Raw genomic sequence first — 68,370 nt, forward strand, 5'->3', positions numbered from 1 at the left:
GCAAGTTTGGCAGCTCCAGCTGCCCTAAGACTTCTGCTGAAGCCAACCAAGAGTGTGTACAAGGGTGCCTTTTTATCTGGGCAGGAAGGAGAGAATGCTACATTGTTTCAAGGCTCTATCCCTTCTAGTCATTTTTGTATGGGTTTAAATCTCTCCCTGTTTGTATTACAACAATAGTAAATGGCAGGCCATCTGATGGCTCCCAAATCGTCACAGAGGCCAATGAAAGGCCATATAATGCTATCACATTAGATGTTGCTCTGTGTTATCCCAGAATAGCCTTTACAAGACAAACTCAGGGCCCTGTCCTGCCAGTCCTCCCCCATACAAACTGTCCCTTCTCACAGGAGGATTTCATTCATGTCAAGGGCACCTCTCACATGAGTACGATTAGTCACTTGAGAAAGAATTGATAGTGTCATGCGTGGCGTGGGGCACAAATGATACAATGGGCTCACTTCACCCAGGACTGAAATGCAGCTGCTTCTGGGGTTGGACTTATCAGCTGTTTCACAGCATAAAGCAACACCCACACAAAAATTTAGGCTGGAAAGTGAAGATGACTACATCCAGCTGAGAGCACGGGGGCGCCAGGGATCAGGAGGTTAGGCAAGTGGAATGTTTCTTATCAGAGGGGGAATTCTGCCCGACTCTTTTCACTAGTTCTCTGAAAAGTATCTCAGGAGCTTTGGATTTCAATCTCACGCTGGTGGACGAAGAACCTGGCTCCAATGCTGGTCAGGTTGTTGTTGTTCAGGTTTCTATTAATTCTCTTCTCATTGTCAATATTATCAACTAGTTATTAATGGTGTCTGTATAACAATAACCTTGGTCCGGCACGTTTCATAGGTCAGGAATCCAAGCTGGATAAGGCGCAGTTCTTCTGCCAGGCAGGTGTAGCTTCTGTAGCAGGAGCTGGTGAGAATTCACCCAGCCAAGCTCAACAAGGAGGCTGGGGTAGGACGGTCCCCTCAGACTCAGTTGGGATTTAAGTGGAGTTATATTCTCCCCTCCCAGGTGTGTTCATATTATACATCCTCCAGCGGATGCCGACCCCTGCTAGCCAATGGGGTGGTGCATTTCTCCAGCCCGGCTGCCTGGGTGGTGACGGCACAACTCACTCAGCTAGGAAATGGAATTCCACTCTGGGATGCCAGCTGAAGACCCGCAAACTCCCCGTTGGGAGCCATGAATGATTTCCCATCTCTTGACCGCTGGTGGAGGAGCAAGTCCTGGCCGGGAGTGAATGGGGATGCTGTTCTGCTCCCCATGCGTGCGTGATGAAGAGAAGGTGGCAGATGCTGGCTCCCTCCCCTGTGGGTGCTGCAGCTCACCTCATGGAGGGGCCATCAGCATGGGTCTCCATACTGGCTAGTATGACCGCTAACCCCCAAAGCCTCCCCCTGCCCACCAGCATGCTCTGCTACTGCCTGAGCTGGATGTGCTTCCGAATCCAGGAAAATGTAAACCCGGACAGGAGAGTCACAACTCACCATGCAGCACGAGGGACACATCAGCTGCCAGGCCAACGCACCGGACAGCATCCCCAGAGCCGTACTGGGGCAATAGCGGCCCTGCAGCAGAGCACGGCTGCACTTTCCCATTGGCCGGAGAGCAGCTCTGGTTTTGGCTGGTGCACTGTTAGCCTTCCACAGGTAACTGGTTGTACCCTGGAACCTAGCAGGCCTCAGCTAGCCAAGGGACACATATAACAGACACATCAGCCTACTTGAGAGGGGCCAGGGAGCCTGAGCACACAGCTGGCATCTCTGGCACCAAATGGACGCAGACTCTGAGTTTGTTTTCTGTTTTAAAATGCTTCACCATCAGGCCACAGTCTGCTGTCCCCAGAGCACCAGCTCCACTCAAGATCCCCCAGAGATGAACCAGACTCACAGGAGCCTCAGGCCTGGCCCTGCACTGCTGAGGTCAACGGCAGTTTTGCTATTCTCATCAGCAGTCATAGGATGACGACTGAGGTGCTCTCCTGACCAACTGCAAACACGTGTTGCCTGGGATGAGCACGGCGCTAACCCCATGAGAGAGAGACCCTGGATCCCAAGCACGGACGACCACGTGGTATTATCCCGGCCAGGGGACCGCCGTTACTAGCCAGGGTAGGCAGGGGGATAACTTTCCCACCTCAAAGCTGCAACAAATTGGCATAAAATGGAGGCAGCTTCAGCTTTCTCTACCTTTACTACAGCGCTGCAGCCACCGGTAACAACAGGTCCCCACTGCCACGCTCCATGTCATCGCAGCCACTTTGCTGGGACCTGTGCTCTGTGTGGGCTGCCCACCTGGCTGGGCAGAGCTGAGGACATAGAACTCTATGGCCAGCTGTGATGGAATGTGTCTGCACTGAGCTCCTGCTTGACGAGATGTAGCAACACCTCCCTGCAGGGCTGGCTGCCGGTGTCCCCTTAGGGTGGGCGTGAGCACTGTTTGAAGTGTGGGATGGGGCTACAGATCAGAGGATGGTAGGCCAAGGAAGAGAGCAGACTTCTAGCCTCTGGAAAGGGGCTGGCTGAAGGCAGGAGCTCCTCAGGTGACTGCTTGAGGCGGTTGTTCCTCTATAAGTTTCCCTGGGAACTCAGTTTAAGGCCACAGCCTGACAGACTCCCTGAAGGAAGAGCTTTAACCCATCTGTGGAATGCTTCTCTGGTGCTGATTCCTCTTTTGTGCTGACAGCCAGGAAGGGGCTTGCTACCCAGGACCAGTCAGAGTCTCCGCGCAGGAGTGGGGAACCCGCTCAGACATGGCAGAGCAGTGATCTGGCTGAGAGCTGGAGATCCTCCCTAGAGCCTAACAGGTGTCCAGGGGAAGGGGCCGGGTGACAAACTGAACACACCCCAGGGACAGTTTTCACAAGGTGCAGTGAAGAGTGAGTCTGGCCCCCTCCTTTTAGTCAAACGTGATCCCTCTGAGAAACCTGAGCGCCTGGACAGCACAGGACAGCAGAGCAGGGGGGGGCGTTTCGTAGCATTTAGTGTGACTCTGACATTGGAAACACTGGTACTGGTATTAATTATTCTCCCCAGTTATGCAGAATCCTGTGAGTAGAGGGAAAGGAACCAGTCTGGCAATGTTTCTGCTCTCACTTTAATTGCATGATTGTAGAAAGCTCACAAGCCAGGGACCCAGGAATTGCAGCACTTTAATAAATAGAACGATAGGTACATGTATTGCTGGCTTCGTGAAGCTACTCAGGAGCAGGCAGGAGTGAGCTCGTTAGCTCAGGGGCCAAAGAGACAAGGTGGAGGGGAAAGGGACAAGCACAGGGCTCTTGCTCAGGCCTTCTGTTGTCTCTTTCACCAAAGGCAGTCGGTCCAATCAAAGCAGGCCCACTGGACTTGGGGGGGCGAGTTGTCAAGGGGGCAGTTGCTTCAGGCCTGGAGGTTCAAAGGAGCCTGGAGCTCCTGCCACCACCACTGCTAGTTCCTCAGAGCCTGGAGCTCTGGGCCCCTTCCAAAGGCTGTGGCAGCACTGCGGTCTGAGCAGTACTAAGGGCTTACTGCCTTAGGCCCCGCCCCTTCTGCTTTTGGCCCCGCCTCTTCAGGGGAAGGGAGTTAGGCCTCTCCCACCTCGTCCCAGAGCCCGCAGAGGTGTTGGCCCCATTGAATCCAAGCTATTGTCTCACCCACCTTGCCTCTAGGACAACTGCAGGTGTCCAGGAGGGACTGGGCAGGCAGGAGGTTTGGTGCATCATCACACTCCCAGAACTGCAGGTTACATGAGGGGGAAAGACACACCCTTGTCCATTCTGCTCCGGAAATTGAATCTGAAAATCCCTCGTTCCCCGCCCTGCGGCTGTGCTGCAAACCAGCCACGGCCCGGCCACGTCAGCTCCTGGTTGCAGATGGAGCTCTGGAGTCCAGCCTCTTCCCAGGAGTGGGACCGCTCGTCTGCTTCCTGCATCGTGACCACCAGGAAACACTCCCTGCCCAGCACAGGAGTCAGGTAAGGAAACACAGTCACAACCCCCAGTGTAATCACAAGGGACGCTGAAGTGCTGAGCCAATCCCTGTGCAGAGCTGCAGCTGGCACCAGGGCAGACAGCTGCGCTGCTGTTCGCGCTACAGTCCTGGGTATTTGCGAGATGACCCAAGAACACCATCAGCTGCCAGCTGTTGAGTTCTGCTACTCGGTGCCACTCCTAACCCAGAGCGCCCCACCACCGCCATGGACGGAGGGTTGAAAACAAGAACCCTCATCCCCAGCCCTGGCTCAGTTCCCACCACTCGCTGGTCCCTCTGGGCGAGAGACCTGACTGCCTCCTGCCTCCCTTTATGGCACTCCCCAGACCCCCTGCCACTGGGTGAGGGGAGGCCCGGCCAGGCTCCACTGGGGTGTCCCACGTCCTGCCTTCCTCTACTGACGGGCAGCAGCTGTCACATCCTTTGGAAACCTTGGCAAGGCCTCCGAAAGCCTCCTCGGCCCTGCCCTCCCATGCAGCCGCCCTTCGGAAAGCTGTGGGTGTGCTGTTCCCCAAGCCCGGCCTCCCTGAACACACTGCTCCTCCTCAGATCCATTTAGAAATCCCGGCGTGGCGTAGGCCTCCTTCCAGCGCTCTGCAACATGCCCTGCCTTGCCCGGCCTGCATGACCCTGCGGCAGCTGCTGGGACGGGGGCGTGTTCAAAGACACTTAACCTTTGCTACCGCAGCTGTGAAGTCCTTGTTGGCGCCTGCTCGACCCAGTTCACCTGCTCTCGTGCACCTGCCCAGCTGCCTAGTGGTGCAGGCGCTCCTGAGAGAGACCTGCTGCCACAGGTGCATGGCCTAGGACCGTCTGGAAGGACATCCTTGCCACGCTGCAGTTGCCCAGCAGAGCACCAGGGCCAGGAGCCTGCCAAGTGAGCGAGGTGTGTCCGCATCCCCTGTGCAAGGCAGCCCAGGTGTTGCAAGGTCTGCCGAGCATGTCGGCCGGGCGTCCTGCTTCCTGCCACTGCACGCAACGTGTGCAGCGTGGACCACACCCACGGTGCTGCTGGCGGCACGCAGCGCTCTGGGCACAGTCACTGGCTACGGTCTGGGTACACCTGCCTTGCTGCACAGCCAGGGGCCCTTCATCTCTTGTGCCGCCAAACGCCCCAGGGGAAGCTGGTAGCACGCGAACCCCAGCCCTGCTGTGGCACGCACTGGTTGTCCTGGGGGGAATCAGAGAGAGGCGTCCAAGACAGAAGCTGGGGTAGGACCCCCTCCATTGTGCTGTGAGCCCCTGAAGTGTTCTGTGTGGCAGCAGCCCCAGCCCTGTGGGGTGGATGGAAGGAGCTGTGAGCTAGGGCAGCTAAGCGCCTCTCGGTCAGGGTGACCTACACTGCTCCAAGACATCCTGGGGCCTGATGCTGTCAGGAGCTGAACGGCCGCAGTTCGCAAGGAGGAGGATGCAGGTGGCCACGCAGAGACAGCAGCAGCACAGCTGGCCCAGGGGCCCACCCCTGCCCAGATGAGTTACTGTCCCTCACCTTTTGTCTTGGCCTGTCGGCGAGGCCGGACTCCTCTAGTTCACAGAGATGTTGATTTCTGGTCCTTTTTCCTGATACATTAATTCAGACTGGAGGAAGGAAGCAGAGGCCAAGGCAGGTATTACTGTGGCTTGTCACACAAACCCTTCCAAGGCGGACACCTGCACTCTCCACTCGCATTAGAGTCACGCGCTCTGCCTTAGCGAGTGTCTCTGCTGCAACCTGCTACTCAGTCTTGCTCAGAAAGTCGGATGCAGTTGTGTTTGCTGTGCCTTTGGTCATGTGCTCCCCCTGTGGCCCAGGAACCACTAACTTGCTCTACCGCTCTAGAGCTGGTGTGGCCAGCACGGGGCTCAGAGAGTCTGGGGTTTTATTTCTAGATCAACCACCCACCAGAGCTGGGCAAAATACTTTGACTCTGGCACATGGGGGGACCCTGCTCCAGGCTGTGAAGCCACGTCCATTTCACTATATTGTCTTGGTTAAAAACCCAGAATATTTTGTTTTTTTCAAGTGGAAGTGGCTTTCTGTTCCCAGATTTCCTTTCACTTTATGATCTAAAATCTAGACGAGAATAAATGCTCACCAGCTAAATGAAAGGGCTGAGCCAACCTCCAACAACTTTTTTCTAAAAGGTTAAAATAATTGGTTTTGGTTTGGCCTGAAACAGCTTTTCTTCCTGATTACGTTCTGGGGAATTGCCAGTAAGCGGAAAAATCTGTTCAATGTCCATCCAGCTCTATCACTGAGTGTCTTTGGGGTCGCTCAGCCTCCCAAGTGGCCTGTGGTCCTGGGCAGCTACCTTCAGACACGTAGGGCCTGATGTTCTCAGAAGCGGTGCTCTGCAGCAGCTACCACTGGTGGCAGCTGCAGCTGGTTGTGCTCAGCACCTCTGAGGAGATGGCCCAGGTGTTACAACAGGGATGCCCCAAAACTGAGTTCTTCAGAACAGCCCTTAAGATCTGTGAAGACGGCTATCAGCTTCCCCCAGTCTCCTCTCTCAGGATGAAACACGTCCAGTTTTCTAACCCTCCCCCATGGATCACATCTTTTAAACCTTTTCTCATTTTTGTTGCTGTCCTCTGGACTCTCTGCAATTTGCCCAAATCTTTCTCAAAGTGTGCGGAACTGGGCACACAAGTCCAGCTGAGGCCTCATCAGAGCCAAGCAGAGCTGGACAGTTACCTCCTGCCTCTAATACAACACTCGTTGGCGTATTCAAGAAGTGTTCCTCTTTTTCACAACAGCATCACACGGTTAACTCCTATTGAGCCTGTGATCCACTCTTAGTTACCCCCAGCTCCTTTTCTGGAATACCCCAACCAGGCAGTTATTCCCCCTTTTGTAGCTGTGCATTTGATTTTTCCTTCCTAAGTGAAGTTCTCTGCAGTTTTCTCTTGAATTTCATCTTATTGGTTTCAGAGCAGTTCTCCAGTTTGTCAAGGTGATTACAGACTCAAAGCCTGTCCTGTGTACCCTCCGAATTTGATGTCATCCACATTTTTTTTGCATACGCTGCATTGTGTTATACAAGTCCTTAATAAAAATATTAAATAGAACTAGACTCAGGACGGAGCCCTGCAGAACCCTACAAGATATATCCTCCCATAGAATCGTAGAATCATAGAACAATAGAGCTGGAAGAAACCTAAAGAAGCCATCGAGTTCAGCCCCCTGCTCTAAGCAGGACGAAACCCATCAGATCAGCCCCCGCCAGGGCTTTGTCAAGGTGAGACAAACACCTGCAGGGATGGGGACTCCACTACTTCCCTGGGGAGACCATTCCAATGCTTCACCACCCTCCTAGTGAAAAAGTTTTTCCTAATGTTCAGCCTGGACCTTCCCAACCGCAACTTGAGACCATTGTTCCATGTTCTGCCATCCGTGACCACTGGGAACACCCTCTCTCCAGCCTCTCTTCAGTAAGTTGAAGGCTGTTATCAAGTCCCCCCTCAGTCTTCTCTTCTGCAGACTAAACAGTCCCAGTTCCCTCCACAAGTCACATGCTCCATCCCCCTAATTATTTTGGTCGCCCTCCGCTGGACCCTTTCCAGTGTATCCACATCCTTCCTATAATTGGGGGCCCAGAACTGGACACAGTACTCCAGATGCGGCCTCACCAAAGCTGAATAAAGAGGAATAATCACTTCTCTGGATCTACTGGCAACGCTCCTCTTGATGCAAGCTAGTATGCCATTAGCTTTCTTAGCTACACCGGCACACTGTTGACTCATGTCCAGCTTCTCGCCCACTACAACTCCCAAGTCCTTTTCTGCAAAACTACTACCAAGCCAGTCGGACCCCAGCCTGTAACAATGCTTGGGATTCTTCCGGCTCAAGTGCAGGACTCTGCACTTGTCCTTACTGAACCTCATCAGATTTCTTGCAGCCCAGTCTTCCAATTTGTCTAAGTCAGTCTGGACCCTGTCCCTACCCTCCAGCGTAGCTACCTCTCCGCCTAGCTTAGTGTCATCCGCAAACTTGCTGAGGGTGCAATCCAACCCCTCATCCAGGTCATTGATAAATATGTTGAACAGAACAGGACCCAGAACTGAACCTTGGGGCACTCCACTAGAAACTGACCACCATCCCGCCATCGAGCCATTGATCACTACCCGCTGGGCCGACCTTCTAGCCAGCTTTCTATCCATCTTACCGTCCATTTATCCAACCCACATTCCTTTAACTTGCCGACAAGGATATTGTGGGAGACGGTATCAAAAGCTTTGCTAAAGTCCAGATAAATCACATCCATTGATTTTCCCCGCTCCGCAGAGCCAGTTACCTCCTCGCAGGTAACTCCTCCTTGAGTATGTCTTTCAGACAGCTGTGCACCTACCTTACAGCAACTTCACCTAGGCCGTTTCCACAGTTGGCTTATGAGAATGTTACATGATACTGTCAAAATCAAGATATATTATGACTACAGCTTTCCCCTATCCACTGGGTCAGGTTGGTGCCCTCCACCAGCATGGTGAGCTCGCTCTCCACTCCATCCACTCCACTCCACTGTGAGCACGCTCTCCACTCCATGCTCCACCAGCACGGTGAGCTCTCCACTCCATCGTGCAAGCCATGAATTAATATATTGATGACTGGCAGACCCAGGACTAAGCCCTGTGAGATCCCACTAGGAACGCGCACCCAGTTTGACAGCAAACCATTGATAAGTCCTCTGACTGTGGTCTTTCAACCAGTCGCGCACTCAAGAGCAAGTCCATCTAGATCACATTTCCTTGGTCTGCCAGTGCAAATGTCCCGGGGGATCACATCCAAAGCCTTTCCCAGCGCTACGGGGAGAGAATTGGCGCCTGGTGCCTTGCCCAGATCTGGCGCTAGCACAATAAATAATTTACTGCTTCATCAGGCATTCGCAGCAGGTCTGTGCTGGCCACTTTGCTACCGTCTGTCATCTCCCCTGCGATGTAAAAGGCCTGGCAGCTTGTTCCTATGGCAACTTCAGCCCCAGGCAGGGCCCAGGAGCCGGGGAAGGGGAGCGGCTGCAGAGAAGCCCCCCCACCTGTATTGCTGTCTGCTCGCAGCCATGTGTTTCTGGCCCAGCCAAGCGAGAGCAAAGCCTGCAGTGCTCGGCCGGCCTTTCCAGTGCATGATAGAGCTAGCAGAAGTGGGCTGTGGGGCACCGAGGTGGAAAGGGGGCTGAGGCAGCCTCTTGGGCTCTAGTGCTCCTGGGGGAGCCGCAGTCTCCCTGCAAAGTCCCTCCCAGCCCGCAGACACTCAGTGCTGCAGTGGCGCTCTCCTGAGCCACCCGCTAGGCTCGCTCCTCTCTGAGGAGCCCCAGTGGGGATGGAGCATCCCCCCCACGCCTTACCCCTCTCCCCTTCAGCAAGCCCGTTCATGCAGCCTACCGGAGGGATTCCCTGAGCCAGGCCATGGGCTCGCTCGGCCCACAATGGTGCTTCTCCAGCAGGTGCAAGAGGCCAGGCCCCAGGCCTGGCCCTGCGAGGGAACCCTTCCCTTCCCCATGTGTTGGGGTGAGCAACTCGCTGCCCCCAACTTACATCCTCACTGTCGCTCTCCTCTTTCTCCGGGATGCTCTGCAGCTTCTCTTCTTCCTCCTTCCTGTCTCTTTCTGGCATGACGTCATCCAGCCAGCTGAGGTCCTTCTGGGAGAAGACGCACTCCATCGCCTTCCGGATCCCCACCAGCGCCAGCAGCTGGGCCAAAGCAAAGGCTCAAGTAAGCATTGCGCAAGGGACGGGCGCAGTGAGAACAACCAGTGACCCGCAGGCAGTGTGGTTCAGTGGTCAGGCACTGGAGCCAGGTGCCTCAGGCCCAGACCCAGCGCTGTTCATTGCCTCAGTTTCCCCATCTGTAATGTGGGCACACCCCGTTGCAGGGATGCAAGGCTAAATCAGTAGTTAAGAGGGATTTTTGAGGCCTTGGGATTTCAAGCTGCTTTATATGGGCAAAGTGTTATTGCTGAGATGGCTCACGTCCCCTGCCAGCGCAGGGTCAAGTCCCTCTCCCCAGGTCTCCCTTTGAGACCCGATCCCATCCCTGCAACCAGCAGCAACACTTCCACTGCCAATAGCAGCAACTGCAGGCCCTCAATGCCTCCAGCAACAGAGAGTCCACGCTTCAGGCCTAGACCTTTCCAAACCAGACCATTGAAGGCACCAAATGCCCTTTCCTGGGGACGGACAGACAGAGACAGGCCCGCAGCCCTCAGCTGTCACGAGAGAACATACCGACCGGGGGCCTCAGTCCCATTTACAGCACTGCGATCTCAGACTGCCCAGGAACCATTGCAGAACATAGGGGTGGCCCATTGTGGCCATGATGGAGGCCTCTGTGTTCCTCCCGCAGCTGGAGGTTCCAGATGCTCACCAAAGGCAGTTCTACACACAGGGCAGCAGGCAGTGTGTCGGGGAACCCACAGCATGTTGTGGGTCTCTCACACCCGGGGGTACAGCAGGGGAGGGCCTTGTCTCATGGGACTGCATGGAGGGCAGAGGGAGGGAGCCCGAGGATGAGGGGTTATCCGAGGCCCAGGAGCTGGCTAATTCTGGGCCATGCCCAAGTGGGACCAGGGAGGAGATGAAGACAGACAAGTGCTGCCCCTTGTCCATAGAGGGAAAGCCACCCGGCCTTGCCGGGCATAGGGAGCCCGTCGCTGCTCAGCTAAGAGGACATCCTACCATCACAGGGAAAATAATGGCAGCGACGGTTGACTTGAGGACCCACAACGCAGCCAGGCAGAGCAGCTGGATGAGGGTGAAGAGGTGCACTCGGCGCAGGGGCACGTGCCGAAGGTATATGAAGTCAGGCTGGTGTTTGGCGGGCATCAGAAAGAGCTGGAGTCTGTCCATGAACTGAAAGGGAACAGCGGCAAACAAACAGTCATAAGGCACCACGTGGGGAGCCCGGGCCCAGCAAGGAGACAGGACATTCCGGTTCCCAGGATGCAGCCTGCACACCTCAGTGGGATGTCTTTGTGGCGAGGAGAGCTGGAGCCCCCAAGGTCTGCAGATTGCAATCTGCCAGGCTTTGCTTTTCACACTCCAGACACTGACCCCCGCTTCCCCCTGAGGATTCTGGGCAAGGTCTTCCCACGGATACTTGCTGTGCTAAGAGGGAGAGGCTTTAGGAAAATTCTGTGGTGCTGATTTGCAGGCCACAAACCCCACTGAAGGTCTACAGCAAGCTCAGATCTCGAAAGGGAGAACTGCCGGGAGCAGACCCTTCCGATGACGCAGAGAGCTGCCAGCCCAAACATTCGGGTCCCACAAATCATAAGTGGGATGGGCAAATCAGGGGAGTTTAGAAAGCAAATGTTGGCTTCTTTTCAGTTGCCTTTTGGTTTCTTTGCCTTCAGGTGATGCTTGGGTCATGACTTCAAGCATCAGTTCAGTTCAAGTCAATCCACCGGTAGTACGCACAGGTACTGAGACCTCATCTGGGGGTGAGTGAAGTCTCTGCTCTACAGCCTTGGCTGAGAGGCAGCTGGCCTTTAGCTCATGTGGTAGAGTGCAGGGCTTTAGACCCTATGCTCACAGGTTTTATCCCTGGTGCTGGCAACCCCAGGTCTGTCAGTGTTACACACCCATAGAAGAACACTAAGAAACTGGTGCAGAAATGTCAAAGGTGACTGATCTGTACTCACCTGGATACTGCTAAGAGCAGCCACACCCATGTACAGAAAGACACCGTACAGCACCGACATAGAGATGTACTGCAGAAATCAAGCAAGATGCGTCAGCATGGTCAGAGGTAGCTTCCCTTACACAAGACTTACAGACTTGACTTGTCTTCCATAAGATCAGTCCTCAAGCGTGGCCAGTTTATTTGGTTGTTTCACGTCAGACACTGCAGTCTGGTTTTATGGTGATTGCTGAACGGTTATAAAGAATTCAAACTTTGGATATATTCCTAGGCAGCACACTCGGTTAAGAAAACATTACAGTGGTAAAGACAGATTAGCTACTGCAGAAAACAACCCGCTAGAAAGTCATGGGTATCAAAATCCAGATGTTTGAAAAGCAGGAAATCATGCTGAGAGCGCTTTCAAACCACAAGTATTTGAAAGTCTGGAAATTCTCAATAAAGGTTCCAAAAACACCCTTAACTCTGCCCTCCTACCCCACTATCCCCTGAACTGTTCATCTGATGACAAATCAGAGGTAGTATCACTAAGATTTGCTTGCCCCAGCTACCCTACAGATGCAGTTGTTAGCAACAGGTCAAGGGGGAGACCTGCTTTGTGCTCAGACCTACACCAGAGGAGGAAAAGCTCACTGCATAGTAGTGGTCTTTGCAGAAAGAGGACAGATGGGCAAGATACGTTCTGGTTCTGCCTCCTCGAGGACGGGCACATACTGTGTTGTGTACTTTAAGGCATGGCCAGGCATCTGGCTAAAGGTATAATTCCAGCTGGACCAGAGCTAGTGCACTGGAACTAGAATGCAGCCGTGGCAGGAGGGGCCAGCCGCACCAGGTGTATTACTAGCCTTTTGGGCCAGTATTGCACAGGTTGGCCAGCTCCTTCCATTGCTTGCACAGGCCTGGCTCCGCTGGCTCTGGCTGGAGTTCACACCTCCTGCTCCAGACGTAGCGACGCTCAGGTAGAGCGCTGCAGAGCAGGTAGTGTTTGGGGCCTGTATGAGGAGAGGAAAACCAGACACGTTGTGGTCTCCAGGTGAGCACCAGCCTGGGCAGGTAGAAGGAGATCTCTGGCCTGTGTGTGGCCAATAGGAAGTGAAGCAGGCACTGGGGGATGGGGGGAGCTGGGGGAGGGGCTGTGAGGCAGCACAGGTCCCTTGCAGTGCATGGGCCACTCTCTGGGACTTCCTTGGGATTCGAGGCGTGCAGGTCAGCTGAGAACAAACCAGCAGCTGTGGGCTCTGTGCTAACAGCCCAGCCCAGCCTGGTCTGGTCTGGCCCATCCCCACTTCTGCGATAACACTGCACACCACAAAACAATTACCTTGAGGAGCGGGGCCAAAAACACCGACATTCCAGTGAGTATAAAGACCATCAGGCCCGTCAGTCTCTGCTCCCTGTGGACAACACGCCTGCTGTGAGACCCCTGGTATGTCCTGTTCCAACCACAGCTCCTACCCCACCCATCTCTGCCCGGGATGCTCCAGCCCCAGTCCATGATCCCCCAGCTGCACGCAGGGGTGCTGCAGTGTCCCCTAAGCCAGTGGTGGGCAAGCTTTTTGGCCTGAGGGTCACATGTGGCTGGAAGTGGTGTGGGGAGCCGGGGGTGATCACGCAGTTGGGGGTTGGGGTGCAAGAGGAGATGCAGGCTCTCGAGTGGGGCTGGAAAGGAAAAGTTCGGGGGAGGAGGGTGGCCCAGGCTGGGATAGAGAGAGTTGGCGGGTGAGAGGGGGCTCTCGGCTGGGGCAGGGGGTTGGAACACAAGGGGTGCTTGGGGGAGCAGGATCTGGGTGGTGCTTACCTAAAGCAGCTCATGGAAGCAGCAGCCGGACCCCACTCCAGTTCCCAAGCAGAGCCAGGGACACTCGGCTCTGTGCACTCCTGTGTGCAGGCACCGCCCCACATTTCCCATTGGCTGCCATTCCCAACCAATGGGAGCTGAAGAGCTGGTGCTGGGGACGGGGTCCGTGTGTGGAGCCCCCTGGCTGCCCCTGCTTCCAGGAGCTGCATGGAGCCAGTGCAGGTGTGGAGCAGGGCAAGGCCATCTCTGGACCCCGCTCCCCACAGGAGCTCGAGGGCCAGATCAGAAGGTCCAATGGGCCGGATGTGGCCCGCAGGTCATAGTTTCCCACCCTGTACCCTAAGCCCCTGCCAGGGCTCCACGTCCCCTTTGCCTCTCAGCAAACCGGAATGTAAGCAAAGCCTGCGGCGGGAGGGGAAGGGGCTGTGCAGAGGCTGCTGCTCTGCTGTGCTATTCGCAGAGCCACCTGCTGGGAAGCAGCAGCCTTCAGCCCTCTGCCTCAGTGTCCCACCAGGCGTTGCAAATGGGGAGCAAAGTGGTGTCCAGGAGGAAACTTCGGCTGTCTGCCTGGCCCTTTCCCTGGTGCTGGCTCAAGCTGCACTGTGGCAACTGGCTCTTCAGGAAGCAGATGGGCTTACAAAGGAGCCAAGCCATTGCCGGATGGCTCCGAGAGGGAAACTAGTAACAGAATCCCCACGTTTACTTAGTAGTTGGTATTGTGGCCTGGCACACAGGCCCAGCCAGCGAGCCGAGAGCACCTAGAGAGCTTCCTAGCCAACAGGCAACTCCCAGCTGACAGCTGATTTGGATGGTGGGAGCTGGTTGCGTGCCTGCCCATTCACTGGCTTGTTTCACCTAGAAGAGGACGTTGTCCAGACGTCTGTTCAAAATCCCAACCTCCAGCAGGGGCTGGTGGCGGGTGTTTTAGAGGAGGGAAAAGCTCCCCCATAAGATGCAGCCAGTCAACTGCGCAGTGAGGAGTTCGGAGAAGGGAGGGTCTTTCCTCGCTCCTGTTGTACCCTGAGCTCCAAAGCCTGGAGCCAGATTGGCTGGGAAGACAAGAGGGCCACCTCTCCCCAACAGACTTCTTGTCCAGCACCAGGCCTTCTGCACAGGGGTCTTGCTGCTCGTGGGCAAGGGGCACAGTACCTGATTCCCAGGAACTTGGGCTGCTCTCCTGGCGCAGAGATCGTACTCTCCATTTTCAGGCTGTCCATGTGGGCCAGGGAGATGACGGTGGCGGACACGTACCATGGGAGGCCCGTCACAGAGGTGAGAATCATCAGAAGAGAAACGCAGAATAAATCCAGGTGAAAACCTGCCCCTTTCTGGAATGAGAGACACATCAACGCTCCGGGAGGTGTTGGCCTGCAGCGAAGGAGGACTCAAGGGTGACCCTTGTTTCCAATGCACGTGTAGATCCTATGACCGGAGCAGGATCTCTGTGGGCGCAGCCAAGGTCCTAGGGAGGCTCCACCAGCCAGCAGAGATCACCTCCCCCCTTGCCACTGCAGGCGAGTTGGGAGCAGTGGTGACATCTGAGGGACAGTCCCTTGCTAGAGGCTGGGGGTAGGATGTTCCCAGGGAAGATTCCTGACTCTGGGACCTGCTTCCTCCCTTGGGTAAAGCAGTCTCCAGCTCCCACAGCCGGACCTGTCCCCAGGCTTTTACCCATGGGATGGCCGAGGGGGAGGAGTCTCGTTTTTGCTGGTGGAGATCGGTGGGAATCAGGTTCCTGGAGGGTTTTGCAAACCTCACTAGACACCCACCCGCCCCTTCAGCTGCCTAAATAACATCACACTTCTGCCCCATAAAACATCACCAGCCAGTCAGGGAAATAATTCAACACCCCCAGCCCGAAACCAACTGGTTCTCAATGAGTCAATGAAAACAGAATGTATCCAGTCAGGATCCTGGTTCATTCCTGTTAGGCTCAAGGCATAGAATGAGACCCAATCTCTGATCCCATCAGACTGCAGGTGTACCGTATACTCCAGCGATTGGTGCCTTCAGGCAACAAGGGAGCTGCTATTAACACTACCTAGAGGGACGACCCAGGAGGGCCTAGCTCTCTCCAGGGCATCTGGATTTTTTGTTTGCTTCTGCCCGTTCATCTCTTTGAAAGCTACAAGGAGTCCCAGCATAGTACTTATGCGTAGAAGTACTCCTGTTGTAGAGAGCGAGCCCTGGTCACTGCAGAGGCTTGCTCTGATAGCGTCCGATTATGTTCTTAGGCCTCTTTCTTGTTAGCCCACTGTGCGTGATCGAACCCCAGTGTAACGCAAATGCACTCGCTAGTCAGTAGGATTTGCGGGATGCTGGGGACCAATCATCTGTAAAGCCTGAATTGTTCCTCCATGGGTCCCACTTATGACTTGTGTGCAGAAGATCTGAGTCTTGGAAGAACAAGGTCTGCCAGGCTGAACCAGCACCTTGCACATCTTCACACCCTGTCCAGCAGAGGGTCCAAAGGGCAGATTGGTGCATCCATCCATCCCTCTGTTCCCGCTGTAACTCAGCCTTCCAGGTGAAGCTGCCCCTGACGCCAGCAGGCAAGTGGTGGGATCCAGGCAGCAAAACATCTGGCTGAACAAGTAACTCTTCCCTCTCCCTCTATGGCAAGTCTGCATGGAGCCCACTCTGAGGGACTAGCGAGCAGACCGCTGTAGGCCGGAGTCTTTGTGCTGATAGAAATGGGCTGGGGAACAGCTGCAACGTGCCCCTCCCCGGCTCTGCATGTCCCCATATCCCTTTGGGCCTGGTTTGCTGAGGGGCACAACTCCATTCGGAGCCAGACCTGCCTGTGCCCATCACTACGTCAAGCCAGAGAGCTGCATCTCCAGGGACACAGAGGCCTGGCATGACTGGCCCTTCAGTCTGATCCGCATTGACCAGGGGAGGTGGGTGCCTGGCAGCCCAGCCCCTCGCACTGCCTTGGGCACCAGTGCTTGGGAGACTAGAGCGGAGCCAGGACCCTGCACGCAAGGCCTCCCAGCCCTACCCTCCAGGCCGCAGGGTGAGGTCCCGCATCACAGCCTGCAGGGAGCCCGCCCTCACAGCCCCCAGAACAGAGGGGATTGAACCTACCAGCTGCCAATTTCTGGGCAGACACGACTGTTTCCCTGGAGCCCTGGGATTAAGGAAACCCACAAGGTGTTGAATAGGGCACGAGCCTGTATGATTCCCTCTACAACAACCAACCCTCTCAGCCCCAGGTCGGCCTGTCCCACACCGCCAGCCTCCTGCCAGGCTTGGACCTGGCCTGTCCCACACGGCCAGACTCCTACCATGCCCGGGCCAGCCTGTTCCACACTGCCAGCCTCCCGCCATGCCCGGGCCAGCCTGTCCCACACCGCCAGCCTCCCGCCATGCCCGGGCCAGCCTGTCCCACACCGCCAGCCTCCTGCCATGCCCAGCTTGGCCTGTCCCACACCGCCAACCTCCCGCCATGCCTAGCCTGGCCTGTCCCACACCGCCAACCTCCTGCCATGCCCAGCCCGGCATGTCTCTCACCGCCAACCTCCCGCCATGCCTAGCCCGGCCTGTCCCACACCGCCAACCTCCCGCCATGCCCAGCCCGGCCTGTCCCACACCACCAACCTCCCGCCATGCCCAGCTCAGCCTGTCCCACACCGCCAGCCTCCTCCCATGCCCAGCCCGGCATGTCTCTCACCGCCAACCTCCCGCCATGCCCAGCCCGGCCTGTCCCACACCGCCAGCCTCTCGCCATGCCCAGCCCGGCATGTCTCTCACCGCCAACCTCCCGCCATGCCCAGCTCAGCCTGTCTCACACCGCCAACCTCCCGCCATGCCCAGCCTGGCCTGTCTCACACCGCCAGCCTCCTCCCATGCCCAGCTCGGCCTGTCTCACACCGCCAACCTCCCGCCATGCCCAGCCCGGCCTGTCCCACACCGCCAACCTCCCGCCATGCCCAGCCCGGCCTGTCCCACACCGCCAGCCTCCCGCCATGCCCAGCTCGGCCTGTCTCACACCGCCAGCCTCTCGTCATGCCCAGCTCGGCCTGTCCCACACCGCCAGCCTCCTCCCATGCCCAGCCCGGCCTGTCCCACACCGCCAGCCTCTCGCCATGCCCAGCCCGGCATGTCTCTCACCGCCAACCTCCCGCCATGCCCAGCCCGGCCTGTCCCACACCGCCAGCCTCTCGCCATGCCCAGCCCGGCCTGTCCCACACCGCCAGCCTCCCGCCATGCCCAGCCCGGCATGTCTCTCACCGCCAGCCTCTCGCCATGCCCAGCTTGGCCTGTCCCACACCGCCAGCCTCCCGCCATGCCCAGCCCGGCCTGTCCCACACCGCCAGCCTCTCGCCATGCCCAGCCCGGCCTGCCCGCACTGACCCGGAGCTTGTATTCCTTGCGGTTGAGGATGACAGCGGTGATTTGCTGGTCCATGAAGATGAGGATGACGACCAGAACAGCCGGCGCAGCGGCTGCCAGGCAAACCCACCAGGAGTTCTTTCCGAAGGGGAACACCAGCCAGCCTCGCTGGGGGTTGGTGGGCTGCACGGGGTACAAGAGGTCAGATTGCACATTACAGCTCAGCTTGCTATCCTGCACTGGCTACTGGGCTTTGGGGCTGGCCTGGGCTGGGTAGGGCAGAGCACCAGCCCAGCTGGTTATCCCACAACGGGCAACACACAGCACTGCTGAGCTCACTGACACCCCTCCCAGCCCGGTCACCGTGCAACACTTCTCCCGGCCAAGTGCATGGCAATCACTGCCCCGCACTATGGCACTGGCCAGGCCCCCCGCGCAGCCGAGCCAAGCCCAGGATGCTGGTGAGCAGCCCCGTCTGTGGCCACTGCAGGCTATCCTGCAGCCGACTGATGTAAACCCCTCTCCGCTATTCCTGGCTGTTGTACAAGAGCCTCCGTCCCATGCCGGAGGAGGGGACCAGTCCTGTGCAGTTGGAAGATCCAGAAAGGATCCAGGCCCCAGTCTCTCATAGGTACCACCCAACAGTCAGAAATCATGAGGCGGCTCCCCCGAGTGATTTTAAACCAAGAGATTATTAGAAAACCATAAGTGTGGGGGGCGCTTTCTCTGCTTTCTGGATTTAAAACTTTTTTAAAAGAAAGCTGAGGTTATCCCGTATTCACCTGACTCCCGGAGCTGGGGATTGAGGAAAAACATGACATCTGCAATTGTGAGCGCTGGCAACAGTAGTTTCACACCAGTCAGTTTTCACACCCAGCCAGGGGTACATATGCCTGTGCCAGCAGGGCAGACGTCTGCCTCGCGGAGGGCCCCCGCAAATCCACATCCATGCATCTGCCACAGTCCATATGCAGGTCAGGCACAGTTTTGTGCCCACGTTTCTCCCTGTCTCTCTCCATGGGGGCTGAAAACCAGCCCCTGCAGGCAAAGGCAATGGAATCCGACAGCCCTGGTAAGGAGGGCGGCCTGATGCTTCCCTCCGGAAAAAGATGAATGTGAACAGACCCAGTGCTTAAAAAATATGCAGGCAGAGAGAGCAGCGTGGGACAGTGGTTAGAGCCTGACTGTGGGAGACGCCTCCCATTCTCCATTCCCAGCTTTTCCATGGAGGAAATCCCATGTTAGGCAAAACACGTAAGTCCTCAGTTGATGCCACTCTAAAGTGGGGATAACAGGACCTCCTGGCCCCAAGGGCACTGCCTTTGGTTTCATTAAGAAACACCCTTTGAGAGCTGGAAGCTGCCAGAGGCCCTAATTGTAACTGATGTCTTAACACACCCTGGGCTTCAGCCAAACATGCCCCACAGCCGCCTGGCCCAGGCCAGGCTGCCTTGCCCGACCCCCTTCAGCCTTGGCATTAACCCCGTGTTTGCCATGTGGCCCTTGGAGGAAGGGACCAGCAGCTCCCTCCGTAGTCCGATGCGCTGGGAGGGTGCTCGGGGTGGCCCAGGAGCCTGCGCCTTCGTGCTGCCGCCTTGGCTGACTCTCTTCCACCCCCAGGCCTGGGGAGGGGAGCCCAGGCCTAGACATGAGCCGGTGTCTCCTGCTCTGCTGCCTGCTGTGGCCTCGTTTGCATGATTACGTGACTGCTTGGTGTGGGGCCAGGTGCTAAGGTATTTATAGACCAAGGGACTGGCTGAGCACGCCTCCCCCCGGGATGGGAGTCACCCTGCAGAGCCGGGGGGGGGGGGGTCAAGTGAAGGGGGCTATGCAAACCAAAGCTTTCTGCACCCCCCTCCTGGCCCTGCAACTGAGCAGCCAGTGGGGGACCAGGGAGCCGGTCTGCGGGTACCTCCAGGGGCCATGCAGAGAAGCTGAAGGAGAGGCCAGGAGAGCCATTATCCTCCGGTGGCTTGTGACTTACATGGGTCCTCCCCGTGGCCAGGCACCCCGACTGCGCCTGTCCCTGATTGCCCCCAACTGGACTGGCTCAGAATGCCCAGGGCTGGGCAGGGTGGGGCATGCTGGCACCAGGAGGGCCCTTGCCCTGCCACAGCCCCTTTGCTCCACAGCTAATGCAAGGCAGTCAGCACCCAGGGCTGCCGGTCTGGCCCGCTGTCCTGGGCCATGCTGAGCTGTGACTGAGGGCGGTGCTGGGGCTGCAGCCAAGGAAGGGGGAGTTCCCCCGTGACATGTCCCATTCCCTTCCTTCCTCCATGGCTTCCGTGACACACTGGACCATTCTGGAGAAGGTCCTGGCTCGGCACTTGTGGCTCAGCAGAAGGTCCTGGTTCGGCGCCCATGGCTCAGCAGAAGGTCCTGGCTCGGCACGCCTGGCTCAGCAGAAGGTCCTGGCTCGGCACGCCTGGCTCAGCAGAAGGTCCTGGCTCGGCACGCCTGGCTCAGCAGAAGGTTCTGGCTCAGCACGTGCGGCTCAGCAGAAGGTCCTGGTTCGGCGCAGGCCTGACCCAGCCCTGTGGGAGGGGTGTCATGCGGTGGTCTCTGCCACCTCCTCATGGTCTGCAGCTCCCTCCGAGTCCCAGGCACTTGGCAAGCTCTGCCGGAGTCTCAACAAGCCCCGGTGGCACGATGGCTCCTGGGCTCCAGCTCCAAAGCCGGCAATCTCGGCCTGCAGGCATGGGCTGCTGGGCAGAGTTGCAGGCTCAGGGGTCCTGCCCACCTGCCCTCACGAGTGCTGAAGGAGCTGGCACACGGCTGGGATGGAGGGAATGAGACAGGCCCAGCGTAGCACAGAGCTGAGCAGAGCGGATCTCTTTCTTTTACTGTGAACGGAGGGTGCCCTGTGCCCCAGAGCGGGGCTGGCAGCTGGGCAGGGGTCACTCAGCACCAGCTTGGCACCATGCCTCAGCCATGCTATGGGGTCTGCTGCTCCATGGCGCATCCGGGGTCTCTGCTGAGGCTGCCTACTCATGCCAGCTGCAACAGAGGGGTTTGCAGCGTGCAGGGTTCCTGGGCGCCGGACTGGGGCACTTAGCTCACGTCTCGCCCTGTGCTCAGAGGGCAACAGCCTCCCATTGCTCTGACTCCCACTGGCTGCCAAGGGGAAAGCCTGGTATGTCATTACCTGAGCCCTGGGCTGTCCCCAGGGAGGTGGGGGCCAATGCTCCCTCTAATTGTTTCCATCCATGTGCGGATTTTTTTCCATCCATGTGCGGAATAAATTTTATGTGCACCAAGGCCGTGCACATGCGCACCACCAAGAGAAACACAACACCTGGCTGCAGGCCCTCTGCTCATCAGCTGGAGTTCCACCTGGGAGGCTTCCCAAGCGCCCAGCTTCCAGGGAACGCTGGCGGGGGCCCACCGAGCAGGGCTGAGCGGCGTGGGGCGTGGCTGTGGCTGGCCGACCAGGTTATGGGTGACAGTCAACAGGGGACCCTGGGCAGCTGTGTGTCTCCTCTCTGCCTACAGGTGCCACTGCGTGAGCCAGTCAGCCCCCTGCGGTAGACTGCGTGGTAGCCGGACGGTCGTGCTCTTTGCAGAAGAACAGGCTGGCCCACAGCAACCCAGGACGAATTCGCTGCTCGGGGCTCTGTGGACAGCCTAGCGGGAGGCTCTGCTGGGCACAGGCCTGTGCAGCCCCAGCCTCAGCCCTGAGCACACCCTGCAGTTCTGGCCTGGCTAGAAACACAGTCTGCTCTGGTGCCAGGAGGGGTCCCCACAGGAGCAGAACCCACCAGCATCCGGCTGCAGCTCTTCTTCATGGAGCAGAGCAGCATGCGGCCAGCTCCGCCCTCAGTGCGGGGCGAGGTCTCCCAGCGGGCCTGGGCTCTGGCCGGCCTCCGCGTGCTGAGCCCTGTCACTGCCGCAGGCTGTGCCCCAGCTGGCAGTGACCTGGGAGCACCCAGCCCTGTTCTCATGGGCTCCACAAACAGCCTCCATGCCCCGGAATCTAATGAGGGTGTCCCATGCACAGGGCCTTCCCCCATCTGTCACCCCCCCACATACCCCTCCCAGCCCCCACAAGCCAGCCCTCCTCCCCCTGGCATCCAGGACCTCCCTTCCCAGCTGTCCCCGACTGGCCTCACCTTGAACTCACTGGGGACAATGAGCTTGGGGGTCTCTAGCCCCAGCCCGGCATCAATCCCGCAGAAGAGGAGGATGGCCAGGATGATGGAGAAGTCGCTCACCAGCTTCCGCACCTGCCAGATCAGAGAAAGCTACGGGGGACTGGGGAGGCAGATCTCCCCGGCGGGGCGAACAGGTGCCCCAACACCACCGCGCCGGCCTGCTGGGAGCAGCCTAGTCCCACGCACAACTACAGTCCTCCAGGCTGGGGGCAAAGCGTTCCTGGCTCACTGGGACCCAGGCTGGGCCCGGCTTTGTTTCACACACGCATGGTACTTGTGCGCTCCAGGGCGTACCACCTGCCCCAGAGCCACCCCCGGTGGAAAGCCTGTGACCTCCACAAGGACGCTGGGGGCAGGAGGTGAGGTAATGAGGGGTCCGGATGCCCCTGCTGCGAGTGCTAATGATAGCTCTTGGCAGCGCCGGGCAGCGGCTGGAATCTGCAGGCAGACCGTTCGTGGGGACGCTGGGGAGGCTATTTCTGGAGAGTGTAAAGTCGGGTGGGTTGTGGCCAGCAAGGCCCAGGCTCTCTGCCAGCCTCCACACGTGCCCAGCACCCCCCTCCCCACCCACCAGGAAAGCTGCCAGCTCTGATCGAGGGCAAGCTGCCGGTGGACGCACCGCATTGCTGAAGGGCTCCGAGCCCACAGACGAAGGTTCAACAGCCCTTTCCCTGGTGGGAGCCGGGAAGCCCAGCACCACTGAGAAGGGCTTCCCAGCTGCCCCTGGGGTGGTGTTGGCCCCATACAGCATTGGGGCCCTGACTTCTGTCCCTATCATTCCCACTGTGATGGCCTTGGCTGACAGTTTCAAAAGCAGCACTGCTTTAGGGTGCCTCCTTTACTAGTGTCCAGCCTGAACCACCCCCCCTCCCGCACTGGGGTTCTGCTGGGCCCCCACAGGCAGTAATCACAGTTGGGAACCTTGGCCTCAGCCGCCCCAGACCTCAGTTTCCCCCATCTGTAAAATGGGCATAATTCTGCTTCCTGCCCCCACCCCGCCCCCTGCCCACACTCTTGGTGCCATCACTCTGAGCACTAGTGGGGAGACCCTATAAGTGTGTGACACACAGCCAGGAGACAGCCCAGCACTCAGCAAGTCCCCAGCCTCCGTCAGCCATTGCAGGGCTGAGCAACGCTTGGAGACTTTGCCACGTTTAAAGCAAAGCTCCTGATTTGTAGGGATATTCTGGGGCGCTCCCACCACGGCCGGTTGCCTGCGGCTGTGCTGCTCGCCTCCACCAGGGGGAGCCAAGGAGCAGGCGTCATCTGCACAAAGCCTTGCAAATGTACAGAGCCTTGCACAGGAAGGGGCAGCTGCCCCCTGCCACAGTGCCCTCAGCCTGGAGAGCCGGGGGGGAAGAAAAGCACTCACCACGGTGGGGAAATAGCGGCTGCTTTTAAAGCGCTTGAGCAGCATGGAGCAGAGGAAGGTCCCCAAGAAGAGGATGAAGGCCACGAAGGTGACATCAGGCACGTAGTTACAGCTGTTCCCCACCAGGTGGCCTCCCACTCGCAGACACTCCGTCCGGGTCAGCTGGGACCAGTTTGCAGCCTCCAGACCCTGGTGCCGCGGGGACAGAGGGAGATTTCAGAAGCTCAGGGGCGCAGGGCGAGATGGAGACCCCCTGGCCGAAGGGAGGGGAGCAGGGGAGTCCCAGGGAGCCCCCTGGGCAGCTGATGGGTGGGTGGGCGCCGGCTGAGGATGGCCAATTACGCTGCAGCCTGGTGGGGCCACCAGGGAAGGGAGGGGAGCACAGATGGGCCTGGCAGGTGCTGATGAAAGCGAGAGGCCATTGGATCTGCCCTTGCCGTGCTCAGCCCAGGCTCACTGAGCCACAGCTTCACAGACAAGAGCTGACCGGCGCCCAGACAGCGGATTTCCCCGGGCCGTGCGCTGCCCAGTGCTTTGGAAGCAGCGAAGCCGCAGGAGGGAGCGGCTACCAGGCTGTCCCCAAGGTGGGCAGGGCGAGGCAGCTGTGGGAAGGACATCCCCTCCAGCCCCAGGGACTGCCCCTCAGTGAGGTGGGCACCCTTATCCGTGGAGGCCATGAAACTAGCAGGTCCCCATGCCAGGCCCCTGGTAAAAGACCTGGCCCAGCCCTCACTGCACTGCCTGGTCCTGGAGGGATCGGGTGACACCTCACAGGGCAGGGGCCCTGCTAGGACTCGCCCCAGCAGTGGGTGAGAACTGTCCTTACCCAGCTGGCATTGCCAGGGGGCACCAGCAGCGCGTCAGTCGGCACAGAGGCATTGCCTGGAAAAGAGGAAGGGTCAGACACGTCTCTTCTCTGCTCCAAAGCCCGGCGCCCCGCCAGCATCTCCCTGAATGCCCGCAGGGGCTCCAAGAGCGCGCCGGCCTATGGGCGGCTGGGAGGGAGACCCTGGTGGGGCTGGTCCCCAGTCGTTAGTGCAGGTGGGGGCAGGGATCGTGCTCCACGTCAGCTCAAGGCTCCTCCCCGGGGCTGGCGGGCTGCTGTGGGATCAGCCGGTGGCATCTGCTAGGGCTGGTGCTAGCCGAGACTCAGCTGCCCGGGTGCTGTGTATGAGGCTCAGCCTGCCCACAGAAGGCCCAGCCATGCCTGGGGAAATACCCTGGACACAGCATGGGTCACCCCCCGGCAGGCAGGCTGGTCCACCGCCATCGCTGGAGCACCCGACTGGAAGCACCGTGGAAGCGGGGTGGCCACCAGGCTGCAGACTGTGGCTCTGGCCATGCTCTGCCTCTGCCCCAAACCCCCTTGGCTTGTTCCTCCCTTCCAGCCGCTCCCCTGAGGCAGGGCCGGTGATGGCCTGTGCCTGCTCCAGGGAGGAGGTGGGGCGCAGCAGAGCGTAGGGTGGGGGACCTTCGGGGAGGAGGCTGAGACAAGCAGGCGGGCAGGGCCTCGAGGCTGGGAGTGGACATTAGAGAGTGGTGGGTGGGGCCTCAGGGGAAGAGGCTGAGTGGGTGCAGGGCAATGGCCCAGCAACAATGCCCGGTGCTCCTAGGCAGCTTCCCGCACTCGGGCATGAGCCTCCTCACTCACAGGCCCCTATGCAACCAAAGCAGGGGCCAGGAGCACCCCAGCATCCCTCTGGGGCCCAGAACCATCAGTGGCAGACCTCCCCTCACATGCTCTGATGGCTCGAGGGCATCAGGTGGCCCCTTCCCTCCTGCCCACCACGAGGCTTTGGTGCAGAGAAGCTGCTGCAGCCAGACTCCAGTCAGCTGGGCCAGGGCCTCTGGCCGCTCCAGGAGAAGCATGAGGGGTCTCTCCAGCCCCGGCTGACTGGCTGCCCCCCAGGGGACCCCGCTCTGCGCTGGAGCCGGCGGTGCCGTTTCTGCAGGCTCCTCCTCCCTGGCGCTGGTGGCCAGCACCTCAAGTGCAGCCCGACTGGAGCAAGCAGCAGAGTCCTGTCCAAGCCCCTCGGCGCCACCCTCCCACCCGTGGTGGCAGGGAGCAGAGTTCCAGCCCCAGGGCGTGCCGGGTGCTGTGTGGGTGCAGAAGGGAAGGGCAGCGGGCTGGGAGGGTGCGTAGTGGGGCGGAACAGGCTGCCCCACTGCTCCGGCATCTGAGCCACCCCAGGCCCCATAATCAGGGCAAGGGGGCAGGGGCGGGGCGTGGGGAGGGGTGAAGTGGGGCGGGAGATTGACGTGGCCTGGGATGAGGGTGTCCAGGGCCATGCACCCCCTAGAGACAACCCTCTGGGCAATATCTCCTCACTGCCCTGCAAATACCCTTACGTCTCTCCGCTGGCGTACTGCTCGCCCAAGGCAGGCGGCTGCTTCGCCTCATCCTGTCGGTCTGAAATCCGCTCGTTGCCTCAGACTGCCAGCTCTTGGCAACAGGCACTGTCTGCGTGTCCTACATTTGTACAGCACCCAGCACCACACGGGGCCCTGGGCTGCGCCCCTGGCTCCCCCGGGTTACCCCCATGCCAGTAACAACATCCAGTCCTTCCCCAGCATGGCTGATTCTGAGGACCCCTGTGGACAACGGCCAGAAACGTGCAGCCATCCAGGCAAACGGAGGCGCGGAGATCCTAGCAGCCACAGGCAGCCTGCTCCTACCTGCGCCAGACACGTTACAGGCGCAGCCGTAGAGGGTGACGTCGTTGGTCCTGTAATCCCAGTTGATGGGGAAGCTGTCTGCCAAACTCAGCATCTTCTTCCCAGCGTCGTAGATGAAGATGATGCTGATGAGGGCGCAGAAGCCTTCCTCGGTGAAGCGGGTAAAATACTGCACCAGGTAACTTGCTTCGGTGGCCACCAAAGTCAGGCCGAAAAAGGCCACCCAGAGGCCGATCCAGAGGCGGAATTCCAGGTAGTCCAGGCCGTAGTCTCTGGCGAAAGGAGGGGCCCAGCGCGTCTCAGCGGACACTCACTCACAGGACACGACACTTAACTCTGCCCACTGCGAGTGACGTGCTCTGCCCGGCCAGTGCCCTCAGCGTAAGACGTGCTGGGCACAGAGCCAGCAATGCCTGGCTGCAAGGGGCCTCGGGAAATCAACAGCTCCAGCCCCGGAGACCTGGACCAGACCCGACAGGGCTTTGTCCGACACAGTCTTAGCAGCCGCCAGCGAGGCGGGTTCCACAGCCTCCCTGGGAGCCTGTGCCAGAGCTCCACCACCCTGAGAGAGAACCTCTTCCTAGAGTGGCACCAGAGCCTCCCCGCCCGCATGGTAAGGCTGTTACCTCTGCTCCGGCCCTCAGCAGGATGGCAAACAACTGCTCGCTGGCCCCTTCAGCGCAGCCCTTCGTTTGCAGCCTGCTCTCAGGACCCCCTGCGTCCTGTCTCAGCACTAGCCAGGCCCTGCAGGCGTTCCAAACCTGTTGCCATTTGGGCTGCTCCCCTCGGGACTCTCTCCTGCTTGTCCCCATCTTCCCCTAACCGGCCACCACACCACAGCTGAGGCGCTGAGTACAGCAGGGCAATCACCTCCCCTGTCTCCATCCCACGTGCCTGTTAATACCTCACGACAGCCCATGGGGCAGCTGAGCCTGATTTGCCCCCATCTACACACCCCGGCGAAGCGCACACTAAGAGACATGCCCAAGGCGATGCTGGGTGTCAGCAGCACAGGCAGGAATCGACCCAAGTTCTCCCCGGACCACCCCAGCGTGATTTCTAGTGCCCTGGCTGTTGTGCAGAGACAGGGAGCGCAATTCTGAGCTCAGCAGGGGCTGAGCCGACCTCAGCGCCTCTGGGGATGCACCCAGGGTCTGTTGGCTGCCACTCCCTGCTCTAGGCCTGGCTGTGGATCCTGTAGGAACTGTGCCCCTGCGCGATGCTGGAGCAGGGCCCTGCCGAGATGTGAGATCTGAGCGCGTGGGGCTCTTCACTGGGACATGACCCCAGGGCTGGGGGATGATGGGGCGGCTGGTCTTGCTGGAACCAAAGGGTTCCCTGTAGTGTGTCAGGGCCGAATGAGGGATTAGCTCTTCCCCCAAGTCACAGCAAAAGCCCTCCCTCTTGCCTAGCACAGTGGCACCCAGGCACCCGGCAGACCCCTCCAGAAACCAGCCAGGCCTCAGGTGTTTGACACCTGGGACAAGGCAGAACCCAAACAGTGACAGGTCGCAGGTGAACCAGTCCAGGGAGCTCACTGGGCCCAGCGTTCCCCGTTCAGGGCAAGGGGGCGCTTGGAGACTGGGCTTTGCTCACTTGCTAAAGGAGAAGAGGAGCCGTTCGAAGACCAGGACGGGGCCAGTGCTGCTGAGGATGGTGAGTGGCTGGCCAGCAAAGAGGCAGAAGACAGCTCCAGTGACAGCCGTGCCCAGGAAACTCTCCAGCACACCCTGAAACACAGAGAAGCTGAGCTAAGCAGGAGCGGGTCAGAAGGGCGCAAGGTGAGAGTCCTGTTAGAGGAGACAGGTGGCCGGCAGGCGCCGGCACACACAGTGCTGGGTCTGGTTTTCTGGGCTGCTGAGGACCCGGAGAAATGCTTCCGATGCAATTCCCGAAGATTCTCAGCACATCTGCAGTCACTTCAGCTCTGCCTAAGGAAGCAGGATTGGGTAGCTCCCAGTCCTTGGCTTAGAATGGTGGGCCACATCTCAGAACAGAGGCACCGTCAGGAACGCAAGTGCTCTGAGATCTTTGGATGGGAAAACATACGAATAGAATCATAGAATGCTAGGAGTGGAAGGGACCTCGAGAGGTCATCGAGTCCAGACCCCTGCCCCAATGGCAGGACCAAGTACTGTCTAGACCATCCCTTATACACACTTATCTAAGCTGTTCTTAAATGTCTCCAGAGATGGAGATTCCACAACCTCCCCAGGCAATTTACTCCAGTGTTTGACCACCCTGACAGTTAGGAACTTTTTCCTTATGTCCAAAATAAACCTCCCTTGCTGCAGTTTAAGCCCATCGCCTCTTGTTCTATCCTCAAAGGCCAAGAAGACCAAGTTTTCTCCCTCCTCCTTATGACACCCTTTTAGATACCTGAAAACCGCTATCATGTCCCGCCTTCATCTTCTTTTTTCCAAACTAAACAAGCCCAATTCTTTCAGCCTTTCTTCACAGGTCACGTTCTCTAGACCTCTGATCATTCTTGTCGCTCTTTTCTGGACTCTCTCTAATTTCTCCACATCTTTCTTGAAATGTGGCACCCAGAACTGGACACAATACTCCAGTTGAGGCCTAACCAGGGCAGAGTAGAGCGGAAGAATGACTTCTTGTGCCTTGTTCACAACACACCTGTTAATGCAGCCCAGAATCACGTTGGCTTTTTTTGCAATAGCATCACACTGTTGACTCATATTTAGCTTGTGGTCCACTATAACCCCTAGATCCCTTTCTGCCACACTCCTTCCTGGACAGTCGCTTCCCATTCTGTATGTGTGCAACTGATTGGTCCTTCCTAAGTCGAGCACTTTGCATTTGTCTTCATTAAACTTCATCCTGTTTACCTCAGATCATTTCTCCAGTTTGTCCAGATCATTTTGAATTATGACCCTGTCCTCCAAAGCAGTTGCAACCCCTCCCAGCTTGGTATCATCTGCAAACTTGATAAGCGTACTTCCTATGCCAATATCTAAATCATTGATGAAGATATTGAACAGAACTGGTCCCAATACAGACCCCTGCAGAACCCCACTTGTTATACCCCTCCAGCAGGATTGAGAACCATTAATAACTACTCTCTGAATGCAGTTATCCAGCCAGTTTTGCACCCACCTTATAGTAGCCCCATCTAAGTTGTATTTGCCTAGTTTATTGATAAGACTATAACGCGAGACTGTATGTTTGTGCTGCACAGTAGCATTCCCATACCCCTGGGCCCTCTCCTCGCCTTAGAAAAGAAGGGAAGTGCTGGATGCCCTAGAATCACCAGGATCAGTTCCCAAGAGACCGCAGGAGGGGTGAAACGGACGTGCCAGCAGTGGGCCGCTCCGCTAACCCCTGGGTTGGGAGTTTAATCCTTGAGGTGGCCATTTAGGGATCTGGAGCAAATGTGCGGGGGGAAGAAGAATGGTGCTTGGTCCTGCCAAGAGGGCAGGGGACAGGACTCAATGACCTCCAGAGATCCCTTCCAGCACTGTGGGATGTGTATCTCCCACCCTGCCTTGGGGAGCCGGGACAGGAGAGTGGGAGAACACCGAGCTGTTCCCTGGAATGAGTATTAACAGGGCAGGGGGCCCCGGCTTCCTCCTGATGCACTCAGCGCCAGCCACTGTCCACCAGAGCAAGACAGACAAGGGCACCGCTACCGCGGGGAGGACGTGTCAGCGGAGCTCCACGGTGGGGCGCGCGGGGGAGCTAGCACAGACCTGCATGTTCTCGGTAGCCTCTCCCAGCATGCCGCCGAAGGTAATGGCGTTGGTAACCGTCGCCAGGTAGATATAGAGAATAGCCGAAAAGCACTGGATGTTCAGGGCGTCATAGAAGTCACTCCAGTACCAAGGGGCCTTCCGCCGGATGTCCTTTACCAGCCCTCCAAATAACCTGCAGAGCAACGCGGGAACGAGGCGACTCAAAGCAGAGCAGGAAACCTCCACACCAATCGCTTGCACTAGCTGAGGACCCCTCCCACCCTCAGTACTGTGTGTGCCAGGCCAGCCTCCCTGCCCCAGGCCTTTTAAATAGAGTTTCCAAAGGCATCTTGGGGAGTTCCAGGCCCAGCTCCCTTTGCAAATTCACTGGGATTCAGGCTTCTAACTCCCTTAGTCTCTGAAAAGCTCAGCTATAGTAGCATTACCCCCTAATGCTTCGGAAGAGCAAAGACGACACTTCGCTTCCACCCAACCTGGACCTGGAAGAGTTGTGCGGGAAATGTCCCAGAGCAGAGCTACTTTCTGGAGCGACAGGGTCAAAGAACAAGTATCAGAGAGGTAGCTATGTAATAGATGCCATCATGTGCCAGCAATGCCCCGCTGCAATGTACATTGGCCAAACTGGACAGTCTCCCCGTAAAAGAATGAATGGACATAAATCAGACATCAGGAACGGTGAGGTACAGAAGCCTGTGGGGGACACTCCAATCTCCCTGGACACTCAGTAGCAGATTTAAGGGTGGCAGTTCTGAAACTAAGAAACTTCAGAAATCAAATGGAGAGAGAAATCTCTGAGCTGCAATTTATGTGCAAATTTGACTCCATTAACGATGGATTAAACAGAGACTGGGAGTGGCTCGCAGCTTACAAAGGCAGCTTCTCTGCCCTGGGTGCTAATATCTCCCCATTAGACGCTGACAAAGGCTCACATCCCCCTGTCTGATCTGACTTGTTTTTGATTCTTTTGATAAGTGCTGTTGATACTGGGCCATTTCCACCTTGCTGAATAGACCTTGTCAGCTCTGGCCTCCCTCTTACTGGGATCCCCCCCCTTTAAATGCCCCTCTGACACCCCGCCCCACTCATGCATCTGATGGAGGTGGGTCTCTGCCCACGAAAGCTCATGGTCCAAAATATCTGTTCTTCTCTAAGGTGCCCCAGGACTTCTTGTTGTATTTGTTGCAGAGTTGCTCTTCGAGGTTCCCTTTGGAACCAGCCCTGTGACAGACCCCGGCCTCAGCCAACCCCAGCACCCTGATGGAGGGGAGACGTGTGAGCAGCCGGGTGTGTGCCTTTATTTTCCCCAAGGACTAAGGCCCAGGAAGAATCGGCCGGCAGCACCAGGGTAAACCAGCACCTGGGGCTAATTCAGCAGCTGTCACCAATCAAGGCCTGTGGAACCCTTGCCCCGGTAAGGGGGAGGAAGGGGATAGCAGATGGACGGGGCTGTGGAGAGGAGGCTCACGAGGGAGAAGGACTGCAGTTGTCTAAGGAAGGTACTGGGAAAGGGGTCTGGCAGAAGCGGCTTAGGGAGGTGGTTTGCAGCACTAGGAGGGCCCAGGGAGGGAAGCCCCTCCTACCGCAGCTGCTTAGGGTCCCTGGGCCAGAACCCGGGATGTGTGGTAGGGGACTGGGTTCCCCCCAGACCACCCCACCCATCGGGGCAGCCCTAGAGGGCAGGAAGAGCCTGGGCATCCCTCAGGGGTGAGGAGCGAGAAGTGAGCCCACGCCACCAAAGCCTGTGTGTTGGACCAGTCAGCGATGAGGCTGGCGATGCTGGACCCAAGCCCCTGTGAGCACAGCAGGCAGAGCAAGGGACGCAGCAGGCCTGTGAGGCTGCTTTCAAACCACCACTTAGCACAGGGACCCACAAGGACAAGACTGAGGCCTTGTCACGCCCCATAGCGCAGGACCCCGTGCAGACGTGAGGTTGGCCCTGCCACGCAGAGCGTAGAGACTCGTTTACTGCCACGAAGTCAGTGCCTGGCCTCGTGCGGTCAGCATAGCCCAGAACTGAGCCCTGCTCTTCTTGGTCTGCCTGGAGCTGCGCTCGGATGAGATGTCGGCCCAGAGGGAGACGGGGTCTCTGCAGTGCTGACAGGAGAATCCCCATCCCAGGCCAGAAACCCAACTCCGGGGTGTTCTGTGGTTCCCCAGAGCCCCCCAGCAGCTGCCAAGTGGGCAACGAGAAATGAGCCTGTGGCTTTCTTTAAGGCAAACACCTGCACCTTGTGAGAAACCCGCACCCTCCTCCAGGCACCCACCTGCCTGTTCGCTGCAGCTCCTCGCCGACGTGCGGGTGCCCATGGGCGTGTCTGTCGGCAGCTGCAGACATGGTTCCGTTGCAGTGAGATTTCCATTCCCGCAGGTGCATGGAGATCCTGAGACGACAAGAGGCGCAGAGGTGATGGCTGTCAGCCCAGAACCAGCTGCCCGACCAACGGCTGCTGCCTCGGGAAGGCTTGGAACTGATTTTTCACCCCCATGGCTCTCCAGACATGTTCCCACCCCAGGGACAGCTGCATCTCCAAGGTCGGGATCCATGGGAGGGATGGCACATACGTGGGGGCAGCAGTGGGATATGAGGAATATCCCCAAGCGGCACGAAGGCTCTAGAGGCCAGGCTGGCCACACGGAGCTCATGGGATAATCTGCAGATGTGCAGAGAGCCTTTCCCACTGCATGAAGGGACAGCTCCTCACAGAACACCTGCTACTCCAGCGGGGCAGCTCTGGGCACGCCCGGGACGGGGCTTAGCCCCTGGGTTGGGATACAGGGCCCAGGGCAGCTCCGGCTGATAGCTGGGACCCACCCTTCAGGGCTGGGAGGACGGAGACCCACCACTCGAATGGGCTGCGGCTGGGTGATCGGCCACCGGACGCAGGAGCCCATGCGGAGCGGGGAGAGTCGGTGCCGTGTGGTCATGTGACCTGCCCTGCCCCCACGCGTGGAGCCCCGAAAGCAGCTGGTACCTCCTGTGTGGCGACGGCAGGCACTTGGGGGGAGGGATGCGGAGAACTGGGTCCCATTTGCCTGGAGGCAGCACCGTCAGCTCGTCCAGAAACTCATCAATCCCTGCCAGGAGGTCTTCTCTGTCCTCAGCCTGATAGGCAACCCGCTGGAAGAGCTGGAGGGAGACGCAGGTACGTTAGCCAGTCAGCCCTGTGCCCGGCACCGGCCGAGAGAGATGCTAAGGGCCCCAGCCCTGCACAGCGAGCTACCAGGGCTGGTTACAGGCTTCTGCTAATGCTAAGGACCCTCCCCACCCCCTGTGGTGCATGTGCCAAGCCAGCATCCCTGCCCCAGGCTTTTAAAATGGGGTTTCCGAAGGTGAGTTCCAGGCCCAACTCCCTTTGCAGTTCCCTGGGATTCGGGCTCCTAACTCCCTTAGCCTCTGAAAAGCACAGCCGTAGGAGCATTGCCACCTCATGCCTGGGCAGAACAAAGGCGACACTTTGCCTCCATCCAGCCTGGGCCTGCAGAAGAGGACCAGAAACTTGGCAGAGGTTGGAGAACGAGCTCCCAGCAGCTTCGCCCGTGCAGCGTGGCAGCTGCTTTCCCCAGAGATGGCACCAGCCTCTCATACCAATTCTCCAGACAGCTCCTAGAGCTCCCGCCCCGGCACCTTCACCAGCCCAGGGGCTCACCTCGTCTGTGAGCACTGTGGCTGCAGCCCTGCCGATCTCATGGTAGGCTTTCGCTTTGGCTCTGGGGCCCAGGAGGATAAACAGAAACCTAGGGTGGGCACAGAGAGTGAGAAATGCGCCTGCTCCAGGAGTGAGCTCTCCCAGGGCCAGGCCCCGTGTGTCGGAGGACCGAGGACACGCCACCGCTCTGACCTGGCAGGGATTGTGCAAGAGCTTGGCCGCCCGCGGCTGCGGCCCAGCATGGTGAGACGGGGCGAACGCCTTGCCCTGGGCGCCAGCCTTGCCGTGACCAGTGATGGGGACTTTGCAAAGCACCCTGCCCCATTCCAGCCACGTCACGATAAAACCCTGGGGACGTTGCCGGCCACAGTTGGCTACTACCCGCAGGCGCTGCAGGCTCGGGTGGCTCCCGCCCAGCAAGGGCAAGGCAAAGGCGGGCCGGCATTAGGCACCACGATCCCATGCTCTTGGGTGTGGTGGCACTAGCCCACGCTCAGGCCCGAGTGGGTTTGGCACTAGACTGGCCTCTGTCTGTCCACTGTGCTCCTCCCTGGACCATGTCTGTGCTGAGATCCACCCCTGGGGCATCCGTGTCCCCTTCCAGCAGCTCTGCATCCCTGCAGCTGGGGGCAGAACACAGCACGTGCCCATCCTGCATGAGCACGGAGGCAGGTGGCTGTGAGATCCCCCCGTCCAGAAGGCAGGTCAGCTGCTACCCCAGGGTCAACCCAGTCCCGGCTGCCGCAGTGCTGCCAGCTGGCTTCCCAGGAGCTCTCTCCACCATGTCTCCTGCTGCAGAGCCCGGAGCTCGGCGGACAAGTGCAGTCTGAGACGTAGAGTTAGACTCGTGCTGGGGAGGCCCCAGCAGAACCCAGCTGGTCTACCCGCTAGGGGCCAGTGCAGGCTTATTCTGCCTTGTCTACCGTACAGGCTTTGCCGGCAAAGGTGAACCCCCCGGGTCTATGCTCGTCCGTATATGGGACTGGAGCTCGGAGCTGCTGAGGCTTCATAGCTCCACCATGGACTCTGATGTGTGATACTGACACCAGAGCCGCTGCCCCCAGCAGATCCTTCACTGGGACCAGCCACGGGCAGGGACGTAGACACAGAGAACCAAGTGACGGGGCCTTTCCTTGGCTCCGATTTTGTTCTCTTGGATTGGCCTGGGCGAGCCGCTTGGCAGGAGCACAGCCCCAGCGCAGGATCCAGGGAGAGGAAACAAGTCAGCATTAAGGGGAACGCTCAGCCCCTCCGGTGTCTCTCGGACCGAGGTGCGTCTAGCAGAGCGCCAGCTCGGATCACCCGGGCAGAGGCTGGAGAGCTACTCCGGCAGGCTGCGGCTGAGAGGGGCATTTGCAAGGAGCTCTGGCCCTGGGAATTTCAGTGGCCGGGCCGGGGTCCGGGGAATATCTAGACAGTGGCCTCGTCCCGTATCACCAGCCCTCAGGCGCCCCACCGTGCTCCCAGCTGGGGACGTGGCCGTGGTGGTGGTGGGCGGAACAGGGGAGGCAGAAGTGGGAGACGAGTCTCCAGAGATCTCTGACGGTGGTTACCTGCTAGGGAATGCGACTTCCGCCAAGGCCCCAAGCACCACGGCCTCCCGCAGCCGGACAAAGGCAGCGAAGGGCTTCTCCAGGAAGTCCACGTCCCCCACCAGAATGTTGGCCACTTCTGCCCCGGCTGGGAGCTTCTTCTGGAACTGGTTTGTTAGCTGAAACGAAACGACGCCTGCGAGCGTCCCGAAGGGGCTGTGCAGGGGGCACTCCATGGCCAAGGCCTATTTCAGGGGCATTCAGCATGGGCGGAAGGCGTCTGACTCGGTCTTGAAGGCCGAACTCTTTCTAGTTCCCTGCTGAGCAGAGTCGGTGCGAACACCTCTCACCCTCAGCCCCTGCCTGCGGTCGGCGCAGCTAAGGAGGAGGCAGGGGTTCGCTCTCCAGGCTTTGGCAGCCAGTCAGGGCCAGGGCAATGGATTGCTCTGGGGACATGGACACACCCACCAGGAATTAGCCTGAGACCCAGCAGTTCAGATGGCCAGTCCCGCTATCACACACGGAGGGAAAGCCAAGGCCCAGGGCACATTTCAGGGCAAAGCCTGGCTCTGGCTCCCATGTTCAGCAGCACTGCGCTGGCCAGGGCTGCTGCGGGCTGTTTGTGCTGGGCTCTAGAGCATTAGGAGCTGGGCCACACGCGGCTTGGGGGCTGGGGCTGGCCGAAGGCAGGCATGGCGGCAGCCCCCACCCTGCTGCTGGGCTCAAGGGAAGGACCACACCAGCGGCCCTGGCTGGCTCTAGGGGGAGTCGCAGGATTTCGGGCGGAGCTGTGCTCGGGGGACTCGGCTGCCCCCGTGTGCCAGAGCCGGTCGCAGCTCACCGGGGATTCCAGTTGCGTGTTTGCTCACCGCCTGCTCGATGCCGAAAGGGCTCTGCCTCGTTAGACGGGCAGTGGAAAGCTGGGATCTGGAGGGACCCTGGCTCTGGAGGTGACTGGCTGAGGCTCTCTAGGTCTGTTCTGTGCTGGCCAGAAGATACACCTCTCCCCCCAGCCCACCTTCCAACCCCCAAGGCTCTCACTGCTGGCTTGATCATGATCCCCTTGTGGACACGTTCCAGACTTCCAACCCCCTCCCCTTCCCCACCCCACGACCGTCCAGCCTTTGGGCGCCTTTCCCAGCTGCAGTCCTGCCCCTGCCTAGAGCTGGCCTGCCTAACCTGCTCCTTGAGGGGCGCTTCGGCAATCTCCGCTCCTGGGTCCGACCGCTTCTGAGCTGCGTCTGCAGTGCAAAGGAGGACACCCTACAATCGGGGCTGCAGGGATGGAGCACGCAGCTCTGCATGGCCTGACCCCCGCTGGCATGGGAGCCTGGGTCAGGACTGCTCTCACGGGGGCTGGCTAGCAGGAGGAAAGGCATTTACCTTTCAATCAGCAAGTGCCTTTTGTGCGTGTACAGAGGAGGCGGGAACAGCGCCTGCTTCACTCACAGCCTGGCCAGGAAGTGCAGGTGACAGGACCTTCGCAGGTCTGGACTGGCTGCACCCCCAGAACTGCTGACTTCCCCCACACCCCTCTCAGCACCCCCAGCACAGCCCATGGGCTGCTTCTGGGCCCCTACCTGGCCGAGCCACTGCACCTCCCCTTCTGCTATTCCAGAGCCACCCAGCTCGGCACATCTGCCCGCGTCCTCTCCTGCCACACCCGTGCCCTGGCTTTTCCACACGGGGAGGGGCCCCTTCCTTGGCTCAGCAACTGGCTCTGCCTGAGCCTCAACCTTCCCTGCTCTTCCAGGCCAGAGCTCCCCAAGGAAAGCAGGGGCATGCTCCCCACCTCTCTATTCCCCCCTTTTCAGGGGAGTCCTGTTAGCCCAGGGGCGAGCAAAACATGGCCTGTGGGATAGCCCCGCCCCTTCTGCACGCCTAGGAGAAGGCTGTGCCAACTTACCAAAATTCAGGGAACGGCCGCCCTGCAAAATGACTGCCCGCCCCAGGCTAGTCGGCATTAAACTACTGCCTGCCCCTGGGCTAGTGGGCACTAAGCCAGGGGAGTTACAGGCCCAGGGCGCTTTGCTGCTGCAGCCTGGCGCGAGGGACGGCTGCTCTGGCCACGCAGGGAAAAGGGAAAACCAGGCAAACAGCCTGTGCGCCACTTACCCCTGTGGCAGGGTGTGCCCAGCTCAGCCATCAGCCTCAGCTGGTTCTTGGTGGCGTGGTGCTGGGGGCTGCGGAGCAGCAGGGACGTCAGCTTCTGCTTCGCTTCCGGCTGCAGGGCGTGCGTGGCAATGGCCGTCTCTGGAACACACGGCGAACCCCTCAGAGCAGAGCTCGAGTCAACCCCGGCGGTTCCGAGCGCAGCCCAGGCTGACGGCGGCACCGCCTCGAAGGCAGCGATTTGCCAGGGCCCCATCTGGGTCCACCTCCACCCCGGGTAATGATGCGCCACACTCGGCCTGGCCTGGTGCTCGGAGCAGGGCCTGCTCCTTGCAATCCGTCCACGAGCGCCAGCTGCCAGCAGCTCTGGCTGTGAAGCGGGCGCAGCGCGAAGCTGGAGGAAGCCCACCGCAGAGGTGCTGGGAGCGGCGGAGGCCTTCCAAGGGGCCTGGGATGTGGGTAGGGATGCAGGTGGGGATGGCTGTGGGGGGCGCAGGCTTGGGGGTCAGGCTGAGGATGAGGGGGATCAGGGCTGGGGCAGAGGACGGGGCTGCAGGCCCTGGGGTGGGACCGGAGGGAGCAGTTTGGGGTGCAGGACGGGACTTAGGGCTGGGACCCAGGATTGGGGTGCAGAGTCTGAGGTGAGGAGGAGGGTTGGGGTTTGGTAGGGGGCTCAGGCCTGAGACAGGGGGTTGGGGTGCAGGTGGAAGGCTGTGGCTGGGGGTGCAGGCTCTGGGGTGAGGAACTGCGGTTCAGGAGGGGGCTCAGGCCTGAGGTGGGGGGTTGGGGTGGAGGGGGAGGGCTCTGGCTAGGGGTGCAGGCTCTGGGATGAGGATGGGGGTTGGGGTTCAGGAAGGGGCTCAGGCCTGGAGCAGAGGGTTGGGGAGCAGGTGGAAGGCTCTGGCTGGGGGCACAGGCTCTGGGGTGAGGACGGGGGTTGGGGAGCAGGGGGAAGGTTCTGGCTGGGGGCGCAGGCTCTGGGGTGAGGATGGGGGCTGGGGTTCAGGAGGGGGCTCAGGCCTGAGGCGGGGGGTTGGGGTGCAGGGGAAGGCTCTGGCTGGGGGTGCAGGCTCTGGGGTGAGGACAGGGTTGGGGTTCAGGAGGGGGCTCAGGCCTGAAGTGGGGGGTTGGGGAGCAGGGGGACGGCTCTGGCTGGGGGTGCAGGCTAGGGAGTGAGGGTTCAGGAGGGGGCTCAGGCCTGGAGCAGAGGGTTGGGGAGCAGGGGGACAGCTCTGGCTGGGGGTGCAGGCTCGGGGGTGAGGGTTCAGGAGGGGGCTCAGGCCTGGAGCAGAGGGTTGGGGAGCAGGGGGAGGGCTCTGGCTGGGGGTGCAGGCTCTGGGGTGAGGATGGGGGTTGGGGTTCAGGAGGGGGCTCAGGCCTGGAGCAGAGAGTTGGGGAGCAGGGGGAGGGCTCTGGCTGGGGGTGCAGGATCTGGGGTGAAGACGGGGGTTGGGGTTCAGGGGAAGGCTGTTGCTGGGGGTGCAGGCTCTGGGGTGAGGACGGGGTTGGGGTTCAGGAGGTGGCTCAGGCCTGGAGCAGAGGGTTGGGGAGCAGGGGGAGGGCTCTGGCTGGGGGCGCAGGATCTGGGGTTAGGACGGGGGTTGGGGTTCAGGGGAGGGCTGTGGCTGGGGGTGCAGGCTCTGGGGTGAGGACAGGGTTGGGGTTCAGGAGGTGGCTCAGGCCTGGAGCAGAGGATTGGGGAGCAGGGGGAGGGCTCTGGCTGGGGGTGCAGGATCTGGGGTGAGGACGAGGGTTGGGGATCAGGGGAAGGCTGTGGCTGGGGGTGCAGGCTCTGGGGTGAGGACGGGGTTGGGGTTCAGGAGGGGGCTCAGGCCTGGAGCAGAGGGTTGGGGAGCAGGGGGAGGGCTCTGGCTGGGGGTGCAGGCTCTGGGGTGAGGACGGGGTTGGGGTTCAGGAGGGGGCTCAGGCCTGGAGCAGAGGGTTGGGGAGCAGGGGGAGGGCTCTGGCTGGGGGTGCAGGCTCTGGGGTGAGGATGGGGTTGGGGTTCAGGAGGGGGCTCAGGCCTGGAGCAGAGGGTTGGGAAGCAGGGGGAGGGCTCTGGCTGGGGGTGCAGGCTCTGGGGTGAGGACGAGGGTTGGGGATCAGGGGAAGGCTGTGGCTGGGGGTGCAGGCTCTGGGGTGAGGACGGGGTTGGGGTTCAGGAGGGGGCTCAGGCCTGGAGCAGAGGGTTGGGGAGCAGGGGGAGGGCTCTGGCTGGGGGTGCAGGCTCTGGGGTGAGGACGGGGTTGGGGTTCAGGAGGGGGCTCAGGCCTGGAGCAGAGGGTTGGGGAGCAGGGGGAGGGCTCTGGCTGGGGGTGCAGGCTCTGGGGTGAGGACGGGGTTGGGGTTCAGGAGGGGGCTCAGGCCTGGAGCAGAGGGTTGGGGAGCAGGGGCAGGGCTCTGGCTGGGGGTGCAGACTCAGGACCAGGCGAGAGGCCCCCCCCTCCCCAGGTGCGGCAGCTGCGGGCGCCTCTCCCCGTGTGTGGCCCTGCCCCGCCTGCTGTGTGGCCTCGCGGCAGATGGCCCTCGGTGGCCTGCCATGGGGGAAGGCCACAGGCCCGGGAGGGACCTTCCCGCCTCAGCCACCCACCAACGATTTGCTTCAAGTTGCGGGCGGGCGAATCCAGCAGCACCGTCCCCGTCCGGAGGCCGGTCCTCAGCTCCAGCAGGCTGTGCAGCGACAGCGCCGTGACGTGGGGCTTGCTCCACCGCTCTCCGCCCTCCTCCACCTTCTCCTCAAACTTCAGCCACCTGCGCGGGGAGACGCCAGGGTTGGGCACCCCAGGGCTGGAGTGCGCAGGGCCTCGAACTGCCTGCCAGCGGCCCGGTGCGTGCTGCTGGCGTCCAGCCGTGCGGACTCCGGCGCACACGGGCGGCCTTTGCGCCCAGGCCGGGAGGGAAGCCGCTCCGCCGGCCGTGGCTCAGGCAGCGAAGCCAGTGCTGCCTGAGAGCCGTCTGCAGCGGGGGGGTGCCCAGCTCTGCCCCTGCCCTCGCTGGCCAGGCCTAGCGCAGGGCACTGGGAGCCCGGCTCCCCCAGCGCGCAGCAGCGTCGGCCAGGCCGCGGAGCGCCTCTCCTGGCAGGCCGGAGCCAGGCTCCCGGGGGCACCGGCCCAGCAGCAGAGAGAGGTCCCAGGGTAGGGCCCGGATTCGCAGAGCCTGCGCAGCCCCTTCCTCCCCCCTCACTCGGCCCCCTCCGCTGCCTCCAGCCCCCTCTCAACTTGGCCCCCCAGAGGGTCCCAGGCCCCTGCTGGTGGCAACGCTGGAGTTCAGGAATCGGTCCCTCCGCCGCCTCCATCCACCTCATTCCGGGACTCCCGTGTCCTCTCCTTCCCCGGCCCAGCCCCCCTCGCTCCCGCCCGGGCTCGGGCTCCCTGCGGCTCCCCACGTCAGGGCCATTCCCAAAGCCGCTCGCTTCTCCCTTCTCAGCAGCCTGCAGGAGCCGTCCGAGCCCCCGCCGCTCCCGGCGCCCCCAGCGAGGGGGGCTGCGTGCCAGAGCCGGCCCAGCCGGCGGCCCTAACGAGCAATCTGCCCGGCCAACAGCCCGGCGGGGGGCGCGGCCTTGCGGCTCTCCCTGCGCACGGGCCTTGTGCTCCGGCCACTGTTTTACTCCTCCCAGGGCTGCGCCCCCCGCCTCCACCCTTGCTCCGCGCCGGGGCGTTTGGGGCCTCGCTGCAGAGAGGCTCGGGCCAGGCGGCTCCAGGCCTTGGTCGCAGCTTTCAACCCTACGCGCGCCCGTCAGTGGCTCTTCCAGCCTGGGCCCTGGGGGGTGGCTCCAACCGGGCGGGTAGCCGAGCGGCCTTCCGGGGGCGTTGCTGGGCTTGGCCCCGCGCCGGGCTGGTGCCCCGGTGGGAGGCTGCTCCGCCGCCAGCCCTCCCTCCAGCCCGCTCTATTCCCCGGCCCAAGCAAAGCAACAACCCGGCTCCTCAGCCCGCCCCGGGCCGCATCGCTCCTCCTCCCTCTGCCCGGAGCTCTGCCCCGAGGGCCCTCCTGCGCCAGCGGGTTTCCACTGCCCCTCGGCCCACCGCCGCCTCCTCCTGAGGCCGCCCCTACCCCCTCTCCCCGGGCTGGCTCCCGCCGTCCCGCCGCCGCCTGGGCTCGCCCGCGCCTACCTGGCCGTCTGCTGCCACTGCGGGCCGTGCGGGGTGCAGAGCAGCTCGTTGAGCTGTGCGAACAGCGCCGGGCAGCCGGCCCCGCTCCCCTCCTCCCGCTGCAGCAGCAACAACCCCACGCGCCCGGCCGCCGCGGAGATGCTGGAGGTGAAGATGCTTCGGCCAGCAGCCCGGCAGATACCCGCGGAGCCTCCGCCCTGGGGCCTGCCCGAGCCGGCCGGGCTGGCGCTGCCCTGCGCCCCCGGGGCAGCGTCTGCCCCCGCCTCGCCGGGAACGCCCTCCGGCGCCGGCACTCTCATCCTCAGACCCCTGCAGCGCCGAGCAGCCCTGGCCCCCCCTCCAGCTGCACCCTGCCGCCCTCCTCGCCGCCGGCTGGGCAGGAGCTGGCGATGCCGGGCACGCTGCCTTTATAAGAGCCCGGAGCCTGTTCTGGCCGGAGGGCCCCGGCACCCGGGAGCCCAGCCCCAAACAGCGCTGTGAGAACCGGCCCCGGCTTGCTCCCGCCGCCCCGGCTGCCCTCCCCCGGCCGCCGCAGGGGCAGCTGCAGCTCCAGGCCCAGGGACCTGCTTGAAATCGACTTGCTGCCCCTTTGTGGCGCCCAGGCTGTGACCACTGGGCAGCGCTGCCGCCCACCCTGGGCCCCGCGCCCCGGCCGTGCCGAGAAGCGCTCTGGCGCCCGGCGCTCTGCGGGCGTTGCCGCGGCTCGCTGTTGTCCGCCTCTGACAGTCGGGCTTGGCCGCCGTCTGGACCCCCTCACCTGCGTCCCACGCCGGAGACGCGGGCCCCGCCTGAGGACTGGAGCGGCAGCTCCGCCGTCTCCTCTCTCCGCCTCTGCCCCCGGGCACCGCGCACGGACCCCCGGCCCCGCCATTGGCAACACCAGCTGCCTTTTTACACCTGCCCCGGGCACCCCAGAGAGCAGCCCCCCCCGCCCAGCCTGCCACTCCAGCCAGGGAGCAGCCCCCCCCCCCACACGCCCACCCTGCCACTCCAGCCAGAGAGCAGCCCCCCCCCGCCCACGCTGCCACTCCAGCCAGGGAGCAGCCCCCCGCGCCCACCCTGCCCCTCCAGCCAGGGAGCAGCCCCCCCCGCCCAGCCTGCCACTCCAGCCAGGGAGCAGCCCCACCCTCCCACCCTGCCACTCCAGCCAGGGAGCAGCCCCCCCCACACGCCCACCCTGCCACTCCAGCCAGAGAGCAGCCCCACCCGCCCACCCTGCCACTCCAGCCAGGGAGCAGCCCCCCCCACACGCCCACCCTGCCACTCCAGCCAGGGAGCAGCCCCCCCCCCACCCGCCCACCCTGCCACTCCAGCCAGAGAGCAGCCCCACCCGCCCACCCTGCCACTCCAGCCAGGGAGCAGCCCCCCCCACACGCCCACCCTGCCACTCCAGCCAGGGAGCAGCCCCCCCCCACACGCCCACCCTGCCACTCCAGCCAGGGAGCAGCCCCCCCCCACGCCCACCCTGCTACTCCAGCCAGAGAGCAGCCCCCGCCCCCCCACTCCCACCCTGCCACTCCAGCCAGAGAGCAGCCCCCGCCCCCCCACTCCCACCCTGCCACTCCAGCCAGAGAGCAGCCCCCCCCCGCCCACCCTGCCACTCCAGCCAGAGAGCAGCCCCCCGCGCCCACCCTGCCCCTCTAGCCAGGGAGCAGCCCCCCCCGCCCAGCCTGCCACTCCAGCCAGGGAGCAGCCCCCCCCCCCCGCCCACCCTGCCACTCCAGCCAGGGAGCAGCCCCCCCCCCGCCCACCCTGCCACTCCAGCCAGAGAGCAGCCCCCCCCCGCCCAGCCTGCCACTCCAGCCAGAGAGCAGCCCCCCCACCCACCCTGCCTCTCCAGCCAGAGAGCAGCCCCCCCCGCCCACCCTGCCACTCCAGCCAGAGAGCAGCCCCCCCCGCCCACCCTGCCAGTCCAGCCAGAGAGCAGCCCCCCCGCACCCACCCTGCCACTCCAGCCAGGGAGCAGCCCCCCCCGCCCAGCCTGCAACTCCAGCCAGAGAGCAGCCCCCCCCCGCCCACCCTGCCACTCCAGCCAGGGAGCAGCCCCCCCCACACGCCCAGCCTGCCACTCCAGCCAGAGAGCAGCCCCCCTCACACACGCCCACCCTGCCACTCCAGCCAGAGAGCAGCCTGGGGGAGTCTCTTCTCGGGCACAGCAAGCCGGGCCAGGGGCGCCATGCAGTGTGTGGGAGGGGGAGATGGGGACCCTCAGGCCCCCGTGGGGTGCTGGAATTCCTTGCAGTGCTCTGGCTGCCCCCTCTCCCTTTCGTGCTGGGGCGGCTGTAACCCAGACAGGCGCTTGTGACTGTTGTTTGCCGGGTGCAGCCAGGAACCGGCAGGAAACCTCTGGGAACGGCTTTTGTTTGAGATTAAGGAACACACCCAAATCAGACCAAGCCCCCAGCTCCCCGGAGAGCCCCACATGCGAGTCCTCTGTGCCCCGCTCCTAAGCTGGCCTCACAAGGCTGCTGCTCCTCGGGGCCAGGCGGACTCTGAGCGATGCAGGGAAAGCCAAATGCCGGCAACTCCAAAGCTACCGGCACTGCAGAGGCTTTAGCCCTGGGCCAGCGAGGGCTCCCTGCCGGCCGGAGCAGCTCGCCAAGCCCTGGCACACGGTGGCCATCCCAGGCGTGTTTGCTAGTGAGCTGGAGAAGGGGCTCAGTGGCGCGGTGGCAAAATTGGCCGATGCTGCTAAACAGCTCAGGAGAGTTAAGGGCAAAGCAGAGTGTGAAGAGCTTCAAAGAGCCACCGAAACTCAGCTACAAAACCACCAATCCGTTGTAACGTGGGTGGAAAAAAGCCACAAGGCTGCCATGGGGCAGGGGTGCCTCACTCCTGGGCCCCACCCCCGCTCTGCTCACGGTCTCGCAGGTAGCTCAGGCCCCACCTGCTCCAGCTGCAGTTTGCCCCCACGTCCCTGGGCTGGGGTAGGGCCCACACGGTCACCTGGGCCAAGGGACGCCTGAACACTCCTTGTGGGAGCTCTTCCCTGCCCACGCTGGTTCTGTCACTGCTCACCCTCTGTCCTCACTGCAACTTTCTGCTCTCCTTCCCTTCTCCGGGGGACTTTCACCAGACCTCTGACAGCCTCAGGTGGGCTCAGCTGGCCCTAACTGATGGACAGCAGCCCCTCGTCTCCTGCGTCCCCAGGTCAGCTTCTCCTGGCTGCCCCGAGGTAGCCTCTGTTCTTCAGCCAGGCCATTCTCAGCCAGCCCTCTGGCTGCCCCCGCACACCACTGGAGAGAGAGAGCTTGGCCTCACTGTGGAAAGTTCTCCAAAAATGTCCCTGCAGTGTGCAGCCGCAGTCAGAAAAGCAAACAGGATCTTAGGAGTCATTAAAAAGGATAGAGAAAAAGAGCGGGAACATCTTATTGCCTTTGTACAAATCCTTGGTGCACCCACAGTTTCAATACTGCACACAGACGTGGTGCCCTGTATAAAAAAGATCTGTTGGCATTGGAAAAGGTTCAGAAAAGGGAAACAAAAAGGATTCGAGGTTTGGAACAGTCGCATGTGAAAAGAGAGTAAAAGGACTGGGCCTTTTCAGCTTCGGCAAAAGGAGGCTAACGGAGGATCTGATGGAGGTCCTATACAATCATGACGGGTGTGGGAAAAGAGACTAAGGAGAAATTATTCACTTCTCCCGTAACAAAAGAACAAGGGGCCACCCAATGAAATGAACAGGTGGCAGGTTTAAAACTACTCAAAGGGAAGGTTTTCCTCACGCAGCGCGTGGTCGGTCTGGTGAACTCCTGGCCAGGGGAGGTTGAGAAGGCCAGGACTTCAACAGGGTTCAGTAAAAAACTAGAGACATTCATGGAGGTTAGGCCCATCAATGGCTGTTCGCCAGGCTGGGTAGGAATGGTGGCCCTGGCCTCTGTTTGTCGGAGGCTGGAAATGGGTGACAGGAGAGGGATTGCTTGATGATTCCCTGTTCTGTTCACTCCCACTGGGGCATGTGGCATTGGCCGGTCGGCAGACAGGACCCTGGGCTGGATGGACCTTTGGCCTGGCCCCGTTTGCCGGTCTTAGGTTCTTATCACCTTTCACACTGATTAGGCCCAGCAGCTTCCCAGAAGCACCCAGAGAAGAGGCCTGCAAAGGCAAACGAAACCCTGGGGGAAGCCAGAGGCTCGCTGAGCTGGAGAGCTGTCAGCGCATGCCTGGGACCATGCTGGCCCCCTTGCTCTTTGCTAGTGAATGCTGACGCCAGCGCGTGAGCAGCCTTATGCAATGCCGGAGCAGTTACCAACACTTGGTGCAGGAGCAGGTAAACACCAGGAGGCCGGCATGCACTGGAGCCTGCTGGGGCAGCTTGGTGGACATTGGCCCCTGCTATTGTGATGAAGCAGGAGCGTGGCCAGACAGCACAGGGGCCCTCCACCCGGCATGCCCCTCAGCGCTGGCCCTTCGTAGATCTGTGATCGGGCTGGCTGGTGCCACGCTGGCGATAGCTCTGGGAGCTCTGGGGGTGGCGTAGAGGTGCTGCAGTAGGTCCTGACTATATTCCTCCCGCACATCTACGGGGAGGAACCTGCAGCTGCTATTGCAGGTTAGCTCAGCCCCCTCCATGCAGCAGAGCTGTAGATCCAAGACCCCCGATCAGCAGGAAACTCACGGGAGTGTCTCCGGTGAGACCCCAGACCTTGGGTCCAGATCAGGTCTGCCCCCGGGCTACTGGCTGCGTGCGAGAGAGGCGGAACACCATGCAGGCCTCTGACCTATGGCCAGACACCCCGTCCTGCTCTCCTGTCTCTGAGAAGTCCTGTCTCTGCCCTTTGGTGTCGTGGACCCCTGGCCAGACAGTGTCATGGACCCCTGGCCAGGCTGCAGCTGCCATGAATGGTACACGCTGGCTCATGTGTCTCCCCTCAGGGCACTACACAGAGGCTTTTGCTCCCCAGGGCCATCAGACCAGCCAGTGTGTACCAGGACCATGCTGGCGCCAGAGACTGGGCTGTGTTGTTACAACACACTGACTCACCAACACACACTGCGTTTCCCTGGGCATTTTGCTACAATTTTCTCCAAGAAAACTACCAACAAGCCGCCTCCTTGTGTAAAGTGCAAACACTGCAACACGCCCCTGCAGGAGCCATCACGGGCTGTTTGTACTGTAACCAGTCAGCCTGGGGGAGGGCTGGGGGCAGCCGGTCACCTGGAAGATCACGTGGGGTGTCCTGTTTTCACTGGGGGACCAAAGGGCAGGTACAGGATACTCTGCCCCAGAGCAGCAGCAGTGTGAAACAATCCTGTGCTCATCCTGGCAGCCTCCAACCCCTTTTCGAAACAAACCAGCGGTCCTGCAGCACTTCAAAGACTAACTAAATGATTTATTAGGCGATGAGCTTTCCTGGGGCAGAGCCACTTCTTCAGATCTGGAGGTGGTGCTGTGCTGGAAAGGGCCTGATGGTTTTATGACACAGAGATCCAAAAAAATAAAAATAAAAATAAAGTCAGATGCATAGGACAGGAGTGGGGGGAGCAGGTGAAGGGCGGAAAGGAGGGGAGAGAATTACTGATTGTAAGTGTCCTGACTGAGAGCCTTAGGAATATCAACGATGGGGAAGCTGTCTTTGTCATGCGCGAGGGAACTGCTGTTTCTATTAAGGCCAAGCCTCAGAGTGTCAGATTTAAGCGTAAATGCAGTTCAGATGCCTCCCTTAAAGTCCCTTCGCTTTGCTTGGAAGAAGTTCGGGGAACAGGCCAGCTGGCACTGTGCTGGGAGGAAAGGGGAGATGCGGCCAGGGGCTGTGAGCACTTGGCCAAGGGTCGAGCACTGAGCCCCTGGCTCTGCCCCAGAGGGAAGGACAGGAGAGCCTTACTGACGCCTGCGATGAGCCATGCTGGCGTATGAGGGCGAGAGGCCCCAGGAGAAGGGATCGGTGCTTGGCTCAGCAGTTGGCAGCTGCACAGAATCGAAGGTGAGTTTGGATGGACATCTCGCAAGAGCGTGGGCCTGGCAGGTGTGCTGCCCGCACCCAGGCTGTTCTTCTCCCTTCTGGCCAAGGCAGGGATTGTCTGCCCTGGGACCGGACCTCAGCAGTGCACTGAGGGTGGAGACGGGTAAGTGGTTACCGCTTTCGGAGCACTGCTCCGCTCTGGAAGTGCCGCGTCTGGGCGGACTAGCTACACGTGTGCGGAGTGCGCGAGCAGGTGAGCGGAAAAGAGCGTAGCCCAGCCGGCACAAGCCGCAGGGAGAGCCACCCACCCGAACACGTCTACAAGCCCAGGCTCAGGTTCTGGCTAGAGGCCAAACCCCGCTTCTAGCTACACACGAGTCTCTCAGGCTCAGACCTAGGGACGTAGGACCCAGCAGAGAAGGAGGTTTTAAGCTCAAGTTGGGCCCTAGGGTTCAAGCCCTCCATGTAGACCCAGCCTTGTGAATCCACCAAAAGCATCTCACGCTCTCATGCATCGGCTTCTTTTTGCTCTCCGTTCCCAGAGGCAACAGCTGCAGCCCCTCTTGTGGTAGTGGGGCAGCTCAGCAGGCCAGCACTTAACCTTTCCATTGGCGCCTGATCGCTGGGCTGCAGACACGCCTCCAGGATCCTCCTTGCTGTGACGCCTGAGCCAAAGAAGCCTTTTGCAGCGGGCCCGGCCATGTGGTCATGGCGCACAGCCAGAGGTTGTTAGATCTCTGGTGCGAGGCCTGCAAGACAATGGACTTTAGCAAGAGCAGCTGGAATGAGCGGCCGGCCCAGCAAACAGCAGAGGAGCTGGCAGGGTAGGAAATTTACCCAGCCCTGGCCAGTGTAGGGTGCAGAATAAGCAGCTCAGGAGCAAATACAGGCAAACCAAGGAGCAGAACCACCCCATGTGACTCAGCAACCTCATGCCTGCTTTAGGAGGAGTTTGACTGGGTGCTGAGCGCCGGGTGGTGGTACGTGGTGACCTGGCCAACCTGGATGGCACCCTGCTGGCCCCAGAATCCAGCACGAGACTTATGGGAACCCGCGGTAGGTGCAGAGTGAGCTCAGCAAAGTTATTGAACAGGCAAGCGCCAACCCCCAGGTACACAGTCAGCCACCGACCTCCCTGAGGGATGCAGCTGTGCATTACTGTCCCATAGCCACAGGACTCTGGGTTAAAATTTGCTTCTCGTCTTTCATTAGTTTGATGCCAAAGAGTATAAAATCACACCTCTAAAAATCCTTGCACGGGCTTTTAGCTGTTTTCAGCTGTAGCATGAAATGCTTGGATCTTCAGATACAGAGGCTGTGTCTACACTTGCATTTCTCTTTGGAAAGAGGCACGCAAATGAGGGGAATCAAAAATGCAAAAGGATTGCAGATTTACATATATGGCATCTCATTTGCATATTTGCATATTCTCCTTTCGAAAGCACTTCTTTCGAAAGAAAAAAAGCAGTGTAGGTGCGGCTCTTTCAAAATAAACCCCAGCCTCGAAAGAGCCCTTCTTCCTGAAGCAAAAGAGGAAGAAGAGTCCTTTCGAAGACGGTGTTTATTTTTGAAACAGCTGGGTCTATGCTGCTTTCTTCTTTCAAAAAGAGACTATGCAAATGAAGTGTGAGGCATGCAAATGAGCATTTCATTTGCATTTTCAATTTCCCTCATTTGCATGCCCCTTTTGAAAGGAGAATGCAAGTGTAGGCACAGCCAGAGTTGTTAAAATAAATTCTTTGAAAGATCATCAACAAAAACCACCGGGGGTCAGCGCCCCTTGGTGTCTGATGCCTCGCGCACCGTTTCCTTCCATCTTTCCCTGACCAGTGCGGCGTGGCTGAGTTTCTATTTCGAAAGATCGCCCTCATCTGAAATACACATTTTGCTTTTAATTCCTACAGTACATAAACTTGCTTCCGAAGTCCTCCTGTTCCTCCAAAGTCCTGCTTTAGGAGGAGTTCGACTGTGTGCTGAGCACCGTGTGGTGGTACGTGGCTGTAATTTCTCCCTTCGCCCCCACTTGAAGAGTGCCCTTAAAGGGATAACATCCCTCGTCTTCGAGAGAGCTGAACAAATGAGTCTGCCTTTCTTTACTTCTGACTATTCGATGAGCTGGTTTTGACAGCACCCGCCACCAGAATCGGTGCCTTAGGAAGACAGAAAATCTTTTGTTATGCCTAAAATCTTTGGAAACATTTTTAATGTAAACATATGATGGCACTTCATAAACACACCTATTGTTCTGGAGATCCCAGAAAATAAATTAGCGTTCCCCTTTTCTCAAAGTTTGTTATGAACACACTAAACTGTTTGACTAATTTAAAATAATGCCTGTGTGTTGGTGTGTGTGATGTTTGTAGCAATCTGGAACGATAACTTTCTGAAGGCTTAAGAGTACAATAGAAAAATCAGCTTAGAAATACCGCCTAAGAAAATGTAAACAGAGAAGGGCCAGGGCCTGTGCTCCATATTATTTCATGTTGGGTTCAGCAGGACAACTGACTTGACCTCGCTACAAAGATTTTGCAGATAAATCTCTGACAAACTTGAGGGTGTAGCAAAAACCCGGCGGACAATTCTCATTCCCAAATGCAGTGCTTTTAACTAGGTGCCCTCCACACATCCAGGCTTCACTAGCTGCCTGGGGCGGAAACCAGCTCCATTTATTGTAGAATGAAATTTTAGAAAAGAATTTGTTTGCTTTCTTCAAGTACCATTTCCTACATTTGGGTTCGGGGATTTGGCAGAAGAGGTGGAGCCTGGGCAGAGTGGGGGCGGGGCCTGGGTGAAGCAGGAGCAGAGTATGGACAGAGCTAGCGGCTGGGTGACTTGTCTCCCCAAGCAGCAGTTTCACCCCCAACCCATGACAACTGGCGTTTCAACTTTTGTCCTTCAGGTGCTGGAGGCGGTGGGATAGGATGGCTGGAGGGGGCAGGCCTGGGTGTACACAAGCAGCCCTACCCCCAACCACACATACACACAATGGGCTCTAATGCAATGGCTACCAGTCAGGAAACAGACCTGGGGATCCCCGGGGGGTAGTTCTCTGCAACCACCTGCTCGGTGGGCAGCAGCTGACAAACAAGATAACGGTATTAGCAGGCATCAGGAAAGGGATAGATAAGAAGAGAAAATCCATTGTCACTTTGCAAATCCCTGGTACACCGACACCCCGGACACCGCCTGAAGATCTGGGTGCCCCATCTCGAAAAGGATAGAGAGGTGGATAATGAAAAGGACCCAGGACATGCAGCAGCTTCCCTATCAGGAGAGATTAGAAGGATGGGGACTTGTCAGCGTGGAAGAGAGGCGACTGAGGGAGGCTCTGCTGGAGGGCTATCAAATAAGAAATGCTGGGGAGGAAATGGACGAGGAAGTGCCAGTTACCCTCCCCCCTAGCACAGACCCAGAGACCATCCCATGAAATTACCAGGCATCAAGTTGGAGACAAACAAAGGGAAGTCCTTCTTCACAGCTCACAGTCCACCAGTGGCACTCACTGCTACACCCCTGGTGGCAAGTGAACAAAGGGGGAAGGGGTTGATCCTGCTTTGGGCAGAGGACTGGACTTGCTGACCTCCCGAGGTCCCTTCCAGCCCTAGGAGTCTATGACCCAGGCCTGGCCTCTAGCCTGGGTCCCAACCCAGGGCCCCTGCAGGGAGCAGCCCCTCTCTGCATCTCCTCCAACTCCTGCCATCCATTTCCTGGGCACTTCCCTGTTGCCCCAGCACAGTCTGTGCTGGAAAACATGAAGGCAGGTTATGGGCACGGCGGAGGTGGAGGGCGCCGAGGGGGACACGGTTTGAAACTGGCCCCTCCAGAGACAGTGATGGCACAGGAGGAAGGCGAGAGGGGGCCTGAGGCTGGCCGCAGGACTGGCAGGTGATGGTGCCGGCTGTGCCAGGGTCGGTGCCAGGCCTGTCACTGCGGCTGTAGCCAGAGGGTAATTCTCCATCTCGCCACAAGAGGGCGTCGCTGCACAACTCTGCTTGCGGGCAGGGGGAGTCCCACAGGACCGGCTGCTTTGCACTGCAGGGGCTCAGACCTTTTCACGCAGAGGATCAGCCCCGTGGACCTGTAACGGGCCATCTGCCCCCTCCTCAGCAGCCTCTGGCCTGCCCACAGCCCGCCCTGGGGCCCATCGCTCGGGCTGGCCTGTTGTGGGATAATACTTCTGGGAATTCTGGCTCTCTCTCTTTCACACACAGACACACATGCATGCACACTCACACACACACAGGCACACCCACGCACGCACACACTCATGCACACAAGCACACACTCACGCATGCACTCACACACACACGTGCACACACTCGCACACACACACGCACACACGTGCACTCACTCACACATGCACATACTCACACACATGTACTCACACACACTCACACGTGCACACAGACATGCATTTGCCCTCCCAGAATGCTAGGAATTGGAGGGAATCCTCCTCTGGGTTTGCAATAGGGCTCGGGGCCTGGTCTGGCTGTCACTCAGCCATTCTCCATGCGTCGGGTCCCCGGATGGGTTTGGGGAGACTTACACCCGTCCAGTCACATCCACACCTTGCTCTCCTGTTTTATAGCTCATGCCTCTCTCCCCTCCCCCTCCGCCCCAATCGGTGCATTTCCTGGATCTCCTAGAGCTGCGCCAGTTGAAGACCTCTGGAAAAGGGACTCTGAGTCCTGGGGCACAGGGCACCCAAATCTCCCGGGTGGCTTTGCAAATCCCAGCCGTCCTCGTGCCTGTGTTTGTCCTCTGATAACGCGGTTTTACAAAGGAGCGCACACTGCCGTTGTACGTGCCAGGAGCGGAGTGGAATTGCTCCCTGTTCGTTCCTTCGGCCCTGCACGGGGGCGCACGAGAGAGCAGAGTGGAATGTCATTTGCAATGTCTCAGAGGTGCCTGCAGAGCTGGGGCACGCGTGAGAGTGCTGAATGGGCCAAATCTCTCCCGGGAGGAGCCCCACCTCCATCTGAACGACTCACAAAAGTGTGTGTGAGGGGAAGTGTAAATATTAAACAGCTGCTTCGCTCGCTGTGCTCAATCCACTCAGTGCACTGAACGAGACAGGGGCCTGTGCAGAAGCAACGTGGGATCGGGGACTGAATTATGGCATTGTAACACCCTCAGAGAGGCGGAGATCAAGGGAGGCCCAAGTGCCTGAATGAAAATCAGATTTCCGGAGGGATCTCCGACTTGCTGCCGTTACTGGTTTCTTTCTGCAGGCGACAGCGTGCTGTGAGCGCTCCGTTTCCCAGGTTTGCTTGCAGGATTCCTTCATCGGTTTCCCCAGTTGCTGTGGACGGTCTTTCGCAAAACACCTTTAAAATACAGCAAGAACAGTGATGGAACCCGTTTCTCACTTGACAACAGGCCTGTGGCACCTGGCAGACGGGTTTGGGCCTCGACTTTCATGGGCACAGCCCCATTTCGTGGGTCTTCGCCCGTGAAAGCTGAGGCCCAAATCCGTCTGTTCGTCTGTAAGGTGCCACGGGGTCCTTGTTGTTTCTGCGGACAGACTAACATGGCTCCCCTGTATCTGGGGGCAGGTGTGTATCCTGTTCTGAGCTGCCTCAGGAAGCCAGCTGCAGCGCATAATAGCATTACTGAGCCTGCTCTTCCCATACACTTCTGAGTACAGGAAGGACGAGGGCTACAGGGAGACAGACAGCTCATTTCCCCACCCAGCTCTCGGGGGCGGGGTGGGACTTGGGGAGGAGAGGATCTAATGCTGCAGATGTACCACCCTGAGCTGCTGGGCTCTTTCTGCCCCATCCTCCTCCTGCCCCCTCCCCCTTGAGAATGGTGACACCCATTCCCTCTTGCCTGTCTCCTCCCCAGACGCTTCCGTCAGCCCCACACGCTGCTGTCTGCAGGAGCTCTGATTGCCTGCTCTTTCCCAGGAGGTGGGGAAGTGGAGAAGACAGCCAATCAGAGATGCAGGAACAGGGCTAGAAATAACTCCTGGTAGCCGCCTCCCTCCAGCAGAGACCCACATGGACTTGAGCTGATGACGATGAAGGTAGAGACAGCAGGGAGGTGAACCTCATTAAGTGAGACAGGACAATTTCTATGCAGACTTTTGTACTCCTGGTTGCTGTTGGGGTCTGTTAACTCAGACACCCAGGAGGGCAGATGTCTCTGACAAAGATTCAGCCCCCCAAATCTCACAGCCCATCTCAACACCCACCAATGAGCTCTGCTCACAACTGGAGAAGACAACATAAAAATGCAAAAAACTCAAACCCAGCAACTTTAAAACCTACTGGACTCCCCTGTACTTTATAAAGAACAAACTCTGGCATGATCGCTGTTATTTTATACCCGACCCCACTGGTGTGCGACCCACAGAGACGCCATGCCCCAGAATGCAATGCTGGCTTTGCACTCTGACCATAGCAGGCAGGTGCCTTATCCAGAGGCCAGGATTTTCACAGGTCCTGGGGAGCAGAGCAGGCAAAGCCACTGCCAGCAACTCAAGGGGTAGCTTCCTCTGGGCCTTAACTCACGCCCTCACTATGTCACGTGCCAGGACAGGCAGCCGGAACGCTTCCCACACAGCCCCCCCTGCCAGATGTCACAAGCTGCACCGGGATTTCACTGGAGCATGGCAGCAAACCCCTGGGGGGAAGGATCCTGTGCCGACACAGTTGCATAACGAAGGGAATAGACAGCGCAGAGGCAATCCCTGCAGAGCTGGGAGCCTGGGGTACTATGACGAAACCGTTGTGGCTGTGTTATAACCCCTGCCTGTGAGCGCTGATGAGGCTGGAGAAAAGAATGGCACTCAGCAAACAAACAATTACAACAGCCAGGTCTGGGCAGGAAACAGGGTGTGAAGGGGAGTTGCTTAACCCTGCTGCATTCCTTAGAGACCACAACGGCAGCCCCCGGGCTTTGTAGTCACCCTCTTAATGGGCCTCGGCACCGAAACTGACACCTGGATTTCCGGGCCTGGGAATTCCACGCAGCAGCAGGAGGAACAACCCAGGGATGACTTGGAGCATCTGTTTGCCCAATGCAGCCTCAGCAAGGTTACTAACGAGCCACCTAACGCAAATGGGATCTAGGCTAAACCCAGGACCTGTGGCAGGACCAGACAAATCTGGGGGTCACCCACGGAAACACAGTGAACCTGCATATGTGCTTGGGGGTCAGCAGAACCAGTAAAATTTGAGAGGGGCTGGAAACGGAAGGAGCCATGAGCATGAGGTGTCGGCGCGGATCTCCCTGTGGATGTGGCCCTTGAGCTAGGCGTGGTGGTGGGCTTATTATTGTGGCTGAAGATGGAAAGGGCTGTCTTCCCAGCAACCAGTGCTTTGGGGATTCTACAGCCACCCCCTGGGACCCTGCCCTAAATCAGAGCAACCCCTGGAGCTAGTCGTGCTGCCTGCCGGGAGCTCAGAATGTGGGCAGTGCCCAGGTGGTGCAAAACCAGCCTCGTCCTGCACCCAGGGGGTGCTTCCTGGCAGGCTCAGCAGAGTCTGGGAATGTTACATTCAAAACAGCAAGAAAACCATTCAGGGGGAGGTGGGAAAGGCCAGGCTGGCTCAGACTCATGGTCCAGTCTCCCGTCTCAGGCAACAGCTGGAAAACCTCAGCAGAAGGTGCAAGTGCTACCTACACACAGATGTGTGGTTTGCTGTCCCACGCAGTGGCACCCAGAGCACTTTGCAGAGCAAGAATGAGTGTCCCTTACAGCCAAAGCTGGGAGCCAGCGGGCCTGTAGCTCAAACTATAGAGGCACCTGCATTGAGCTCCGGAGATCCCACGTTTGTGCCTGCGTGCAGGTGGTTACACAAGCACCGAAGAGAAGTACCATCTGCTCAACCCAGGACTAGGGCTAACCGCACGTGCCTGGAACCAGAGCTTTTCTCTTCCATGCAATGCTGTCCTGTTAGCAGTGACTGCTGAAACTCTGAATCACTGTTTTCCAGGGACTCCTCCAAGCCCCATTCCAACCTCGCTACATTCTCGGCTGCCACATCGTCCTCTGACTTTGAGTTGTATGTTCTAGTTTTGCACCAAGCGAGAGAGTCCCCCTCGCAGCTTCCAATTCACCACTTTTTAGCCTCATTCAATGTCCTTTGAGAGGGGCCAGGAAAAGCTCCCTTCTGTCTTTCCCAGGCCATCAAGGATTTTAGATACTTGTATCACAGCCTCCCTTCCTGGCTCCCCTCTAAGGTGCAGTCCCCACCTTTGCAAACTCCTCACGGGAGAGTCTTCCAAGCCCCTCAGTGTGCTCATTGCTATTTTCTGAATCCCCTCTAATTTGGCAATGGCCTTGAGAGCCGGCGTGATCAGAGATGCACATAGGGCCTAGCTGAGGCTCCACTGATGATTTACCATCCCTGGCACAGCATCAGCCCCAAAGAAAGTAGAGACACCAGGGAGGTGAACCAGGTGAGGCATATGGAGGACAGCAGCTTGCAGGATGAACCCTGAGATCTCCTGTAACCTCTCTCAATCCCTGAGAAGACAACAGCAGGAGAGGTCCCACTGCTAACAGGAAGGGCAAGTGCTAGGGGAAGAGAGAGTCCACCCCATACCAGGAAGGGAAGGTGGAAGGAATGGCTACTATCGCACACAAACATGGCCATACTGAGTTAGACCAATAGCCCAGTATCCCGTCTGTGGATAGTGCCAGTGCCAGGTGCTCTGGAGAGAATGAGTAGATCATTGAGCGATCCATCCTCTTGATGACCAGGTCCAGCCGTTAGGGGTTTAGTGACATTCTTGGCTTTTGGCCTTCACAACATCCCATGGCAACAAGTTCCACCAACCGGCTGCGTTGTGGGACAAAGTGTTTCCTTGTGTTTCTTTGAAACTTGTTGCTTGTTAATTTCATTGGGTGCCCCCTGTTTCTTGTGTTATGTGGAGGTGCAAACGATGCTTCCTTATTCACCGTCTCCAACCATCCAGGATTCATATCCATCTTTAGTCAACAGTTTTCCAGGATGAACCACTCTGGGCTGACAAGTATCACAGAGGGAGCTATGTTAGTCTGTATCTTCAAAAACAACAACAAGTCCTGTGGCACCTTAGAGAAGAACAGACATTTTGGAGCATCAGCTTTTGTGGGCAAAGACCCGCTTCGTCTGAGGAAGCAGGTCTCTTCCCACGAAAGCTTATGCTTCAAAACATCAGGGGCTCCTTTACCTGCACATCTACTAATATAATATGTGCCAGCAGTGCCCCACGGCAATTTACATTGGCCAAACTGGACAGTCTCTCTGTAAAAGAATAAATGGGCATAAATCAGACATCAGGAGTGGTGATTGGGGGAACACTTCAATCTCCCTGGACACTCAGTAGCAGATTTAAGGGGAGCAGTCCTGAAACTAAGAAACTTCAGAAATCAAATGGAGAGAGAAATCTCTGAGCTGCAATTTATTAGCAAATTTGACTCCATTAACCAAGGATTAAACAGAGACTGGGAGTGGCTTGCAGCTTACAAAGGCAGCTTCTCTGCCCTGGGTGTTAAGCTCTCCTCATTAGACTCTGACTATGGCTCATATCCCCCATCTGATCTGACTTGTTTTTGCCTCTTTTGATAAGTGCTATTGATACTGGGCCATTTCCACCTTGCTGAATAGACCTTCTCAGCTCTGGCCACCCCCTTACTGGGACCCCCCCTCTTTAAACACCCCTCTGAAGCCCCCCCCAATGCATCTGATGAAGTGGGTCTTTGCCCACGAACGCTGATGCTCCAAAATATCTGTTACTCTATAAGGTGCCCCAGGACTTCTTGTAGTTCTCGGAGCTGCAGACGAACAGGGCTCCCCCTCTGGCACTTGTTCCTCTACAAGGTGCCCCAGGACTCCCGGCTGGTTTTGAAGACACAGACTAACTCGCCCCCCCCGCAATACTTGTCCTCAGATGGAAAGTGCTTAACACCCCCCCCACACACACACACTTCTGCGGCCCTCGCTGCCTTCTCCAGGCTCAAGGTCACTTGTTTCCAATGGGGCAGCCGCTTGGCTCCCGAGCCCGCCCCGCCCGCTCTCCCCACCCGCTCGTGGCCTAACTCCCCTCCTCCGCCCCGGCCTTGCGGATCCCCCGCCTGGCACCAGCGCCCTCCCCGCCAGGGGCCCTGAGTCCCCCTCCCAGGCCGGCCGCAGATCCCGCCCGGCTCCGCCCGCTGCCCCGGCCGCGGGGGCGGGGTGCCAGCAGCCTGGCCCCACCCCCCTGCCTCTACCCCTGGCGGCCGGGCCCGGGCAGAGCAGAGCACCGCGCTCCCGCGGCGAGCGGACCACGTGTGCGCCCGGCGAGTCCAGCGGCGCCCCAGGCGAGCTCGGCGGGGAGCGACATGAAGCGGCTGCTCGTGGCTCTCGGCGTCCTGCTGGCTGCAGGTGAGGAGCGGGCCACGCTGGTTCCCCGCCCGCTGCCCGCGCTGCGGGTGTGCGGCGCCGGAGGCCGGGCCGGGCCGGGCCGCCCGGGGTGCTCGGCGCTGTCCGCTCAGCAGCTGCGCTCTCTGTCCGCAGGGTGTTCCGCGGCCGCGCCCGGCGCCGCGCTGGAGATACTGCGGGGGCCGGGATCCCCCGAGGCCAGCGGCGGCCGCTCCATCGCCCGGCTGCTGCGGAGCGGGCCGGGGCCGGGGCCGGAGGAGCAGCGCCCCGCGGACGGCAGCGGTGTCTCGGCGGAGGAGCTTTTCGTGGAGATGCCGAGAGGTGCGTGCGCGGGCCGGGTCCCTGGGGGGCCGCCGGGCGGGAGATCCGGGGCTCTCCGGCGTCCCCTGGGTAAGGGCCGGGGCCGGGGCCCAGGCTGCGGGGGAGCCCCGGGGAGCAGCCGCGGAGTCCCGCGCAGCCGGGCGCTAAACTTGCGGCGTGTGGCGGGGGGCGCTTCAGGGGAGCGGAGCGGAGCACGTGGCTCGCCAGGGGCCGGGCGCCGCGCTTGGGAGCCCGCCGGCGGCGGAGCGGGGTGGGCCCCGGGCGAGCCCCCTGCGGTTGTGCCTGACGTGTGCAGAGCCCGGCCGGCGGGGGAGGGGAACCGGGCTGTGCCCAGGGAAACTCCTGCCTGCTTTGCTTTGCCTGCGCCAGTGCCCGGGCCCCGGCTCCCCGGCGGGAGCGCCCCGCGCTGCCCCCTACCTGCTGCTTACCCGGCCGGCACCAGCCCCTTGCCACCCGGGGTGGGGTCCTGTAACCCTTCTGCTGGCCACGTCCTCGCCCCTCTCCTGGGTAAGTTCCCCAGCCCTGAAGAGCTGCACAGAGTCCAAGGCCAGAAGGGAGCATTGGGGTCATCTTCTAGTCGGCTCTGTGCGCCGCAGGCCAGAGACCTGTCCCCGAACCATGCCTAGAGCGGGACTTGGAGGAAAGCGCCTGGTCTGGATGAGAGCGGATGTACTTGCCCCCAGGCAGACTTGAACCTGGGGCCTCTGCAGCTTGAGCTAAAGGCCAGATGGCTCCTGGCGGAGGACACACCTTCTGTCTCGGTGAAGCCGGCTGGGTACCACTACATGGGACAGCGAACCACACCTAGGTGTGTGGGTTACATGGCCCCCCGCAGGGCTCTATGGAAGTGGCTTAGACCCCCCATGTCATTCGGTAGACAAAGGAGATCAGTTCCCCAGGTGTTCTGCGCCCCCTCCCCGAAATCTATCAGATTTGGCATTCCCTATTTGCTTGTCCCCAAAAGCCCACCCCTTTAGCTCTCTGTATTACATCAGCTGGGATCTCCCCTGTGGATGCAGTCAGTTGAGATTATTGCATGCCACCCTTTCTGCGGTGGTCAGCACCTGTGAGTCACTCCTCACTGCCCACACACCTCATACCAACCGGGGCTTAGTCACTGAGCTGGGGGGCCACCTTTGGTGTGCTGAGCGCTCTGGTTTCTTGGGGCAAAGCTCTGGCACTGTTGAATGCAGTGGGAGTGGGGGCGGTAGCTTGGGCATGGCCAGGATTTGACCCAGGGACAAATTCCAACCTGGTGTTACTGATGTCACTGCACTGATGTCACTCGCCTGGTGCCCACGCACCCCCCACCCCTCGCCTGTTGGGCTCTGTGGTATTTGTTCCCTTTCCGGTCTTGTCATGGTTCCTCTCCATCTGTGATGTGCAGCACCAGGGGCTGGGGAGACTCATCCTCTTTCTCCCTCCCGGGCCTCCCCACTACCTTTAACTCTCTCTCTCTCCTCCCTACCTGCCTGTTCTCTGTTGTGCTGAACCCCTGCTGGCCAGAGGGGGCGCCAGGCCTGGGAGACAGCCTCTCTCCAAGGACTCTATCCCACCGCTGGTTCTCACAGTCCTCCCCACTCACACCCACCCTCCCTGAGATGCCCTTTGCCATTTGGCCACATGTCTTCTGGTCCTTTTGGGGTGGGGGGGAGTTCCTCTTTCCTAAGGCCACCGTGAGCGCTTGGAAGGGTGAGGGGGGACTTGCCCTAGCATGGGTGAGCTGACAGGCCTCTGAGGCATCAGCTCTGAGAAGAGGCTCAGTGAAGAGCGAAACACTTGCATGTGATCCTAGAACTCCAGGGAGCTGTGGCCACCAGCTCTCGCCTCCCCCATGCTCCCTAGGGCACTGCTTCTCAGGGGGCCCTGAAAAGCAGCCAGTGATTGCAAGGGTGAAGGTGTATTAACGTCTAAAACAGAGTTCATCCAGCTCCCTGCACGCCCTTGTCCTCCGTCAGCTTCTCGACACGCACGCAGCACCGAATGACGTCGGCTGAGCGTCGCCTCTCTTAGCTAGGGCAGACTAAGGGGCTCGTGAAACTGTTAGAGGACGGGTGGCCAGAGTGGATGTGCTGAGACAGCTTTCCAGGGGGCCACCAGGTCTTCCTGGGCCTGGAAGCCCCTCCTTTAAACCCTGGCTTTCCTGAAGCCCTGAGCTGCCGTGGCACTCGAACCCAGGGAAGGGAGCTGTCCCTGAACGGCTGCAGACAGTGCTCTCTGTGCTCAGAGGTCTGTGCCATCCTTTCCTGCTCTTGGCTTGTCCTACCCCCTTCCCACTTCTGCTGCCTGTCAGGCTGCTGCTGAGCCCTGCTACTGAGAGGGGAGCGCCAGGCCTGTCAGACTCTGTCCCACACCTGCAGGCTTCCCTGGATTTCTGCCCTGCTAACAAAGGGATCAGAGGTGCAAGGTCCTGGGGGCGGCTGGCAGCTGGAGGCGAGCAAGGAAATGTGAAGGCACCATGGTGGGGTTAGGAGTGTCTTTCCCTCTTCCCCGCGATAGTGACCCTCTGGCCCGCAAGTCCCCGTGCCTGCAGCCGGGAGATAAGCTAGCGGCACTGTCATCAGACACATGCCGTTCCTGTGTGTTTTGGTGCCTCTCTCGGCTCCTTCGTGAAGTGGGAATTTGCACAGCTCCTGCAATGCTCTGGGGAGCTCCCACTTTTGTTTCTCTGACCCTGGTGGAGGCTGAACCACATGCGGGAGCATATTGGAACCTGGCTCATAATCATAGAAATGTGGGGCTGGAAGGGACCTCAGTCACTGAGTGAGGACCAAGGAAACCCAGACCGTCCCTGACAGGCGTTTGTCCAGCCTGGTTCTAAAAACCTCCCGTGATGGAGACTCCACCGCTGCCCTGGAAAGTGCCATGCCCAGAACCGGGTGCGGTCGTCTGGCTGAGTGGGACGACTCCTTCCCTCTTCTGACGTCCAACATGTCTGTTAATACAGACCAAAATCATATTAGCCTCTTTTGCAACTGCATCATCCTGTTGATTGCTACATGTCCGGTGGTGTCTGGGGCTGTCCCCAGTTTCAGAGAGGACTCTTGCTTCCTCCAGGCCTGGCTGGGGGGACGTAGCAGATTATGACATGATTTTCTAGCCCTGAAAGCCGGCGTCACGTTGCAGCGTGATGTTTGGATGCAGAGTGACAGTGGCACCAGGCAAAGATTCCTTAGCTGTGTCACTGACACCACCACAGATTCCCGAGCCAGTGAGGCATGCTGAATGCGTCCTACATGGCATTAGCTTTGTACGCTCCCCCTGAAGTCCCGCAGAATTCATGGTGCTCAGCACCTGGGAGGATCAAGCTCTTTGCAATTTACCTTGCACAGTGAGAACGGCCTGCTCAGAGTCACTTTAAATCTGTGGGGAGCCTTGGGATTCCCTAGTGCTCTGGTTGACCTCAGATTTATTCGCAAGCAGGGCTGGGGGACGGGGGCGGGGGAGAAGGTGTTTGACTTTAAAAACTTTTTCAGCTGGAATCAAAAAATGACAGATTTCCTGAGAACGTTTGCATCTCCATCAGCTTGTTTTCAGAAGACCTACATTTGGGTCCCAAAGTGTTCCCCGTAAAGCCACATGCATCCTGTGTGCAAGCCCCAGGAAAATGAGCTTGATTAGAACCGAGAATAGCCTCTTACTAAAAATCAGGCTGATCAGAGAAATAAAGGGTAGAAAAAGACTTAATTAGCAATCTTCTGTGTTCCGTGGAAACCAGTGCATACAATAGCAAAATGGGAGCCATGCATTTTCCTGGTTTTTGTCTCTGAAGTTGCATTAACTTGTTCCATTATCTCCATTAGGAATAATAAATGCCATGAGATTGGTTGGAATCTGCACAAATGGTGAACCCCCTGGCTGGGGGCAGATAGCTTTTCAGCGATGCTAGCACAGAGGCAGATGTCTGACAAAACGCTGTGTCGGCTTCGGTCAAGTTAACTGCTGTTGTTCTTTTAAAATTGTCTTCCAGTTGCCTTCTTGTCCAATCCAGAAAGTCCAGTTACTCCCAGAAAAGAAGGGAATGGGAAGAAAAGAAGGAAGGGGAAAGGCCAGGGGAAGAAGAGAGACCCCTGTCTGCGAAAGTACAAGGACTTCTGTATTCATGGAGAATGCAAATACATTAGAAGGGAGAAAACACCATCTTGCATGTAAGTTAGCAGCCTATCTCTGTCCTGGGGAAACCTTAGTCATTGTTCCTTGAATTCTCTAAACCACACACAGGAAGAATGCGGGAGATATTTTTAGTTCATATTCATAGAGCCTTGTGCAGATACAAAATTTCTGATCTGTGATCTGCAAACACAGTGAACAAGATAGCTGCGGATGTGCAGAGCTCTGACTCTGTGAGGGGACCAGTCATGTGCGCCATGTGCTTTGTGGGGTTTTGTGTTGCCTCGACACCCTGTGATCGACCCTGGACTCTGCTGGGTCTTGTTAAAGGAGATGCCATTCTGGACCTGGGCCTTTATCACCGTTAGCAGCCTTCCATTGAATTGCCCCATGGTCTGATAATTGGGGATGCCTCAGGAAACTCTGTGGGGCCTGAGTTTAGCCTTCAGGAAGTCAATATGGCACAACTTCCTTTTGTTGTGTGTTTGTCTGTCATAGGGCACTTGGTAGCCCATTGCAGTCACACCTTTGGAAATGGGCACTGACTTTAGGAACCTGTTTCAGAAGTGCTGCTCCTCTTCGCATCTCCAGCTGAGGCCCAGAGGAGCTGAGATGTTCTGCACCTGAAAGTCAGGTTCTGGGAGAAGGGGGTTGAGCCCTTCCGAAAATCTGGCCGCAGACATCTCAAGTTGGGCACCCAGCCAGAGAGGTGCCTAAACTCAGGAGCATGTTCAAGAGTGGCCACAATCTCCAGGGGCCCATATACCTCACGTCCCACATGTATCATTCAGGTAGCAGCTCTGCTGATGGTCAGAGGGGATAAATGAAGAGTCATGTTAAACTGAGAAGCTGGAAGGACCCACTTGGCCCTGGGAGGCTCTGACTAGGCGGAGAGATGGCATGTTCTTCTCACCCTAGGAACTCACTCTTGAATAATGTCTTCAAAGCACAAGACTTAAATCTGCATCAGGCTCAGGTCACAGCCACACGATCTAGCAGTGAGAGCTGGTAAGCTAGGGAGTAGTTTCCCAAAGCGAGGTGGTGGAAGCCCTGAAGCATACACTGTGAGGCAGGATTTTGTACTGGCTGGGGGGGAGATGGGGTGGATGTGACTGTGTTCACCCCTCTCTGCTTCCTGGGGTTCTCTTTGTTAAGATGCTCTGTGAAGCATGGAGATATACGTATCATATCTCAGAGCCAGACAGCACCTTGAAAGGTCAGTGAGTCTTGTCCACTGCATGACCTTTCACAATTCCTGACACTTTTTGAGAATATAACCTGCCCCAGAACCATGAAAGGCCCTCTCAAGGCTTGAGCTCGCAGCCCTAGGTTTACAAGGCCAATGCCCTAACCACTGAGCTATCCCTCCCTGCTCTTTGTTGTGAGTGCTTCAAATTCTCCTTCTGCGCTAGAGTTCATGGTCACAGAATCTTAGGGCTGGAAGGGACCTCAGGAGGTCATCTAGTCCAGCCCCCTGCTACAAGCAGGATCAACCCCTACTAAGTCATCCCAGCCAGGACCTTGTCCAGCCAGGACTTAAAACCCTCTAGGGATGGAGTATCCACCACCTCTCTAGGCAACGCATTCCACTGCTTCACCACCCGCCTGGTGAAGTAGTTTTTCCTAATATCTAACCTACACCTCCCCCTCTTCAACTTCAGACCATTGCTCCTTGTTCTGCCATCTGACACCACTGAGAACAGTTTCTCACCCTCTGTTTTAGAGCTCCCCGTCAGGAAGTTGAAGGCTGCTATTAAATCACCTCTAAGTCTTCTCTTCTGTAAACTAAACAAGCACAAATCCCTCAGCCTCTCCTCATAGGTCTTGTGCTCCAGACCCTTAATCATTTTTGTTGCCCTTCGCTGAACCTGCTCCAGCAAATCCACATCCTTTTTATACTGGGCGGTCACTTGGGCTTGCCTGGCACTACCTCACCATGGAGATGCAGTGGATTGTCTTCTCTATCACTGGTCTCTCTCTTCAGAGCTCTCTGCAGGGCCGTTATCCTAGACTGTCTAGTGCAGGGTTCTGCTATTCTGCAGCTGTGTGGAGCTTGAGGGCTGGAAAGGGGAAATAAATCTCTTACCCGCCTCATCAAATGAGACAGGCCTGTCTGCCTCCAACTCATTGCACTGGTGCAAATCTTGTGAGTGGAAGGAGAATTTGGTGTCTGATTGTCTTCAGCTCTGGCTACTTCAACAGTTTGAAAGACACGGTGCATGGCAGCCTGCCAGGGGCGCACTGGGGCTGCTTCCTGGGGCTGCTGTTAATGAATCATTCTTTGCCTCTCCTGGGTGCCTTCCTCTGAGGAGCTGGCAACTCTTTCAGAAGCCAGTGGGCTCCCTCTGCCCTCATCGTCAGGGAGTCTGGGGTATCCGTTGCCCACGCCCACTGCACAAGGGGGACGGCTGACGCCAGTGAGAGTTTGTTGCAAGGTGGGTGCTGGCCCGCTGCAGAATGGCTTGAACCTCACAGCCCCTTTCTCGTCCACCTCCCCCGAATGCTGACCCGATGGTGCAGAGTTTTGGCCCCAGCTGAGGTGGGCAGCATCCAAGCCAGAGGCTGTGGGAGGCTTTGTCTTCTGTAACCAGTCCCCTCACCTACCCTTGCCTGGCCATGGGTCTTGCCGAGCCTTGGCTCATGTCAGGTGTGGCTGCCTGGCCCTTGGAAACGTGGGGCCCTCGAGATCAGCGGGTGCTCGTGTGAGCCTCTGAGCCTCTGAGTTCTCAGCCCTGAAGCTGCAGCTGGGGAATTCCTAACGCCGCATGAGCAGCCGCCTCCTGAAACATGACGCTCACTCCCACCAGCATGGGAGCGGCTTCTGCTGCCAGAGTCCTGAGCTCCTCACAGCCCAGGCTGCTGCTGAGCTCGATGACCCCTCTTTGCAGCAGCGCTTCGGGGATGGAGTCTCGGTGGCCAGGCATCAGGCTGAACCCCTGAGGGACCCTGCTGGAGATGCTCTTCCTTGACTGGTGTATCTGGTGGTGACCAGGCCTTGGGGCAGTTCAGGAAGGAGGGGTGTGGTGGGTGAAGCTTCACTCCTCCAGGCCCCTGCACCCGGAGGCAAACTCTACCAATCAGAAGGTCCAGTGCCCATGGACTAGGTTCCCTAGCAGCTCTCTCCTGCCTCAGTTTCCCCTACCCCACCCCAACATGAGCAGAGGCTCCACGTTGGCTCACCAAGGCCACCGCTTGTGCCTTTAAATAAGACCTAAAGGAGTCCAAGGTTCTTGGGTGTGGTGGCTGGTATCCAGCACCCCCCGTAGAGGTTCCTTTGCCTGCTGCGTTTGTTGGGAGGAGAGGCCGATGTCACACGTCGTGGTGTACCCTGAAGGCACCAGCAGCACCTACTTCTGCAGAGGGCTGGGAGGTTGCTGTGGTTCTGGCTTTGGTGTAACCTGAGCATTGGAGGGCGAAGCTGACACTGACACTGACACGTGGCGTGTGCTGGATTTAATGGGGCTCGTTCTAAACATGGGACACTTGATCTTGATGTCTGGAATGTGCCCACATGTTTGGCAGGAGGCTCTGCCCTCTCTGGGCCTTGGCCAGGGGCCAGGCTCGGGGGCAGGGGAGTATATTAAGTTGTTTACGTGATTCTCCTTTGACTGGCTGCAAGGGGCATGTGGGTAATTAGCCTCCTGGCTCTGATGCTGATCTTATTTCTGCTACATGAATAATTACCTGGCCAAGGCGGCTCATGTCTCACGAGCATTCCTGTGCTCCGGTTTGAGAAAGGTCCCCATTCAGATCTCTTTCCTCTGCCAGACCTGTTCTGGGCTTCCTTAAATGGGACTTCCGAGCTCTGGGAGCTGCAGAGGGCTGTCTGAGAGCTGAGCTCTGAGGCCCAGCAGTGCTGATAGAATCGCTGCACAGAGGTTGATGCTGAGTTTAGTTCCTATTTGAATGGCCTCCACTCAGCCGGTGTCTAAGGGGATCTGGGGTGACTCTGATCCTCGGGGTTAGGGTGGATGAGGCCCCCATCTCTTCAGCCTGCCTCCCTGCTAATCTCACCTCCCCTCACCTGTTCCTAAGCACTGGAGGGCGGAGGGGAGTGAGTACAGTTCAGGGCAGACAAACAGAACTGGGTGGAGCTGGGATCCCCAGCACACATGGGGTAGCTGTTGTGACACTTCTTATGTTACGTAGCACTAAATGATCCCTGTGTCATACTCGCCAGTGAAATGCGGCCAGCTCTGGGGAGGAACATGGGAGCCAAAGGGCGCGCAGCACCCTGCACGGCAGCAGGATGCTTTGGAGCAAGGTCTCTGAAAATGCTATGGGATCTCAAATGTCCCCAGAGATCCTTGGTTTCCGTAGTCCCCTGGGGAAGACTGCAGTGTGACCAGCTGCCTGGAGCCTCGTATATTCAGGCAGAAGGGTGAATCCATTTTCAGGGGACCCAGGCAGTCCAGGGAACCCCATCTTTGGTTCACAGTGGGGATTCCCACCCTGGGCTGTGTAGGGGGCTGGGCTGGGCTGGGGGGGCATTGGAAAGCCATAACGATACTGGGATCTGCCAGGGACACTGGGCCCTGTCCCTGGGCGGAGACGACAGCCCTGCAGAGGTACAGCTGAGGCCAGCAACGCCAGGCCTGAAGGATCGCAGTGCCGAGGGCGTTTGGGCGGAGTCTCCCTGGCAAGGAGGAGGCTGGCTAGTGTCCTGGGAGCCAGGAGAGGGAGGGAGGGAGGTGCCCCGGGACATGGGGTGCGACGGGCCGTCAAACCGTTCCAAAGGCGATCCTGGAGTTCCCTGTTGCTCCTCTCTTTTGAGCTGTCCCCCTTTCCCCCTCCAGATGCCAGCCGGGTTACCACGGCGAGCGATGCCACGGCCTCACGCTGCCAGTGGAAAACCCCTCCACCAGTTACGACCACACCACGGCATTGGCCGTCGTCGCAGTGGTGCTCTCGTCTCTGTGTCTTGTCATCATCGCTGCTTTGCTGCTGCTCAGGTGAGGGGGCGGCGGCGGGGGCTGCCCCACGCCGGTCGTGGGAACGGAGCGCGGGAATCCCAGACCTACCCTGCCGCTCGGCGGAGGCTCCGTGTGATCCCGGTGCAGGAGCTGCACCCGCCTGATCCTTATCCCGGTGTGGGTGAAATGACATCACTGGGGGTGTTCCCGGGGCTCGGGGCCTTTGCGCGTGGGACTCCCTGGCAGTGGCGTTCACACCCGAGGACAGGCTGCGGTTTTCCTCCAGAGATCCAAGATCCCCAGCCGCCTGAGTCTTGCCCCAAGGGAGGGACTGAGACGGAGTGTGGATGGTGTGTCACATGGCCAAGTTGAGACTAGAGCTGGCCCCATATGGCTGCTGGTGCATGGGCTTGGGGCTGTAGCGGGGCCTTGCCAGGGCGGGCTAGTGAACGTCTGTCCGCTTGCGTTCGCAGGTGTCACAAAAGAGGGGTTTATGATGTAGAAAATGAAGAGAAAATTAAGTTGGGAATCACCGGCAACCACTGACGGCACTGGGGGCCTGCAAGGTAAGGCTCCGGCATGGCTCTGGGGCGGGGCGGGGCGGCCTTCCTTCTGCCAGGCTGCAGGTGTCCCTGCTGGGCCAGGCCCCTGGGCAGCATGAGGTGCAGTTAATGGGCATGGCTGTTGATGGGCTGTGCAGCTGTTCCGTCACACCCGGCCAGGCCTGTTCTCTCGCTCACTCTGTCATTGACTAAGGATCTCAATAGCCTGCGCCTGTTGCCTGAGCCCTGATGGGGAACAAGCCCCAATTCTCTGATTCAGGCCTCTGTCCCTGCCATAGATCTAAAGGGAACAGATCACCCTGGGTCCACCTCTGGCTCCCTGCCTGAGGCCAGCTCCGAATCGCTCTGGAGCGTCCAAAGGCCAAGGTTGTCTCGCTCTGCCCAGTCGCTCTCTGGCTAATGCTCCCCTATGCCTCTCCCTTTCCAGCCTGCTCCAGTCCCTGCTCAGAGGGTCCCCACACCCACTCCCTCTGCTCTGCCTCTCTGACCCCAGAGCCACCTGACTCCCTGGCTCACCCCTCTGGTCAGCCACAACTGGGGACTGTGTTTTTCACTTGTTCCTCTCCAGCTCTCTGGGATTCTTTCCCTTCCTCCGACCCCCTGAGTCGTCATCCTTGTTTAAATCACACCCTAAAAAAATCTCTTCCTCTTCACTCCCACTTGTCCTCCTCTTCTTACGCTATCATCCTTCCTTACTCCCTTCCTCAGCCCCTGGGACAGTGCATTCCACTTGGGCCTGGGCTTCTTCCAGTGGTGCACTGGAGATCAAGGCTGTGTTTCACCCTAGAGGTGGCTGCGTGTCAGCGGCAGGCAGGCCCTTGGAAGGGGAAATGCCCCCTCCATTGGTCTGAATGCCGACTTCGGACACGCTTCCAGGTTTAACTCAGGAAAACGTCACATCCCCCTGGTGGGTGAATTCCTACGTGTCGTTCTAGGGCAGGAAAGGGGTGTCTGGGGTTCGGCTGAACTCTGCCGATGGGAGCTCTGGGGTGGGGGTGCCACCTCTGGGAATGCTCTGCCTTGGGGCCCCCAGTGCACCTCCTACACTTCAAGAGTGCTCTGGGATCTGAAATATAGGTGGTTGGATCTGATCCTGGCACCGCTCACATGGGAATTGGTGGGAGCCGCAGGCAATTCATTCCTGAGATGAGACATGATTAATACCTGCCTGTGT

At 59.1% G+C, this 68,370-nt stretch overlaps 2 protein-coding genes across 4 annotated transcripts in view; one reads left to right on the forward strand and one right to left on the reverse strand.

The window, feature by feature from the left end:
* Positions 1–3,097: 3,097 nt before the first annotated feature.
* On the reverse strand, positions 3,098–41,951 carry SLC4A9 (solute carrier family 4 member 9). Of its 3 annotated transcripts, none has more exons than XM_075010104.1 (22): positions 41,032–41,951; positions 39,513–39,673; positions 36,926–37,063; positions 35,990–36,051; positions 34,832–34,989; positions 33,279–33,366; positions 32,604–32,758; positions 31,896–32,012; positions 29,629–29,803; positions 27,518–27,651; positions 25,922–26,193; positions 24,072–24,127; positions 23,246–23,434; positions 21,832–21,945; positions 17,744–17,905; positions 14,537–14,715; positions 12,911–12,983; positions 11,591–11,659; positions 10,626–10,799; positions 9,486–9,641; positions 5,467–5,555; positions 3,098–3,940 (listed from the first exon to the last, which is right to left on the reverse strand). In XM_075010104.1, exons 1-21 carry the CDS (start codon positions 41,328–41,330, stop codon positions 5,502–5,504), a joined length of 2,985 nt encoding a protein of 994 aa, XP_074866205.1. In that variant the 5' UTR covers positions 41,331–41,951; the 3' UTR covers positions 3,098–3,940; positions 5,467–5,501. The 3 variants fall into 3 exon arrangements, with proteins under 3 accessions (XP_074866205.1, XP_074866206.1, XP_074866207.1); XM_075010105.1 differs by lacking the exon at positions 41,032–41,951 and adding an exon at positions 40,222–40,677; XM_075010106.1 differs by lacking the exons at positions 3,098–3,940; positions 5,467–5,555; positions 9,486–9,641 and adding an exon at positions 16,475–16,517 and having other exon boundaries at positions 10,664–10,799.
* Positions 41,952–57,133: 15,182 nt separating this feature from the next.
* HBEGF (heparin binding EGF like growth factor) overlaps positions 57,134–68,370 on the forward strand; it is a 12,753-nt gene continuing 1,516 nt past the window's right edge. Inside the window, exons 1-5 of the mRNA XM_075009868.1 lie at positions 57,134–57,292; positions 57,425–57,610; positions 61,581–61,758; positions 66,517–66,672; positions 67,107–67,199. Of these exons, the coding sequence (XP_074865969.1) occupies positions 57,250–57,292; positions 57,425–57,610; positions 61,581–61,758; positions 66,517–66,672; positions 67,107–67,179 (636 nt within the window). The 5' untranslated portion in view covers positions 57,134–57,249 and the 3' untranslated portion in view covers positions 67,180–67,199. The remainder of the gene's footprint in view (positions 57,293–57,424; positions 57,611–61,580; positions 61,759–66,516; positions 66,673–67,106; positions 67,200–68,370) is intronic.

The sequence above is a fragment of the Carettochelys insculpta genome, chromosome 15 (genome assembly GCF_033958435.1).
Source record: "Carettochelys insculpta isolate YL-2023 chromosome 15, ASM3395843v1, whole genome shotgun sequence".
Lineage (NCBI taxonomy): Eukaryota > Metazoa > Chordata > Testudines > Carettochelyidae > Carettochelys > Carettochelys insculpta.

What these genes read in the sequence shown, in the direction of transcription:
- SLC4A9 (XM_075010104.1), bottom strand. Translation starts at nt 41,330, where the DNA reads ATGAGAGTGCCGGCGCCGGAGGGCGTTCCCGGCGAGGCGGGGGCAGAC. An exon ending in CTGCCGTCGCCACACAGGAG is followed by an intron (nt 32,013 to 32,603) that starts GTACCAGCTGCT and finishes TTGTCGTCTCAG; the next exon opens with GATCTCCATGCACCTGCGGG. An exon ending in AGGAGAGCGACAGTGAGGAT is followed by an intron (nt 5,556 to 9,485) that starts GTAAGTTGGGGG and finishes TCCTTCCTCCAG; the next exon opens with TCTGAATTAATGTATCAGGA.